The 72,089-nt window shown below is 47.1% G+C and overlaps 1 protein-coding gene across 1 annotated transcript; it reads left to right on the top strand.

The window, feature by feature from the left end:
* The first annotated feature begins 22,478 nt into the window (after nt 1–22,478).
* On the top strand, nt 22,479–64,981 carry METRN (meteorin, glial cell differentiation regulator). The gene is made up of 4 exons (XM_086951547.1): nt 22,479–22,712; nt 42,999–43,426; nt 57,747–57,806; nt 59,925–64,981. Exons 1-4 carry the CDS (start codon nt 22,624–22,626, stop codon nt 60,239–60,241), a joined length of 894 nt encoding a protein of 297 aa, XP_086807673.1. The 5' UTR covers nt 22,479–22,623; the 3' UTR covers nt 60,242–64,981.
* Nucleotides 64,982–72,089: the final 7,108 nt, after the last annotated feature.

Below are 72,089 nucleotides of genomic sequence, written 5' to 3'. Positions count from 1 at the left end.
CCACCCCTTATCACATATATCGGTCACGGTAACATCTGACCGGCCGTTTTGTCTCCTGGGTAAGGAGAACCCACATGATGAAAAAGAGGGCGGTACAGTGTGGCTTCTGATGGGAACTATTTCTCCATATGCTCTTGAGCCTCGACTTGGCCTGCATTCACTAACATGGATGACGTTCTCACTGGTGTCTTTTGTGTAGTTTTGGTGTTGTGATCCACTCTGTTTTGACTCTTTCTTGTGACCCCCAGGTATATTTTGTTGTGAAAATATTGTATTTTGGGGCATGTACCTGGTTGGTCGGTAAACTCGCCCTTAGACCCTACTTCCATTGTTTGTTGTGTGCGTGAACTGTACAGCTAAGGCTGTGGGTCTTCTTAATCACTGGTTGACCACGCGGTCTCCAGCACAATTGAGTTTACTGAGAGGCTTTTCTGTCCTTCACTATTTTTGTACTTCTCCGTTTTGTCTCCGACATGGCGACTAACTGGGGCTTAGCTTTTGAGAGTGCAGAGGTTCAGAGCATTCTAGACGAAAACCCTAGTCTCCTAGACACTATTCCAGCCTCGGTCCAAACAGCAAACAATGATGATGGATGGGCAAAAATTCTAGTCCTCAAAAAATCCCACTCCAGAACATCCGTCCATGGATTAATCATGGCACAATACCTAAGAGACAACTGTGCACCTTCAGGTCTTATTGTCAACAATGCACCACGTCTATTCCTTGATGATAAAGATTTTCTCAAGGACTGGTCGATGATAGCCTGGAGGTGTACAAGGGATTGGCTAGTCCTGATCATCAAAACCGCAAAAAGAGTAGCGGACAAGATATTAATTGAGATCCAGGTTCTAGAGGGCCAGATTAAAACCACACTAAAAAGCGGACTGTTTAAAAAGGGACAGGAAGACAGTGATAAGAACAATAAAGATTTTAAAGAATCCATTCTTTTCACTAAGTTAGAAAAGTTTAAGAAAGACTTAGCTAAATTCTCTATGGAACGAGTATACCCATACACGAGTGATACATACACAGCACCAACATTCAACCGAGGTGGCAAGAAGGGTGGCTCTACGTATGGCACATCTAGTTCGGATGGAGCATCTAGTGATTCAGATACCTCACAACATGGATCTGCTGATCAAACTTCCAGAGGCCGAGGTAATAGAAGAAACTGGAGAAATGGCAACCAACCACAGAATTTTAACAACTTCCAACCTTGTTGGCCGGCTAACCCCTGGATGTTTGGACCTCAATGTCCCCCTCAAATGGGTCCTTTTGGTCCCCCTCCAATGCAACAGGGTCCAGGATCCTTTCCTTTTTTAGGATTTGGCCCGAGACGAGGCAGGGGCAGGAGGAGACAAGGAACCACGACACCACAGGTCCACTGGAACACGGACACTCCTCAACAATCGAGAATGAATCTCCGCAGCTGAAAGAAAGTCCCACAGGACACTGCAGGGACCAGCAACCAACAAGCCTCGTGATGAACCTTAGTTCACACACACTCTCTCCTACTGAAGAGCGACTTTTGAATAAAGGCTTGGGTTTCGTGGCAACCCAGAAAGGGGATCCTTTCGTAGCCCAAATTGAACTGGCTAAGTTTTTCAGAAAAATAAGACTGCACTACTTCTTTTCTAAACCAGAACACACTAGTACTGTCCCAGAAGATAACAATACGGGATTGAAAAAGCCTTCCACTTTTAATCCACCCGCCGCTGTTCTACCTCCAAAGGTGTTGACTTTTGAAGCGGCAGTGGAAAATGATATCAAACGTATCTATGAAATAGAGACTAGACCATTCATGAATCTCACAAAGGACGAACAGCTTGCTCTACGTTCATTATCATCTAACAACAGGATCATTATCAAGCCTGCTGATAAAGGTGGAGCAACAGTCATCTTAGATACTGAGACATACCGAAATGAGTGTATTCGGCAACTGAGTGACCAGAAATCATATCTCCCATTGAGAGAAGATCCAACAGAAAGATTGCAAACTAAAATCAGCAATCTGGTAGAGGAAGCAACCAGCGAGGGTTGGATAACGTCCCAAGAGGGACTGTATCTGATCACCAAACATCCTACAGTCCCGTACTTCTACTGTCTTCCCAAAGTGCATAAACCCCAGAGGCCGCCACCCGGCAGGCCTATTATTTCTGGTATCGGCTCGGTCCTTGAACCTCTATCAACTTTTGTTGATCATTTCTTGAACCCAACGGTCAAGGCGATGCCCACTTTTCTGCAGGACACAAAAGATGTCCTCAGACTACTACCTACAATACAATACGACATCAGAACCGATATCCTGGTATCATTTGACGTAGAGTCTTTATATACGTCTATTCCACAAACCGAGACTCTGGAGGTAGTAGGTGCTCTACTGGAACAGAGTGATCACCAATCCATCACGCCAACGAGCTTCATCATGCATCTAGCTGAAATTGCGATGAAAGAGAACTACTTTCGCTTCGAGGATACCATCTACCTGCAAACATCCGGGACTAGTATGGGCAGTGTTTTCGCGCCGAGCCTGGCGAACCTTTACGTCCATAATTTTGAACAGCAGGAAGTCCTGACGTCCACCAACCCATATCTATCATCATTATATATATGGAAACGATATATAGATGACATTCTGGTGGTGTGGCGGGGCACAGAAGAAGATCTAGTGCTATTCCATGGTTGGTTGAATAGCAAGAATGCCTACTTGAAATTCACCATTGAATACAGTAGAACGTCTTTAGCCTTCTTGGATCTGAGGCTACATGCAACCAATAATGGCATTGGATCGGAACTCTATCAGAAGCCGATGGCTAGAAATGCATTATTGAGGTATGACAGTTGCCATCCGCGAGCCCTGAGGGACAATCTGCCCTTTGGCCAATTTCTCAGGGTACAAAGAAATTGCTCCAGCAAAGAAGCCTTCGAAATTCACTCTAAGAACTTGGAAACCCAACTGAGTGAAAAGAACTATCCGAAAAAGATCATTCGACAATCAAAAAAGAGGGCGTCCAACAATAACAGGGAGTCCCTATTGGAGATACAGCCACCAAAAGACAAGACCAATCGCATTGCCTTTGTCAACACATTTAATACTCGCTCGAATCAGGTGCAGAAAATCATAAAGAAGCATTGGTCTATCCTTAAGACTGGAAATGATGACATCGCTCTACCCATTTTTGCCTTCAAAAGAGGACAAAACTTAAAAGATCAATTGGTCCATACGCGCCCACGAAACAAAGAACCTAGGCAAGTGGGTACGTTGTGGGACCTACCTCCAGTCTCTGGACACCATCCCTGTGGGGCGTGTACTGTCTGTCCCCAAACCCGAAAATCTACTGAGGTCGACATTGGGACTAATCGCCCTTGGACACAAAAAAGATTTACTAACTGCAACAGCAGTAATCTCATATACTTGATAACTTGTCCATGCTCCTTGCGATACGTCGGCATGACGACCCGGAAAATCAGGAGGAGGATACAAGAGCACAAAAGTACAGTGCAGTGTAGAAAACAAGCCACCCGTCTCACCGCACACTTTCTGGAAAAGTGACATGGCCCTGAAGATTTTTGTTGGACCGTCCTGGAACAACCACAAATACCCCTGTCTTGTACTGACATCAGCCGCTTCCTGTTCAAAATTGAACAAAAGTGGGTGTACCGCCCGAACAGTGATAAAGAGGGACTAAATGAGCCCATCCCTTGGATGTCCCTGTAACCAATGCCATCTTACTCACTATGAGCCCTAATGTAGTCAATTATACGGGTTTTCGCTAGTTTTCTGTTCTACCTCATAGCACCCCCACTACCTTATGTTACTGGTAACTTCCTTGTATCCTTTGTATATACAACTTGCGCACAGACCAAACTGCCTGGTTGCTCGCATTATGCACTATTTTATGTTTGGGACTACATATCCCAGCATGCCCGGCATCACGTGATCACATCACGTGACTGTCAACTCGCCGTGCGGAACGAGGAATCACTTATCAGACCTCCTTGAGAAGCGCCGGTGCCCCCCCAGACAGTACAGTTGACTGCCAGGAGACACCGACGGACAGGTAAGCGAGCGCTTGCCTGTAATGAGCACGCTGGCTGCCTGACTGGTAATTGACAACGCGCTGCTCTAAACCGATCGCGCTACCACCATTGGGGTTTCGATTAGTGGATCAGCGCATTAACGCACTGGAACGCCTATTGCGCACTTTGGTTGCCTGATATTTATCGCGCTGACAATTTATAATTTAAACGCGATGCCCTAAAGCGATCAGGTTGATACTACGGGGATCTATCTATTCGACCAGCGAACTAACGCGCTGGCAAGTCCAACTCTCAAAACGCCTAGTTTTCACGACGATCCCATTTATTTTAACTTAGTCTGTCATTGTCGGACCGATGGAGTCCAGTACAGGTGGGGCGTCCCACATTTCTACTAACGTAGATTCTGAAGGACTTATTGAGTAATCTGCCTCCGTGTAAACTCATTTTAATTTTAATTTTGATTTTTTGCTCTAAAAATGTTACTTGTGAATTGTTTTTAGAGCGGTGCTCCTCATACCTGCGCTGTAGCCAGGTGGGGTGAAGCCTCTCAACCACCATATTTGGGTGAGTCTGCTAATTGACAATGTTTGTCCTTATACATGTGAATGTGTACCCATTACAGTATATAATTCATGGGAATATGACATCTTCATGTTCTTTTTCTATTTTGTTTGTCTTTCTGTGTGGATCTAATACCGTGCGATGCAACAGTATACGGTTGAGTATGTACCTGAAGCTCAGGTGATATTGTTCTTAATTTTTCAATCTAAGCAGCAGTGTTTTTATACACGGTCCTGAAGAATGCATTTTGAAACTATGTTCGATACAATGCAGAAACATGTTGACCACTATTAAGTACGGTGATTATTTAAAACCCGCACTTACACTTGCTTTTTAAACTTTAGGGATTGGGAGACACTAATAAATGTTGTTTGTCCACCTGATCACCTAATTTTATTGTACCTTCCCTCACTTAACACTCCTACCACCTTAACACTGCTTTTTCAGTAGCCACGTCAATCTTTGTACTCAACACACCACCCCTTATCACATATATCGGTCACGGTAACATCTGACCGGCCGTTTTGTCTCCTGGGTAAGGAGAACCCACATGATGAAAAAGAGGGCGGTACAGTGTGGCTTCTGATGGGAACTATTTCTCCATATGCTCTTGAGCCTCGACTTGGCCTGCATTCACTAACATGGATGACGTTCTCACTGGTGTCTTTTGTGTAGTTTTGGTGTTGTGATCCACTCTGTTTTGACTCTTTCTTGTGACCCCCAGGTATATTTTGTTGTGAAAATATTGTATTTTGGGGCATGTACCTGGTTGGTCGGTAAACTCGCCCTTAGACCCTACTTCCATTGTTTGTTGTGTGCGTGAACTGTACAGCTAAGGCTGTGGGTCTTCTTAATCACTGGTTGACCACGCGGTCTCCAGCACAATTGAGTTTACTGAGAGGCTTTTCTGTCCTTCACTATTTTTGTACTTCTCCGTTTTGTCTCCGACATGGCGACTAACTGGGGCTTAGCTTTTGAGAGTGCAGAGGTTCAGAGCATTCTAGACGAAAACCCTAGTCTCCTAGACACTATTCCAGCCTCGGTCCAAACAGCAAACAATGATGATGGATGGGCAAAAATTCTAGTCCTCAAAAAATCCCACTCCAGAACATCCGTCCATGGATTAATCATGGCACAATACCTAAGAGACAACTGTGCACCTTCAGGTCTTATTGTCAACAATGCACCACGTCTATTCCTTGATGATAAAGATTTTCTCAAGGACTGGTCGATGATAGCCTGGAGGTGTACAAGGGATTGGCTAGTCCTGATCATCAAAACCGCAAAAAGAGTAGCGGACAAGATATTAATTGAGATCCAGGTTCTAGAGGGCCAGATTAAAACCACACTAAAAAGCGGACTGTTTAAAAAGGGACAGGAAGACAGTGATAAGAACAATAAAGATTTTAAAGAATCCATTCTTTTCACTAAGTTAGAAAAGTTTAAGAAAGACTTAGCTAAATTCTCTATGGAACGAGTATACCCATACACGAGTGATACATACACAGCACCAACATTCAACCGAGGTGGCAAGAAGGGTGGCTCTACGTATGGCACATCTAGTTCGGATGGAGCATCTAGTGATTCAGATACCTCACAACATGGATCTGCTGATCAAACTTCCAGAGGCCGAGGTAATAGAAGAAACTGGAGAAATGGCAACCAACCACAGAATTTTAACAACTTCCAACCTTGTTGGCCGGCTAACCCCTGGATGTTTGGACCTCAATGTCCCCCTCAAATGGGTCCTTTTGGTCCCCCTCCAATGCAACAGGGTCCAGGATCCTTTCCTTTTTTAGGATTTGGCCCGAGACGAGGCAGGGGCAGGAGGAGACAAGGAACCACGACACCACAGGTCCACTGGAACACGGACACTCCTCAACAATCGAGAATGAATCTCCGCAGCTGAAAGAAAGTCCCACAGGACACTGCAGGGACCAGCAACCAACAAGCCTCGTGATGAACCTTAGTTCACACACACTCTCTCCTACTGAAGAGCGACTTTTGAATAAAGGCTTGGGTTTCGTGGCAACCCAGAAAGGGGATCCTTTCGTAGCCCAAATTGAACTGGCTAAGTTTTTCAGAAAAATAAGACTGCACTACTTCTTTTCTAAACCAGAACACACTAGTACTGTCCCAGAAGATAACAATACGGGATTGAAAAAGCCTTCCACTTTTAATCCACCCGCCGCTGTTCTACCTCCAAAGGTGTTGACTTTTGAAGCGGCAGTGGAAAATGATATCAAACGTATCTATGAAATAGAGACTAGACCATTCATGAATCTCACAAAGGACGAACAGCTTGCTCTACGTTCATTATCATCTAACAACAGGATCATTATCAAGCCTGCTGATAAAGGTGGAGCAACAGTCATCTTAGATACTGAGACATACCGAAATGAGTGTATTCGGCAACTGAGTGACCAGAAATCATATCTCCCATTGAGAGAAGATCCAACAGAAAGATTGCAAACTAAAATCAGCAATCTGGTAGAGGAAGCAACCAGCGAGGGTTGGATAACGTCCCAAGAGGGACTGTATCTGATCACCAAACATCCTACAGTCCCGTACTTCTACTGTCTTCCCAAAGTGCATAAACCCCAGAGGCCGCCACCCGGCAGGCCTATTATTTCTGGTATCGGCTCGGTCCTTGAACCTCTATCAACTTTTGTTGATCATTTCTTGAACCCAACGGTCAAGGCGATGCCCACTTTTCTGCAGGACACAAAAGATGTCCTCAGACTACTACCTACAATACAATACGACATCAGAACCGATATCCTGGTATCATTTGACGTAGAGTCTTTATATACGTCTATTCCACAAACCGAGACTCTGGAGGTAGTAGGTGCTCTACTGGAACAGAGTGATCACCAATCCATCACGCCAACGAGCTTCATCATGCATCTAGCTGAAATTGCGATGAAAGAGAACTACTTTCGCTTCGAGGATACCATCTACCTGCAAACATCCGGGACTAGTATGGGCAGTGTTTTCGCGCCGAGCCTGGCGAACCTTTACGTCCATAATTTTGAACAGCAGGAAGTCCTGACGTCCACCAACCCATATCTATCATCATTATATATATGGAAACGATATATAGATGACATTCTGGTGGTGTGGCGGGGCACAGAAGAAGATCTAGTGCTATTCCATGGTTGGTTGAATAGCAAGAATGCCTACTTGAAATTCACCATTGAATACAGTAGAACGTCTTTAGCCTTCTTGGATCTGAGGCTACATGCAACCAATAATGGCATTGAATCGGAACTCTATCGGAAGCCGATGGCTAGAAATGCATTATTGAGGTATGACAGTTGCCATCCGCGAGCCCTGAGGGACAATCTGCCCTTTGGCCAATTTCTCAGGGTACAAAGAAATTGCTCCAGCAAAGAAGCCTTCGAAATTCACTCTAAGAACTTGGAAACCCAACTGAGTGAAAAGAACTATCCGAAAAAGATCATTCGACAATCAAAAAAGAGGGCGTCCAACAATAACAGGGAGTCCCTATTGGAGATACAGCCACCAAAAGACAAGACCAATCGCATTGCCTTTGTCAACACATTTAATACTCGCTCGAATCAGGTGCAGAAAATCATAAAGAAGCATTGGTCTATCCTTAAGACTGGAAATGATGACATCGCTCTACCCATTTTTGCCTTCAAAAGAGGACAAAACTTAAAAGATCAATTGGTCCATACGCGCCCACGAAACAAAGAACCTAGGCAAGTGGGTACGTTGTGGGACCTACCTCCAGTCTCTGGACACCATCCCTGTGGGGCGTGTACTGTCTGTCCCCAAACCCGAAAATCTACTGAGGTCGACATTGGGACTAATCGCCCTTGGACACAAAAAAGATTTACTAACTGCAACAGCAGTAATCTCATATACTTGATAACTTGTCCATCCTCCTTGCGATACGTCGGCATGACGACCCGGAAAATCAGGACGAGGATACAAGAGCACAAAAGTACAGTGCGGTGTAGAAAACAAGCCACCCGTCTCACCGCACACTTTCTGGAAAAGGGACATGGCCCTGAAGATTTTTGTTGGACCGTCCTGGAACAACCACAAATACCCCTGTCTTGTACTGACATCAGCCGCTTCCTGTTCAAAATTGAACAAAAGTGGGTGTACCGCCTGAACAGTGATAAAGAGGGACTAAATGAGCCCATCCCTTGGATGTCCCTGTAACCAATGCCATCTTACTCACTATGAGCCCTAATGTAGTCAATTATACGGGTTTTCGCTAGTTTTCTGTTCTACCTCATAGCACCCCCACTACCTTATGTTACTGGTAACTTCCTTGTATCCTTTGTATATACAACTTGCGCACAGACCAAACTGCCTGGTTGCTCGCATTATGCACTATTTTATGTTTGGGACTACATATCCCAGCATGCCCGGCATCACGTGATCACATCACGTGACTGTCAACTCGCCGTGCGGAACGAGGAATCACTTATCAGACCTCCTTGAGAAGCGCCGGTGCCCCCCCAGACAGTACAGTTGACTGCCAGGAGACACCGACGGACAGGTAAGCGAGCGCTTGCCTGTAATGAGCACGCTGGCTGCCTGACTGGTAATTGACAACGCGCTGCTCTAAACCGATCGCGCTACCACCATTGGGGTTTCGATTACTGGATCAGCGCATTAACGCACTGGAACGCCTATTGCGCACTTTGGTTGCCTGATATTTATCGCGCTGACAATTTATAATTTAAACGCGATGCCCTAAAGCGATCAGGTTGATACTACGGGGATCTATCTATTCGACCAGCGAACTAACGCGCTGGCAAGTCCAACTCTCAAAACGCCTAGTTTTCACGACGATCCCATTTATTTTAACTTAGTCTGTCATTGTCGGACCGATGGAGTCCAGTACAGGTGGGGCGTCCCACATTTCTACTAACGTAGATTCTGAAGGACTTATTGAGTAATCTGCCTCCGTGTAAACTCATTTTAATTTTAATTTTGATTTTTTGCTCTAAAAATGTTACTTGTGAATTGTTTTTAGAGCGGTGCTCCTCATACCTGCGCTGTAGGCAGGTGGGGTGAAGCCTCTCAACCACCATATTTGGGTGAGTCTGCTAATTGACAATGTTTGTCCTTATACATGTGAATGTGTACCCATTACAGTATATAATTCATGGGAATATGACATCTTCATGTTCTTTTTCTATTTTGTTTGTCTTTCTGTGTGGATCTAATACCGTGCGATGCAACAGTATACGGTTGAGTATGTACCTGAAGCTCAGGTGATATTGTTCTTAATTTTTCAATCTAAGCAGCAGTGTTTTTATACACGGTCCTGAAGAATGCATTTTGAAACTATGTTCGATACAATGCAGAAACATGTTGACCACTATTAAGTACGGTGATTATTTAAAACCCGCACTTACACTTGCTTTTTAAACTTTAGGGATTGGGAGACACTAATAAATGTTGTTTGTCCACCTGATCACCGAATTTTATTGTACCTTCCCTCACTTAACACTCCTACCACCTTAACACTGCTTTTTCAGTAGCCACGTCAATCTTTGTACTCAACACACCACCCCTTATCACATATATCGGTCACGGTAACATCTGACCGGCTGTTTTGTCTCCTGGGTAAGGAGAACCCACATGATGAAAAAGAGGGCGGTACAGTGTGGCTTCTGATGGGAACTATTTCTCCATATGCTCTTGAGCCTCTACTTGGCCTGCATTCACTAACATGGATGACGTTCTCACTGGTGTCTTTTGTGTAGTTTTGGTGTTGTGATCCACTCTGTTTTGACTCTTTCTTGTGACCCCCAGGTATATTTTGTTGTGAAAATATTGTATTTTGGGGCATGTACCTGGTTGGTCGGTAAACTCGCCCTTAGACCCTACTTCCATTGTTTGTTGTGTGCGTGAACTGTACAGCTAAGGCTGTGGGTCTTCTTAATCACTGGTTGACCACGCGGTCTCCAGCACAATTGAGTTTACTGAGAGGCTTTTCTGTCCTTCACTATTTTTGTACTTCTCCGTTTTGTCTCCGACATGGCGACTAACTGGGGCTTAGCTTTTGAGAGTGCAGAGGTTCAGAGCATTCTAGACGAAAACCCTAGTCTCCTAGACACTATTCCAGCCTCGGTCCAAACAGCAAACAATGATGATGGATGGGCAAAAATTCTAGTCCTCAAAAAATCCCACTCCAGAACATCCGTCCATGGATTAATCATGGCGCAATACCTAAGAGACAACTGTGCACCTTCAGGTCTTATTGTCAACAATGCACCACGTCTATTCCTTGATGATAAAGATTTTCTCAAGGACTGGTCGATGATAGCCTGGAGGTGTACAAGGGATTGGCTAGTCCTGATCATCAAAACCGCAAAAAGAGTAGCGGACAAGATATTAATTGAGATCCAGGTTCTAGAGGGCCAGATTAAAACCACACTAAAAAGCGGACTGTTTAAAAAGGGACAGGAAGACAGTGATAAGAACAATAAAGATTTTAAAGAATCCATTCTTTTCACTAAGTTAGAAAAGTTTAAGAAAGACTTAGCTAAATTCTCTATGGAACGAGTATACCCATACACGAGTGATACATACACAGCACCAACATTCAACCGAGGTGGCAAGAAGGGTGGCTCTACGTATGGCACATCTAGTTCGGATGGAGCATCTAGTGATTCAGATACCTCACAACATGGATCTGCTGATCAAACTTCCAGAGGCCGAGGTAATAGAAGAAACTGGAAAAATGGCAACCAACCACAGAATTTTAACAACTTCCAACCTTGGTGGCCGGCTAACCCCTGGATGTTTGGACCTCAATGTCCCCCTCAAATGGGTCCTTTTGGTCCCCCTCCAATGCAACAGGGTCCAGGGTCCTTTCCTTTTTTAGGATTTGGCCCGAGACGAGGCAGGGGCAGGAGGAGACAAGGAACCACGACACCACAGGTCCACTGGAACATGGACACTCCTCAACAATCGAGAATGGATCTCCGCAGCTGAAAGAAAGTCCCACAGGACACTGCAGGGACCAGCAACCAACAAGCCTCGTGATGAACCTTAGTTCACACACACTCTCTCCTACTGAAGAGCGACTTTTGAATAAAGGCTTGGGTTTCGTGGCAACCCAGAAAGGGGATCCTTTCGTAGCCCAAATTGAACTGGCTAAGTTTTTCAGAAAAATAAGACTGCACTACTTCTTTTCTAAACCAGAACACACTAGTACTGTCCCAGAAGATAACAATACGGGATTGAAAAAGCCTTCCACTTTTAATCCACCCGCCGCTGTTTTACCTCCAAAGGTGTTGACTTTTGAAGCAGCAGTGGAAAATGATATCAAACGTATCTATGAAATAGAGACTAGGCCATTCATGAATCTCACAAAGGACGAACAGCTTGCTCTACGTTCATTATCATCTAACAACAGGATCATTATCAAGCCTGCTGATAAAGGTGGAGCAACAGTCATCTTAGATACTGAGACATACCGAAATGAGTGTATTCGGCAACTGAGTGACCAGAAATCATATCTCCCATTGAGAGAAGATCCAACAGAAAGATTGCAAACTAAAATCAGCAATCTGGTAGAGGAAGCAACCAGCGAGGGTTGGATAACGTCCCAAGAGGGACAGTATCTGATCACCAAACATCCTACAGTCCCGTACTTCTACTGTCTTCCCAAAGTGCATAAACCCCAGAGGCCGCCACCCGGCAGGCCTATTATTTCTGGTATCGGCTCGGTCCTTGAACCTCTATCAACTTTTGTTGATCATTTCTTGAACCCAATGGTCAAGGCGATGCCCACTTTTCTGCAGGACACAAAAGATGTCCTCAGACTACTACCTACAATACAATACGACATCAGAACCGATATCCTGGTATCATTTGACGTAGAGTCTTTATATACGTCTATTCCACAAACCGAGACTCTGGAGGTAGTAGGTGCTCTACTGGAACAGAGTGATCACCAATCCATCACGCCAACGAGCTTCATCATGCATCTAGCTGAAATTGCGATGAAAGAGAACTACTTTCGCTTCGAGGATACCATCTACCTGCAAACATCCGGGACTAGTATGGGCAGTGTTTTCGCGCCGAGCCTGGCGAACCTTTACGTCCATAATTTTGAACAGCAGGAAGTCCTGACGTCCACCAACCCATATATATCATCATTATATATATGGAAACGATATATAGATGACATTCTGGTGGTGTGGCGGGGCACAGAAGAAGATCTAGTGCTATTCCATGGTTGGTTGAATAGCAAGAATGCCTACTTGAAATTCACCATTGAATACAGTAGAACGTCTTTAGCCTTCTTGGATCTGAGGCTACATGCAACCAATAATGGCATTGAATCGGAACTCTATCGGAAGCCGATGGCTAGAAATGCATTATTGAGGTATGACAGTTGCCATCCGCGAGCCCTGAGGGACAATCTGCCCTTTGGCCAATTTCTCAGGGTACAAAGAAATTGCTCCAGCAAAGAAGCCTTCGATATTCACTCTAAGAACTTGGAAACCCAACTGAGTGAAAAGAACTATCCGAAAAAGATCATTCGACAATCAAAAAAGAGGGCGTCCAACAATAACAGGGAGTCCCTATTGGAGATACAGCCACCAAAAGACAAGACCAATCGCATTGCCTTTGTCAACACATTTAATACTCGCTCGAATCAGGTGCAGAAAATCATAAAGAAGCATTGGTCTATCCTTAAGACTGGAAATGATGACATCGCTCTACCCATTTTTGCCTTCAAAAGAGGACAAAACTTAAAAGATCAATTGGTCCATACGCGCCCACGAAACAAAGAACCTAGGCAAGTGGGTACGTTGTGGGACCTACCTCCAGTCTCTGGACACCATCCCTGTGGGGCGTGTACTGTCTGTCCCCAAACCCGAAAATCTACTGAGGTCGACATTGGGACTAATCGCCCTTGGACACAAAAAAGATTTACTAACTGCAACAGCAGTAATCTCATATACTTGATAACTTGTCCATGCTCCTTGCGATACGTCGGCATGACGACCCGGAAAATCAGGACGAGGATACAAGAGCACAAAAGTACAGTGCGGTGTAGAAAACAAGCCACCCGTCTCACCGCACACTTTCTGGAAAAGGGACATGGCCCTGAAGATTTTTGTTGGACCGTCCTGGAACAACCACAAATACCCCTGTCTTGTACTGACATCAGCCGCTTCCTGTTCAAAATTGAACAAAAGTGGGTGTACCGCCTGAACAGTGATAAAGAGGGACTAAATGAGCCCATCCCTTGGATGTCCCTGTAACCAATGCCATCTTACTCACTATGAGCCCTAATGTAGTCAATTATACGGGTTTTCGCTAGTTTTCTGTTCTACCTCATAGCACCCCCACTACCTTATGTTACTGGTAACTTCCTTGTATCCTTTGTATATACAACTTGCGCACAGACCAAACTGCCTGGTTGCTCGCATTATGCACTATTTTATGTTTGGGACTACATATCCCAGCATGCCCGGCATCATGTGATCACATCACGTGACTGTCAACTCGCCGTGCGGAACGAGGAAGCACTTATCAGACCTCCTTGAGAAGCGCCGGTGCCCCCCCAGACAGTACAGTTGACTGCCAGGAGACACCGACGGACAGGTAAGCAAGCGCTTGCCTGTAATGAGCACGCTGGCTGCCTGACTGGTAATTGACAACGCGCTGCTCTAAACCGATCGCGCTACCACCATTGGGGTTTCGATTACTGGATCAGCGCATTAACGCGCTGGAACGCCTATTGCGCACTTTGGTTGCCTGATATTTATCGCGCTGACAATTCATAATTTAAACGCGATGCCCTAAAGCGATCAGGTTGATACTACGGGGGTCTATCTATTCGACCAGCGAACTAACGCGCTGGCAAGTCCAACTCTCAAAACGCCTATTTTTCACGACGATCCCATTTATTTTAACTTAGTCTGTCATTGTCGGACCGATGGAGTCCAGTACAGGTGGGCGTCCCACATTTTTACTAACGTAGATTCTGAAGGACTTATTGAGTAATCTGCCTCCGTGTAAACTCATTTTAATTTTAATTTTGATTTTTTGCTCTAAAAATGTTACTTGTGAATTGTTTTTAGAGCGGTGCTCCTCATACCTGCGCTGTAGCCAGGTGGGGTGAAGCCTCTCAACCACCATATTTGGGTGAGTCTGCTAATTGACAATGTTTGTCCTTATACATGTGAATGTGTACCCATTACAGTATATAATTCATGGGAATATGACATCTTCATGTTCTTTTTCTATTTTGTTTGTCTTTCTGTGTGGATCTAATACCGTGCGATGCAACAGTATACGGTTGAGTATGTACCTGAAGCTCAGGTGATATTGTTCTTAATTTTTCAATCTAAGCAGCAGTGTTTTTATACACGGTCCTGAAGAATGCATTTTGAAACTATGTTCGATACAATGCAGAAACATGTTGACCACTATTAAGTACGGTGATTATTTAAAACCCGCACTTACACTTGCTTTTTAAACTTTAGGGATTGGGAGACACTAATAAATGTTGTTTGTCCACCTGATCACCTAATTTTATTGTACCTTCCCTCACTTAACACTCCTACCACCTTAACACTGCTTTTTCAGTAGCCACGTCAATCTTTGTACTCAACACACCACCCCTTATCACATATATCGGTCACGGTAACATCTGACCGGCCGTTTTGTCTCCTGGGTAAGGAGAACCCACATGATGAAAAAGAGGGCGGTACAGTGTGGCTTCTGATGGGAACTATTTCTCCATATGCTCTTGAGCCTCGACTTGGCCTGCATTCACTAACATGGATGACGTTCTCACTGGTGTCTTTTGTGTAGTTTTGGTGTTGTGATCCACTCTGTTTTGACTCTTTCTTGTGACCCCCAGGTATATTTTGTTGTGGAGATATTTAGAGACCCGTTATTAGAGCCTTGATATGTGTCGCTGGGTGTGTTTGTTTGTGTGAGTGTGTGTGTGCGAGTGCCTTCCTTGCGGTATACTTAAATCAGAGAGGGGCCCACCCCTCGTGTGCCTTCAACTCACCGCCGCAGCTCAGGAGTTTGTAGAGTCCCCGCCGGGCCGCCGGGCTGCCTGCGACGACCCGGAAGCGGTTGGGCAGCCGGCCAATCGCAGCACGGCACCAACCGGAAGTCCCGCCCCCATCGCGGCGCGAGAGGGAAGCCACTGTCTGAGGGGCCCCGAGGGCTCCTGATCGAGTCCCGGTCCCGAGATGGGGGACCGGGTGAAGAGCGGCCGGGCGCATGGGGAAGGCGGGGCTCTCATGTGGTGAGAGAGCCCCGCAAAGCACTACCGCCGCCCGAGAGGCAGAACCGCCGCCGAGCACCGCCAGAACAGGTGAGTTTGTTGAGGGAGAGGAGGGGTGAGTGGGGGTGGGGTGTACGTGTGTGTCTGTTGGAGTGTGTCTGTGCATGCGTGGGTCTGTCTGCGCGTGTGTCTTTAAGGGGGGGTGCGTGTGTGTATGCAGTGTGTGTATGTGCGCATGCGTGCGTGAGGCTTTCTTTGCATGGGAATATGAGGCACGGCGACATGCGCGCTCACGAGGTACAATCTCCGGCAGGAGAAGCTTGTGACAGTCTGCTGTCCACATTCCCCCAAAAGTGATTACATAAGTTGTCTCGCCCTAGACGCAAAAGCTTCGCTTTTGCTTCGTCTAGGCGAGACCTAAAAAGGGCATTTGTAAAAGAATTAGCAAATTACCACCATCTTAGTGTGAAATCGCAAAACATTATTGTTTCATACATAACATTTAAGAAATCGCTTTTTGCGATTCCTTAAATGCTTGCGCAAAATTAAGGAATCGCAAAGTTTGCGATTCCTTAATTTTGCGATGTGATTTTTGGAAACATCGCATTTGCCGATTTTTTTGTCGCAAACGCTGCTGTTTTGCGAATCGCAGTGTTTGCGACAAAAAAAAAACGGATGATACATCTGCCCCTAAGTGATTTACCCAGAATCACAGGATGGTGACGCGACCCGAGGCTCGAACCTTGGTTTACAGCACCAAAGTCGGTGATCTAGCTGTCAGACCACATCCTCTCCCCAATCTCATTGGGGAGGCTGATATACAGTGCATTTCCCAAATCCAGCCATGACAAAATTATTGCCGCCAACACCGTTTGCATGGTTGAGAATGCAAGAATTGGAATCAGTCTCTGGAGCTGTCTCAGGAGACCTGTTCAACTCCCACACACTGTCGCCACTTGCTTGGCAATAGACAGGTTACTGTGCAGCTTAATGCCAAGGCTTTTCACTGCCCCTATGGTGTGTGGGGGGAGGGGCCTATCTGTAGGGGCCAACACTGTCCTTTCAGGGATTTCCCTTTGTGGTGATTTCCAGCACCACTGTCTTTTCTGGGCTGATTTTCAGAGAGCTAGCTGTCATCCAGTTCACAGTGAACCACAGGATACTCTCTCGTTCAACTGCGACTGTGTAGAACTTTCTACATGGAATCCTTGCATCAGAAAAAAAGCTGTTTTAGTATCTACAAGTGCTCTTTTATAGGAATGAAACTCAATTTCATAATTACTCAAAGCCTCCAGCTCATAGTGCTTACGCCATATCCTTTCACACCGATGAAGCCTCTGCTTCCCTTCTCGGAGTGAGGGAGTGTACCAGGGCGCATGCATAACTCTGTCTCTTCCTCTTTCCTTAGGTCAGGCAATTAAGACAGGCAGCAGTCCCTACCTTGTCACACAAATTGTATGGGGTCAGAGAGACTGTTGTCCCCACCCACTCTGTGAGGCGGTATCAGTGATAGACACTCGGCCCTGGGGACTTAAGAGCTTAAAATTGAAGCCCCCATTTACGAGGCTATCACTAACATTCCCCCTCATCACAAGGGGGAGGGCCCGAGGACCTTTGCCGAGATGAGGGGGTCACACTCATAGGAGCTGTGACATCTTCGGCCCAGCTCAGGCAGGTGCTTGCACATTTAGCACATGTCTAGCACCTGGCTGCCTGACCTAAAAATATGGAGTGTCTGTCAGGCTGTATTTGCTCAGACAGACAGACACTTATGGACAGCCACCGCTGCTCTATGCCCCTCCACTCTACGTCAATCTACTACGCTCTGCACCACTCAACACTACAACACTCTACTGCACTCTATGCAACACCCTCCACACCACTCCACTTTGCTCTACGACACTCTGTCACTACACTCTACGACAGTCTATTCCACTCTGGCACTCTACACCACTCACCTTTACTCCACTTGACGCCCTTCTACTCTATGTCACTCTACTCTCTCCATGACATGCCACAAAACTTCACTCCATGACACTCCACTCCAGGCCACTCAACTCTACTCTACTCCAATTTATGATACTCCAATCCACACCACTCTCCTTTACCCCACTAACTTTGCTGAACAGCAGACACACTGGCTAAAACATATTGGCAAGCCAATAGCTCTCACATAGGCGAGACTAATTGGCTTTGCCAATGCTTGTTTTAAAAAAGAAATCATCATTCTCCTTTGAATTCATAAGAGTAATACTGAAAATTATTCATGGCTTTGTAAAAAAAAAACGTTTTACTTGAAGGTATACAAGTTAATCCAGTAGGAAGGATCATAGGATACCTGGCTCCATGTACAAGAGTAAAGGTTGATTTAGCTGACACATGTTTCGCTCTGACTTTAAAAGCCAGATAGCTTTTTCAAGACATGCAATTTCAGTCCTAACGAGGACTCCAGTAAAAATAGGTGCAAAAGCAGTTTACACCCCAAAAGAAAACTCCACTAAACTTTCATGGAGACACATTCATGGACCGCAACCTTGTTTAAATTGACTTTTTTGTTAACTGAATGTAATGGACCACACGTTGACAAGACTAGGCAGGGAGCTAAATAGATTAATAAAGGGAGTGATGCAATGGTGTTTATTTTGTACATGAGTGGGGAACAGCAAGGAATGCTCACTGATGTGCTTGTTTTCTAATTTACAGCCCTGATGATGTCCAGTTTGGACGAAACACGTTGGCTGGATTGCATGTTATGAAGTTTTCTGGTTGAAATAAACAATGAGTTGGAAATGTATTAAAGACTACCGGTGGACTTTCTTTGAATTGGACTTCTATATACCTATTATCAAGCATCTAGCTTGTAAATATTGTTGATAGAGGCGCTCCTTTTTGCATAGGTTGTATTTTGATTATAGGTGACCCAGTGGCGGTCAGACCACTAAAAGTAGAGCATGGTTGAAGTACAGTGATCAATTACCAGTCTTATATACCAGTGCGCAGGTTTCTAAGCCCTCGCCGCCTCTTGAGTTGCATGAATAAGTTGACGAGTCTGTTGAAAACACGTCTCTCTCTTTTTCCTTCTAAAATAAGGCAGCAGAGAAAAATGGCAAAGCAAAGAAAACACAGCATACCATAACTTAGTGACAGATTGTGACCTGTAGTTAAAGTGTTACTCGTCAACAGGATAATGCTTTCAGACAAATGACACACTAGCCTCCAGCTTTACCTGGCTTTCTTCTAGTCTATGCATCAGAGGCCTAAAGCAATACCTAAGTGGATTTTCTTTTTTTTTTTTCTTACAAACTGACTTCGTGCTGCCCTGGCGCCCGCCTGCACCCCTGCAGCACATCAACTTTCAACCTCCACACACTTGTAAAACTAGTTTTGAAAGGAAATCAGCGCACTCCAGACGTGCAGTCTCTTAAAAAGCCCTGTCTTTAAAACGTCTATGAAAATTGACAGAGCTGCGAAACACCTCATAAAAAAATAAGAAGTATAAAAAACAACAAAGTATTTCCTCGAAGCGTTTTCCTGCTGTACACGAGCATCGAGTTATCTGTTAAAAAAATGGATGAAAACAACAGTATTCATAATTTCTGTTTATTGTAGCACTTGCTGCCTCTAAGGGTCTCATTAAAAGGTCGCTGAGTGTGGGGTTAACAATAAAGGGGGCCCAAACGGGGCTTATGACAGCACAATTATTTATTATATTGGCAGGAAGCTTTCAAGGTTGGGTTATGGCAGCCCACCTGACTCGAAAAGCAGCCCCTACCCATCAGCCCCATCCCCCCCCCCCCCCCTGTAATTATATTTGTAATTTCTATAGCGATTCCTACCTCTTCGGATTGTCTAGTGCTTTCTTATTAAGCCCAGGAGTCTCCATGGGGATTGAGCTGCTCTTAGGCGCTAAAATCTCTGGGAAAACACAAGAGGTCGAGGGTAACTCCCTACACTTATTGCTCTGTTTGGGTGTTCAACTGGTACTGATGTGAAAACCAAACCCAGGCAGATAAGAGGGTAAACATGTCAAAACAATGAAGCAATACGATCACAAAATGTGCTGCAATGCGGCGCATAATTTCCTTTCCTTGCCGCATAGTTCCGTATACCCTGGAGAATAATTTGGTCCTCCCCGGACGCATAATTTCACTGACTCTCATAATAATGCTTTAGAAGGCCTGACCAATGTACTGGAAACAATGGGGTTATTTACAAGCCCCTTGCGCCACAAGTGCGTCACTTTTAACCCTTTGCATGCTGGTGACGGAACCACTACGTCACCAGCCATGGACGGGCTGTGCTAATGACGGAGTGGTTCCTTCACGGCCCGGCCGCTACGCCTGCGCAGCAGCGATTTCGGGGCTGCGCTGAGCGTTCTATTGAGTGGGCGGGCCGTGACAGAACCACTCCGTCACAAGCACAGCGCGCCCGAGGCTCGTGACGGAGTGGTTCCGTCACGAGCATGGCGGCGCCGCGCCCCCCTCCCCCCTAACGCTGCAGCAGAATTACCGCCGCAGCCAAGGGGTTAATACGGGAAAAAATTACGCATTTGTGGCGCACGGGGCTTGTAAATAAGCCCCAATATGTTCCACCTTGGTGCCAATCACGCAGGGCTGGTTTGCCTGGGGTTTTAAAACCTTTTCCGTATACAGCGCTCTAAAACCCGATTTGGTATGGTTCCCACCTTGAAATGAAATGAAAAATTACACTTATATAGCGCACAGACTACCTGTAGGCCTCGCAGCGCTTTTAACTGAAAAACAAGGCAGCAATGTTGTTGTTCGTTTCTTTGTCACCTTATAAGGTGACAATGAAACGAACAATAACATTGCATCTTATCACCATCTCTGCACAGTGGCGTAGCAAGGTCAGGTGGTACCAGGTGCAGAATATGTCTTGTCAACTCCTCCCCTCATTGAAATTATTAAAATAAGGGGAAAAAAAGATAGTTACATATATTTTTGCCATTTTGTCACCCCCTTCAGTGACATTTGGTCCTCAGTGGTGACCCCCCGGGGCGGCCAGCACCTTCCTATGCCATTGTCTCAGCATATCACAATAAGTCTGGTAATGGGCAAGCTGTCCTGGTTGGCATGACCTTGTCCTCTGCATATAAAAAGTCAAATGACCTTGCCCTGTGCAGCGTGCAGGGCCAGAGTAGAGAAATATGAAAAAAAAGTCCAAATCAATTTTCACAACCTCTTCTTTGAACTCTGCCAAGCAAACTATTTAAAAAAAAGAACCGTGAAGACGCCTGGCTGATTTTTGTACTATGTGCAAAATGTCATTGCAAACTTAGGTGACGCACAAAAATCAAGAAAAAGGGTGTTTTTTATTTTTATTTTCTTTCATGAGTTGCTCACAATCCTCTCTATGGCCCGGCTTGGGAGTAGACAGTAGGTGGGCAGCTGTCTATTAAAGGCATCCTTACCTGCCAAATATTGTCTTTAGTCCACAGTGCTTCGAAGCAATATAGCGCTCTAGCGGCTCTGCAAACAACTAGATAAATAAATCAGCTCTTCAGATGGGATCAGCTTCGCTGTCAAAGGAGGAGCGAGGAATGCACATGCCCCTCCCACTAAAGCTGCCGCCCCGCCTCCATGAAATATTGATGAGTAAGCAAGTTCCCTACCCCAGGCGCCATGAAACCACCTGCAGCGACACGCAGCGCTGACCGTGCATGACTGAACAACATCAAAAGAAATAACCGAAGGGAAGTAAGTGCATGGAAAAGAATAATAGGCAAAAGCATAAGTAGATTAACTTTATAGAGAATTATAGGTACATGCATAGCTGATTAGTAATACGTAATCGATGTAATCGTTACTGGATAAATACATGGCTCGAAAACGGACACATACATAAAAGACTAAACAAATAGATACAAACAGAACAGTTACAATTGTAATATAACACTTTCAACTATTCTGGGTAGGTATGAATTTGTTTAGTCACGCACAAACGCGCACCTACATATAAAGTAAAATAACTGTGAACATATATAAATGATCATATACTTGCCAATGCATAAAAAAATGTAAACAAATATATCGAAAAATACATCTAGGCAGAACACATAGAACACTATACATTAATACATAAAGTAATAGACCCATACATCAATTAGACGCATAAATGGATCTTTACATAAATATACAGGTACATAAGAACATCATGAAATATATATGCTTGTTTATTTCTCTGATCTAAATATGCGCATACATTTATTTGTCCGTGTATATATCTGTTTTACCATGTTAGCATTCATGGACATATTTACATTTATTCCTTTACTTTTATATGTCTAAACATCTGCATCTCTTTACATTTTAGAAGCATGGTAAATCAGTAGACAGGAAGTCAGAGAAGTCATCCCCTCTGCCTGAGCCCTGCTCACATCTGGACAAGGATTAGCTCCGAGCGGCTCCTAAACTTCTCTCTCCCCCACCTCTTTGATGGCATTCCCCCTGCAGCCCTCCCTTTGTGCGCTGGGGGAGGGGGTTTAAAGAAGTTTATCTCCCCCTCCAGGCTCGCCGGCCTCTGATTGGTCAGAAGTTGTCCGGCCTTGTCCGATTGGCCGGCCCCTGCTCCCCTTCCCCCGTGCCCGGCCGGGAGCCGCTGGTCAGTCTGCAGCGGTCGTTGATGGTGGATGTGTTTCCTTGAGTCTCGGCGCCTCCTTCCTGTGATCCTCGGGCACCATGCAAGCAGCCGGGGGAGGCTGATGCCCAGAGGCCGTGTTTCGTGCGCAGGGGCTCGGCGTGAAGATGCTCTGGCTGGCCTTCCTCCTGTACCTCGGGATCGTGCGCTCCGTGCGGGGCTCCTACTCCACGGACCTGTGCAGCTGGAGGGGCAGGTACGTGCTCTCTCTCGTGTGTGTGTCACCGTGTGATCTTGGAACTCGGAGTTTCTTTCAGCTCAAAGGTCTGGGGTAGCTCTGGTAGTTGAGACCCTTATTTTGAAACAAGCTGCTTTAAGCCTATCGTGAACGCTCGACCGGTTCATTTGCAAACAGTAAGGGGTCGGATGGACAGTGCCCGTCTTGGAAGGGAGCGCCCCCCTCTGGCCGATGCTGGTTGTGCTTTAAAACGTGGAGAGGGAGCGTATCGCAAGGGAACTTTAATACCACGGGGGCTTGCACGAACTCGCACCGGAGACATTTAAATTAAAGGTCGTGACCCGCCTTCTGACCGCCCCCCTCACCCCGGGTTCAGCTCTGATGGGGCAGCGCGCCTGCCCCGGAAGCAGATGGTGTGGATTGCAAGGGGGCTGCCATGTGGGAGAGGATGGGGAGGCTGCTCGGGGTGCTGGGGAGGCGTGCATGCTGGTTTTAGTGTGGAGGGCCGGCTTAGGGGGCTTGTTCTGTGAGCATTGGGCCGGCGTTAGGGTGGTGCGGCCGCACCGGGCACCTGCCTGTGCAAGGGGCGCAGTGTTTAGCAATACCTTCTTATTGGATAGATGAGGGACACGTTTGCCCGGTGGTAGTGAGAGAATCCGCGGAGGCGGTCATGGAGTGTGGGGGCGCATGGTTTTCACACCGGGCGCCACCAGCGCAAAAGCCGGTCCTGGGTGTCCAGGCACTGAGGGCCGGTCATGGGTGTCCAGGCACTGAGGGCGATGGAGGGGGCGGCTTAGGGGGCTGAGCTGGTGCCGAGGCGGATGCGTTGGGTGCTGCAGACGCATGCCCAGTTTGAAATGATGGTGGGCAGTCCATGCAAGGGACACATGGGTGTTTGCGATAAGTGTCCAGGCTAAAGATGTTTGCCGCGAGAGCGGGGTCTAGACTCGCGGAACTGGAGGGTGTCCAGCTCGAGGGGTGTGAGGCCCATGGTACTGGAGGGTGTCCAGCTCGAGGGGTGTGAGGCCCATGGTACTGGAGGGTGTCCAGCTCGAGGGGTGTGAGGCCCATGGTACTGGAGGGTGTCCAGCTCAGGTGATGGGAGGGGTGCGAACCCCATGGTACTGGAGGGGTGACCAGTCTGAGTGCTGGGAGGGCTATCAGGCTGAAGGGATGCCCAGCTCGGTGCTGGGAGGCGTGGTAGGCCCATGGTACTGGAGGGTGTCCAGCTCGGGTGCTGGGAGGGGACTCGGTAGTGAGGTGTCCAGCTCAGGGTGATGCTGGGGGGAGGAAGACGGGCATGTTATAGCAGTTGGGGTGCTAGGACACGCGGGTCCTGTAGGCTGACAAGAGGGGTTGTTGGGCTTGGGGTGCTGGAGTGGTCCTGGCACCGGGGTGGGCACGGTCCGGATGATGCGGGTGCACACTCACGGTGATGGGTGGGGTGGCACGTACAGCCTCAGGGTGCTGCGGTGGATGCCACCCCAGGCACTCACTGGCTGTTGGCAGGAGGTTTACATGCTCAGTGTCCCTTCAGTACCGCTCAGCTCGTTTCTATCCACGTTTTTTACTGCCTGTCTGGCTTTGCTTGTGACTCGGAGCCCTCCGCTCGCTCTCTCCTTCTCCACTCGCTACTTCTTAAATTCACGCCCTACCCTGTGACACCCCTGCGATGTGGATGCTGGAGTGGGTTCAGATTTTGCACTGGCCTTACATTGCTGCTTACCCATGACTTTGTTTTATACTTAATGTAACGTCATACATGTTTTACATCTTTTCACTCTTTCTATAGTGCTGGTGTAACTTGATATTCGTTTGTAAGGCGCTGCTAACGTTGTAAGCGCGCTAACACCTTCGGGTAGTGTCGGCACCATATACAACTGCGTAAATATATAACTTGTGGGAGGAGTACGTGCAGGGGGGGGGGGGTGCTGGCTGGCTCAGATGCATGTTTTGTAAGGCTGTCCAGGTAGAATATTCCTGGGGAGTGGCGGGGCTCGGACTGTATGGGGGGGGGGGGGGGGGTTGTGCTAGTTCGTGTTGTACACAGGTTAGGTAGGGTCAAGATTCAGGGTGCTTCTGGGGCTGCCAGGATGCTGGAATGATGTGCTCGGGCTAAACATGACAGTAGGTTGTACAGACTTAGGATGCTGCTGGGAAAGCGGGGCAAATAGTCTCAGGGTTTTGTAGTGGGGCAGACCGTCACAGGGGGGTGCTGGTGTCGGTATTGGGAAGTGTATGAGCTCAGGATACTGGGGGGCTGGCGACGGAGGAAGGGTTCTGGAGTGGTACCCAGGCAGGCACGAAGATGCTGCCGGTTTGTCCACGTGAAGCTGCCCTGGCAGAGGATGCTGGAGAGTTGGCGGCGGAGGGACGGGTAGGGTGCTGGAGTGGTACCCAGGCACAAAGATGCTGCCGGTCTGTCCACGTGAAGCTGCCCTGGCAGAGGATGCTGGAGGGTTGGCGGCGGAGGGACGGGTAGGGTGCTGGAGTGGTACCCAGGCACGAAGATGCTGCCGGTCTGTCCACGTGAAGCTGCCCTGGCAGAGGATGCTGGAGGGTTGGCGGCGGAGGGACGGGTAGGGTGCTGGAGTGGTACCCAGGCACGAAGATGCTGCCGGTCTGTCCACGTGAAGCTGCCCTGGCCGAGGATGCTGGAGGGTTGGCGGCGGAGGGACGGGTAGGGTGCTGGAGTGGTACCCAGGCACGAAGATGCTGCCGGTCTGTCCACGTGAAGCTGCCCTGGCAGAGGATGCTGGAGGGTTGGCGGCGGAGGGACGGGTAGGGTGCTGGAGTGGTACCCAGGCACGAAGATGCCGCCGTTGTGTCTCGAATCTGCTGCCCTGGCGCAGGAAGCTTGTGGTGTCGGAGCTAAGGATACTGGAGGAATCTCCAGGCTCCCGAAGCTTCTGCCCTGAACAAGTTCGGGATGCTGGAGCGATGCCCAGGTTTAGGATGACGGAGGCCTGCGTTCAGGATAAGGGCCGTGGAGGAATGTACTCAGGAAGCTGTAGGGTGCCTGGGTTTGGGTGGGCTCAGGAAGTACAGGATAAGGTGATGGGGGGGGGGGGTGTACTGGTTCCAGGTGCTGTAGGGGTGCCTGGGTTTCGGTGGGCTCAGGAAGTACAGGATAAGATGCTAGACGGTTGTACTGGTTGTAGGGGTGCCTGGGTTTGGGTGGTCTGCAGTCGGGGTATACTCAGGATGTACATGATCAGGTGATAAAGGTTCCAGATCCTGAAGGGATGTTTGGGATGCTGGAGTGCGGTATGCCGGCTGTGGGTCCTGTTGAGGTGACTTTTCATGTTCCGGCTGCTGGAAAGGCCTTACGTCGCCAGGTGGGGTGTACGGGCTCGGGATGCTGGGTGGGGGTGTGCAGTTTCACGTGCTGGGTGGAGGGAGTATAGGCTCAGGAGGGGTGAGCAGGTGCTAGGTGGAGGGTGTGCAGGTGCAGGACGCCGGGTGGAGGGTGTGCAGGATGCTGGGTGGAGGGGTGTGCAGGACGCCGAGAGGAGGGGTGTGCAGGATACTGGGTGGAGGGTGTGCAGGATACTGGGTGGAGGGTGTGCAGGTCCAGGCTGCTGGGTGGAGGGTGTGCAGGACGCCGGGTGGAGGGTGTGCAGGATGCTGGGTGGAGGGTGTGCAGGTCCTGGATGCTGGGTGCAGGGTATGCAGGTCCAGGCTGCTGGGTGGAGGGTGTGCAGGTCCTGGATGCTGGGTGCAGGGTATGCAGGTCCAGGCTGCTGGGTGGAGGGTGTGCAGGTCCACGATGCTGGGTGGGGAGGTGTGCAGGACGCCGGGTGGAAGGGTGTGCAGGATGCTGGGTGGAGTGTGTGCAGGTCCAGGCTGCTGGGTGGAGGGTGTGCAGGTCCAGGATGCTGGGTGGAGGGGTGTGCAGGACGCCGGGTGGAAGGGTGTGCAGGATGCTGGGTGGAGTGTGTGCAGGTCCAGGCTGCTGGGTGGAGTGTGTGCAGGTCCAGGATGCTGGGTGGAGTGTGTGCAGGTCCAGGATGCTGGGTGGAGTGTGTGCAGGTCCAGGCTGCTGGGTGGAGGGTGTGCAGGTCCAGGATGCTGGGTGGAGGGGTGTGCAGGACGCCGGGTATACCCAGGCTACGGGCGGTGTATTTTGAGGGGGGGGGGGGGTCAGGGCTAAGGATGCTGGATGGGGTCCGGGTCGGAATGCTGCAGGGAAGGCCCCTCAGCTCCGGCTGCCCCCGCTCTCCCGGCTCCCTTTGTCTGCTGGAATGCGTCTATTTTTGGAATCCGCTCTCGGGGAGGGTCCCCGCAGCCTCCTTGTGTAAATACAGTTTTCACTCCCACTGTGCTGTTGTCCGAACCTGTTAATCCCACCCCGAAGTCTTGGCGCGCGTGTTTGAAAGGCCAGTGCATTTTATAAAAGAAATCCGCTGAACTAGGTGCACGTCTGCCACTTCTTGGCCAAATTCTTCCGAATCCAGCCATTGTCCTTCTTCTTTGGCTATAGCAGTGCCAAGACCCCTAAAACGTTCTGTTTCACAGAGCGGGTCTCCGAGGAGCAACATCTGTTGCCCACCCGGGGTCCCAGTGGGACAAACAAAACCGCTGTGGGGGGAGGGGGCGCCGAAATCTGAGATTTGGGGGCGGATCGGCGGCCATCCGGGGCACTCACCCCACCTCCTGCCTGGGCGCCAGAGCGTCTCAGCCGAGCGCGGCCCCGCTGGAAGGGAAGGGGGGGGTTTAGATGGGACGGGAAAGTGATCGAAATCACATCTCTCGTGGAGCGGAAGCTGAGTCAACAAAAATCCAACCAAGGGGTCATGATTGGGCTAAAAATACTCGCGGGCCCGAGTTGTACTATAGATTCATTTAACTCGTGCATAGGATTGTTATTATACATCAATCCGTGTTCTTCCCAACCTGCATAAAGGCAGTGTATCGACCCGTTTTATATTCTAATATTTCACAACATACATCCTGATTCGAAGATAACTCAGTGGGTTAGTGCGACTACAGAAAACGTATCATTCCAGAGTACTTCCATGCGCTGTCCCGCTGCGGCCATTGTGCGCAGGGCAGTTTTAAAGGCCTCGTGTTCCTCCCCATAGCAATGCTGTGTCTTTGCACTGGGGTCATCGGGTGCAATTCATGTCGATAAACCAGTTTTGGCGCCAATAATCCATTCTATAGGGCAGTTGCCTACAAGCTCAGTGAATGAATGAATACATTCTATTATTTCAATTAATTAAAATTGTTACAAAAGGCTGGACGTGGTGTCCACAAGCCCAGTGTCTCTGTACGGGGAAGTGCAGTGTGACCACTTTTGTTCTCGTGTGTTGGGGCGCCGATGTATATGTTTGCGATTGTAACTTCTTATCCGCACTGTCACAAATGGATCTCTGTGACAAAAGCGGTAAACCACTGAGGTTTAGCATACAACAACGTTCTGTGATCTGTATAGTATGTACTCTTTGCAGCAGGCATGTCAACCCACTGCGCTATCTTGGATGAGTCAAAACTGCCACTCGGCAAAACTCCGATCTCTCTGAAGCAGGTACGTTAATCGCCAGTTATCTTGCCTGAAAACTGTTGGGGATACAAGGAACCCTCTGCAATGCTGCTAAAACTGCTGCGACAAACCCGACCCCCTGTAACAACAGCCGCCCCCGCCCTTCCAGTCTCGCAAGGAAACGCTGATGCCCAGTACGGCCGTGGCACCTCTATCCATAGTACAGTAGTGCCGGGCAGAGGCATAAGAAAGACCCTTTGGGCGTAGGGGGCGCCCAACGCACAGGGGCCTCGGGGTCTTCACATTTAATCAGTGGTGGGGGCACAAGCGGTCTGATACCCACGGGTCTAGCTAACGCTATATAAAACTTTATAAACATATATATTTTTAAATGTTTGCACCGGGCCTAGTGGTCTGAGAGGTCTAATTTGTCATCGCTCTCCCCCCACCAAGAACCACAGTCCAGTGCGCTTTTTGACCATTTAGTAACGCGGCCTTTCCTCTAGAGTGCATGTACACACACCTTGCCATTTTTCACGTTGACAAACAAGCCAGAACATCAGGAAAAGAAACTGCAATGAATGCACCATTACAGAACCTCGACCCCCACACATCTAAAACCCCCTGCCATCTCACAATATGCATAGCAAAAGTGGGCACGCAGCACGAGTTTACCCACTTCCCCTCCTTGTTTTCAAGATAGCCCCAGCGAAGTGAATTCTGCATGGAGTTGTGATTTCCTTTACCCTGGAGCTGTGTGCAAGCCCCGCCCTTTGTGTAAAAGAGCACAATCTGCATTTTACTTCAGGATTTTGCAAGGATTGTCCTCGAGTCGCTGCTGGCAACATCCTATTGAAATTCACTCCCAGCCCCTTTCCTGTTTAGTTTTGTTTTATCGATAGTTGCATGCTGATGTTACATTTTTTCAGTGTATGGCTGTAAAATTAAGTTAATTAAGCCTTCTCTTTAGAAGGAAGACTAATTAGGTGGTATCATAAACCACCATCACCTAAATAAATCATTCTAGTATTTTATGTTTGGGCATAGCCTTTTTACCCCATCCCTTCTTGCATATCCTCCGTGCCCCGATTCTAAAACATGGCACTGGAGTCTCTCCTTCCGACTGAAGACGCCCATCCTTCCGGCTGCGGACAGCGCTCCTTCCGGCTGCCCACAGCGCTCCTTCCGGCTGCCCACAACGCTCCTTCCGGCTGCCCACAACCGCGCGCTGGACGTTGTGTATCAAAACGGTGTGTATCAAAGCTGTCTGGAGATCCACGGACTGGCGATGGACAAATTGCCCTAGCCCAAGGCAGTTCTCTATGGTTGTAACAACAGCCCTCCGAGGTGAGGTTCGCTAAATCTGAGAAAAATGTGACACTGCCACATAAATAGTAAATGATCCAAAATTCAATCTTAACTCGACAACTCTGTCAAAAGTGAGAAGTGAGGTCCAGGCATACAAGCTCACCAATAAATCATTTTTACAAAAGCAAGCTGTCCCTTTGCTTTAGGTCAGGATTAAAGTTCCGATGGATGGCGAGTTTTGAGGGGCAGCTTCTCCAGTGCTTATGGTCACACACTTGGGTCATGGGGTCAAGTCAAGAGTAAACAGTGTGAAAAAAGGGGCATCTTGGCTGTGATGATATTCCCATGGGATCTGTTGTGATATGGTGTGTAGGTCCCTGAATTCTTTTGACACATTTCCGTCTCTCTCAAGAGTTGACCGATCTAGGAAACATTCTGAATTTACCGTAAAGCTTTGGGAGGTAGCCCCCTCACCTCTAAAACCCTGTGGTGTGTAGACTACCGTACAGATTTGGGAGGGCGCACCTCACCTCTAAGACCCTGTGGTGTGTAGATTACCGTGCAGATTTAGGAGGGCACCCCTCACCTCTAAGACCCTGCGGTGTGTAGAATACCGTACAGATTTGGGAGGGCGCTCCTTACATCTAAGACCCTGTGGTGTGTAGATTACCGTGCAGATTTGGGAGGGCGCTCCTCACCTCTAAGACCCTGTGGTGTGTAGATTACCTTGAAGCTGTGGGAGGGAACCCCAAACCTCTGTTCAGAGCCTATGGTGTGTAGATTACATTAAAGCTGTGGGAGGGAACCCCAAACCTCTGTTCAGAGCCTATGGTGTGTAGATTACCGTAGAGCTTTGGGAGGGAGCCCCCCACCTCTGTTCAGCGCATGTGGTGTGCGAGGGAGTTCTGGGAGTGTTTATAACTCATAGTAACATTTTAGAGGAATTGATCACGTGTGTCTGACCCCATCAAGACGCGAGTGCTCTTTATAGGGCCACAATGCACTACTTTGAGTTTGAGTAATAGCGTTTAGGGCAAATCTCTCACCCTGTCTAGATGATGCTAGATTTTGGGCGGGAGGCATCATGTAGTGGTTTTGGATCATGGTACAGTTTGGAGAACATTTCTGCCAATGCTCATAGGAGAGCTTATCTGACCCAGAGCAAGAGTGAGAGAAAGCCAGAAAAAAGAGACTGGATGAAGAGAAGGATATAAAAAAACTAACAACGAAAGACATCAGCGATGGAGAAAAAAACCTGCACGAGTGATATGAAGCGACAGGAAGTGTAGGGTAGTGGAAGAAAGAGGCATGAAGTGGAAGCAAAGCCGAGTAGCTTGGTATTAAGCAACTGCTCACTGCACCATCAGGATTCAAGCAAGCCGGGCCGACGACGGCTGAAATGCCAGAAACCGGTCCCCGGAAGCTTGTCTCCTTTCTGGTGAAGAATTGGCTTGGTAGTTTAGTCTGCCCTGTTCACATGATGCACTGGGCCAGGGACAGACTGATTTGCATATAGCCAGGTTCTGAGCTGGGATGGTGCAGTGAGCTAAATAACGGTGATGGATCAAGCCCTGATCTTTGGACTGGGTAAGAGTGGTCTGCTTAATTCAGACACTTTGTTCATCACCACCCCCCTTTTCTGAATCACTGCCTATCAGCAGCACCAGTGGTGGACCCTTAAGAAAAACTTTGGGTCCTTGCACCTATTTTAGATTAAGTACAGGATGTGCCATCAGCACACTCTATAGTCCTATACAAAAGTTTGGTACCCATCACCAGGACACACCCAGCTTAATTTTTTAAGGAAATTTTATAGGCTCCACCCCTTTTTGCCTAGGTTTTTCCTATATATTTTCTATAGTTAGGCTCATATTTCACTTGACCGAAACCAGTGAAATTCAGCAGTTCTAGTTGCCTGGGCTAACTATAACTTACGAACCCCGCAATGCGCTGCCTATGACCCACATATTACATCACTCATTACATGGTCGGTAACATCTCGATGACCGCAAGTAGGTAATATAAAGAGATAGATATACACACGCACACACATCTGAGAACTGCAATTGACAACCAACTGCCTATGGCTAGCTCTCGAATCCACAGATTCAAGAATATCTTTCTACGACCGAGCCACTGTCGCTGGGAAGAGCGAGCACTTGCACCTAGTCACCTCACATGTGAAACAACATATATGCAGAGTAAGGCATAAAGTTGAGCATCTGATCACTTTGGGTTCAGAAAACCATGTACATCAGCTGCTCCAGTATTGACCATTTCCTTTAGCAAAACAGCCGTCCCTGGCCCAATCACACATCAGAACCTTTCTTGGCGCAAAGCCCTGCTCCTGGAGTCCCATCCATGTGGATCGTCCATGCAAACATGAGAACTGACTGCGAAGAATTCCAGGATCTTAATTGACCTCGCCGAAGAACTGCGCTTGGTTCAGTGACGTAGCCAGTGTCCTGGACATTAGTGCAAAAAAAAAAAAAAGGCTACACTGTCTGCTGTTTGAATACTAAAATACAGCATAAATCAGGATTCAGTGGGCCTCTCAGGGCCCTGGTGCCACTGCCCCTGCTGCACCAAAGCAAGCCACGTCCCAGGCTTGTTTTGACATTTCTCGCGGCTGGTAGATTTTGGAAGCCCACACCTGTGCGCCCAGGACTGATTGAGCACACCAGAAAACTATCGTTTGCCACTGAGCGCGGGAGGTCGTGACCTCCAAGAGCTGTCGATGGAGAGGAGAGATCTGAGCGGTTAGACAAAAACCTAATGCCTTAATGGAAACATGACGCCTACTGTTGAGGCTCCACCGAAGTCAATGGCGATATTTTAAATGAATACATGTGATTTTATTTTTTGTTGGGGTAGTATGTGTCGAGACGGGAAGCGTAAGTCACCTCTCGGTCCTCTGCAGATTTATACGAGTGAGTTCGGAAGGGTGCAGGCAGGTAGCAAGTGAGCACAGTTGTTTGGCCCAGGACATTTCTGGGACTCTTTTATTCCTCCTCCAGCAGTTGTGCCCGTATAGAAGAAGGCGCACCAGAAAGTGTTTCGAGCGTTCCTCAGTTGCAGTACCCACGTACAGCCACTGGGGGCAGAGCTCGCTGCGCCAGCTGTTGCGTGCCTTTCTGTCAGCCTTGGGCTTTCTCAGAGGCAAATATTACACCCGGGGTGACTGCCCACAAGTCGGGGTCAAGTGGGCTGCCCCAGAGGTCACCTTTCAGCTAGTGTGGCCCTCAGTCCCGGGAGTATCGTCTCTCACAGGCGTGTGGGGAAAGTGTGACGTGTGACAGGCACGTTTTACAACACAAGTGCACTGTACACGGCGGGAAACTGTTTCTGCATCAGTGGTGAATAAAATATTCTCAATGTATAACGCCAAAAGGGAATATTAAGATATAAATGCACCCCATGAGTTTTCCTTCCTGGGGACTACAAAGAATATTGCATATTCATTGCATTGTGGAATATGTATAACGCTTACCTACAAAGAGTAGTAAGTGCACATATACACTCAATACAGGCTGTAGCTTGCTATATATTTAGGGAAGCACTGCAGGGCGCCACATAATGTGTGACTGGAAGTGAGGTGGCTTGTTTTTGTGATTGCGGGGTGGCCCCCGAGGTGCGGTTATGGTGATACCACATGCAGTGCCGGGCCGTGTGATGGGTGAGGGTGTGTGAGAGATTGGCGCACATTTTATGATTGTTTATGGATTAAGAGATTTAGCAGGCTACACAGAGCCAGCCTAGCCATAGCCACAGGATGAGGGCCATGTGCACCAAAAAGGGGGAAGAGGTCATCTGAGAAGGCGCAGCCAACCATATGGCAGTATGGGCCCAACAGCCATGGTGCTGATGAATAAAAGGATGCAAAGGGATTAGAATGGGAATTGGTGACATAAGCAAAAGCAATGGATTTTTATTTTAATGGAATATACTGCCTACTTCTATCTAAAAACACCCACTTAACGAGGAAGGAAGTGGGAGAGCAATCAAGGCTAACAATCTAAGTAGAAAGGACACAATTTTTTTAGGTCTCGCGACCTATCAATGCGCGCAAGCGCTTTGAGCGGAGCGAGAATTCATGTCGGCAAAATCCTCTTCAAACCAAGGGCTTTCAGCCGCGGTTTTCATGAAGATCACGTGAGCAAACAAGCACACGCATCGGCAGCATTTCTCCCGCACAAGGCTCGCAAAAGGCTCTCCTCCCTCCCCACATCAAAGGCATCAATCGCCCTCCCGCAGGCTTCCCCAGCGCTGCCCCGCCCCCTGCTTCATGGCCAGGCCATCTGTTCCCTGCCAGACCTCTCACACCTCCGTCATTTAGTAACAGTGCCGCTTCCAGACACCTCCCACCTCTGACACAACATGCCCTTAGGCCAATCAGCAAACAAGCACGCGCATCGGCTGCTTCCAGACACCTCCCACCTCTGACACAACATGCCCTTAGGCCAATCAGCAAACAAGCACGCGCATCGGCAGCATGCATTTCTCCTGCACAAGGCTCGCAAAAGGCTCTCCTCCCTCCCCACATCAAAGGCATCAATCACCCTCCCACAGGCTTCCCCAGCGCTGCCCCGCCCCCTACTTCACGGCCAGGCCATCTGTTCCCTGCCAGACCTCTCAGACCTCCGTCATTTAGTAACGGTGCCGCTTCCAGACACCTCCCACCTCTGACACAACATGCCCTTAGGCCAATCAATTTCGCTGCTCGTCTCGAGCGGCCGCCACCACCCCTCCCAGTGGGGCTGCCCGGGTTCAGGAAGCAGCGGGCAGACGCTTTTAATCAGTAGCGAGCCGACGCAGCACGACATTCCTCCACACACGGCACATTAATGATTTTAGAATTTGAGGCCGATATACTTTTGCCTGCTTTTGTCCTTAAGAACTATTCTTTTCACACGACAAATACATCATCATGGGACTAATATACTTCGATTCACGGAGGGAAAATAGGCCAAAAATTATGTTCAGCGCTTATTTTTACTTTTTCCCTTATATACATTTTAATCACTCAGTGCCTAAAGCACGCAGCTGTCACTGGCAGCCTCCCCTTCTGTTTACATTTCCCTTAATCTCTATAAGGCTGCCCGACCTATAATTAAACCTTCCAGCTGCCACACATGGCAACCACGGGGCAAAGGCAAAGTCACCAAAGAAAGTCTCTCAAACCGAGACGCATATCTCAACCTATCTAGACGCCGCTTCCAAAACTGTTTCTTATCATTCCACGATGACCCAGGTACATAAACCTATCCGTTTTCGACAAAAGTTACATTTTTGCAGAACCTGTGTCTTTCCGCATTTTGCTGCCCGGGTTCAAGAAGCAGCGGGCAGACGCTTTTGATCAGTAGCGAGCTGACGCAGCAGAACATTCCTCCACACACGGCACAATGCTGGAAACTGTTCTCAATGTGACTCAATATTGTCCTCGGGTGACACATAACGTGACATCTTTAGGGCCAGAGGAATGCGGGATGTGTTCTCTGACCGTGTGAACAGTTACACGTGGTGCGCTGGATTCGTAGCAGAGCTTTCCAATCCACTAACAACGGAGACAAACCAGGACAGAGACACAAAACAAATGGAGGGCTGAAGTCACGCGGGGGCACCGCGTCGACACGCCTCAACATGCTACGAACTAAAAACAAGCACTGGCGTTGCCAATAGGTCTCGTAGTAGGAAAGTTGGAGCTGTTGGTTTTGTAAATGACAATGCCTTTTATTTTTGTTTTATTTTTTAAAAATTAAAGGGCTTTGCCTTTTACAAAACCAGCAGCTCCAACTTTCCTACTGCGAGGCCTATTGGCAATGCCAGTGCTTGTTTAAAATGCCATGATTACACCAAAGTTAGCCAATATTTCCAGCTGGGGTTCATGGCTCAAGCGCCCGAACACTCACAAAGGTAGACGAGTAGCAGTCGGGCAAGCTCTACCTGGGTCCAGTGCCGGAATGGCCACTGGGTTTTTCCTAAGTAAACCATGGAAAACCAAATGGTTTTAAAGTATGCTTTCAAAACCATTTTTGCTTTCTTTACTTAAAAACTCATGCAGGTCCCCATCAACAAATCTAGCCCCCACAACAGTAAAATCGGCCCCCAGCTTGGCAGCCCACCAAAACACCAGGTAGCCAGTCCGGCCACGCTTGCGTCCTGGCTTCACCCCTAGCCAGGCTGGGCAAGACTTCATGCTTCTTTACCATTAGTGTAAGTCATCCATAGGGGCATTGCTTGGCCAGTAAAAAGGGCGGGGGGGCGGTTTGAGGTTCAGGTTTTCCAACAACCTCTCTGGTATATAATGTTAAATTACATTGTGCGACAAGAATAATGCATAAGGGGCAAAAAGGGCAGTGCAAAGTGAGAGGCATGTTGATGGATAGGAATACTAAACTAGAGAAAACATTATATTTTGTAAAATAACTAACATTTTATAGGGCTTTCAAAACAGGGAGAGTGTGTGTGCGTTTTTGTCTGTAAGTAAAAAATCCTGATATTGGAAAGACACCTTAGCATAAAAGACCAAAAGACCCTGCATTAAACTAATTAACAGAGAATAGATTTATAAAGGGGGGGGGGTGTAACACCCTAAACATCCCTACTGAAGTCACTTACCTCTAGATGTCACCAGGGGAGGGTATGCTGTCTCTTTTTGTGCATGTCGGTAAACTCCAAGGTGGCCAGGCTAACTCATGACTGAAGCATTATAAACCTTTTAAGCAAGCCCTAAAAGGGCCACTTGCAATGGCACGATCAACCTAAAATAATCAGATTTCAAGTCCATCTGGTCTATTTCAAGCACGTTTTTAGGTCTCGCGACCTATCAATGCGCGCAAGCGCATTGAGCGGAGCGTGAATTCATGTTGGCAATATCCTCCTCAAACCACGGGCTTTCAGCTGCGGTTTTCTTTAAGTTCACGTGAATCACGTGATTAAACAAGCACGTGCATTCCCTTCTCCTCCCCTACGGCCGCACAGCACATCAAAGGGCTTCGCCCAGCGTGCGCTCTGCGGCTTCTCCTCCCCTAACACGCTTCTCCTCCCCTAATGCACCATTGCCGGCCGGTAGGCCGGCCGTACTTTCAGTTTCCCGCCAGTTTCAAATTACACAGTAAGCAGAAAGCCGCACAGCACATCAAAGGGCTTCGCCCAGCGTGCGCTCTGCGGCTTCTCGGCTTCTCCTCCCCTAATTATTTATGGCTCAGTTTCCCGGCGCATGCATTTGATCAAATTTTTTTCCGCCGCTCTCCCCACTCGGCACCCTCCCCTGCTCGACGTGTCGCATTTCTCCTCCCCCCTCACCTTCTCTGCCTTCCCTCGTCTTGTTAGTCAAGGCAGTTTCCGCGTCACGTGAAATGATTTAAGCGCGGAGCTGCTAGGCACACAAACAGTTGATACCGAAAATGCTGTGCTTTTAACACCCTCTTACAGACACCCCATTAGTAATTATTGCAACTGCTGCCCAACTAAACCATACAGGTCCGTGCAGTCTCTCGCCACTTACATATACGCGTCGTTTATATTCATTTCCTGCCTGTCTCCTAGACGAGCGCAGCTCCCATATTTCCCGGCCCCCACCCACATTGTAAGTGTACAAAGCACCCGTTATAGTCGGACCATTGATATCCAGACACGGTATCTAGAGAGTCTCACGGGAACATCACTCTGGCGTATGTCCGCCCCAACACCCACACCGTGGGCACAGCACCCACTGGTGCACACAAAGGTACACGCACGGATCACCATGCAGGCTCCTGTACACCGCTATGCTACACAGACATCCGCAGGCCACTTCGTACTGTACCCATATAGCCCTCTCTCGGCCATCACTACACACACGGGTCCACGCACAAGCATGCTTGCATTACACACAACAGCTGTTCTAACGGTTCCCAATTATTCGAAGAAATATTATCCCTGACTTTAACTTCAAACGGAGGAATGTTGGCTGGCCGCGAGCTGCGTGATTAGATCAGACGGGAGCCCGGTTTGAAATGTGCGTGTGCTGGACAAAGCCATCATAGCCAGGGTTGGGGCTTTCAACCGCTAACAAATTGTTTCTGGCCCAACTCAATCCAGCAGCCATATTTGTGCCCTTGGGACAAGCCACAGTAAAAACCCAATTCCTCAGTAATCTGGAGAGACCACAATATAATTCCCTTCAGGATCATCTCTTCAATCAATAACACATCAATACACCAACAACCACTAACCAAAAAAAACAACTAGCGTTCAAAAACCAAAACTCGTCTCGAAAGAACCTCATTAACTATGCAACGTCAAAATATACAAGCTTCTACAACTTCATCTACACTGCACTAGACAACCAGATACCGATCAACAACACATACAGGTCTGGACACAAAAGGAAAATAACACAGATTATTTATTACACAAGAAGAATGAAAACATAACATATTACAACACAAGTGGATAGGAATCAAGAGACGAAAAGGACAATCTACTACACTGGTATAATAGAGCATACAGAAGAGTCTTCAGAACCACAACAAGGCAACAATATATATATATATATATATATATATATATATATATATATATATATATATATGAAAAAAGCAGTCCCTCTTGTGAAAGAAAGGCAGGAACCTCAGCGGGGTAAGGCAAAACAATTTATTCCCAATTTGATGGCGTATGCATTTCGGCCGGTGTGGCCTCTTCAGCGCCTGCGGTGGTGAAAACGGGAGTCCTACCGCTCTGCAGTTTAAAGTGCACCCCTCCGCACCGGATAGGTGAGAATGACAGCTCCGCCCCTCAGCCTAAGTATCACAGGTGTTAGTGTTAAGGGTCCGAGGCAATCAAAGGACTCCAATGCCCAGGATGCAACAGTGGCTCCTAGGTAAGTAATGCTGGGGGACTGTTCGTGGAATAGCTGTGGGAGTGGATCTCTGCAAAGCGTTACCCGCAAAAGGAAACAGACAGTCTTGCCTCGGGTCCCCAGGACCTCCAAAACCTTTAGTCCAAGCACAAGTGTAGCGTGAGCGGGAGGTGCATACAACCCGCCCTGGCTGAGAACAATGTCTCGCTGTATCGCTGCAGCAACTCGGACCGCCGGCGGGTCTGGAGAAAACAGGAACATGTGGAAACACGCAATGCCGAAGCAGACTCCAGAATCTCCAGGCCACTTATGTTGGGGGGGCTCCTGAAACGCGCCTCTGGAAAAACGCGTGACATATGAAAAAAGCAGTCCCTCTTGTGAAAGAAAGGCAGGAACCTCAGCGGGGTAAGGCAAAACAATTTATTCCCAATTTGATGGCGTATGCATTTCGGCCGGTGTGGCCTCTTCAGCGCCTGCGGTGGTGAAAACGGGAGTCCTACCGCTCTGCAGTTTAAAGTGCACCCCTCCGCACCGGATAGGTGAGAATGACAGCTCCGCCCCTCAGCCTAAGTATCACAGGTGTTAGTGTTAAGGGTCCGAGGCAATCAAAGGACTCCAATGCCCAGGATGCAACAGTGGCTCCTAGGTAAGTAATGCTGGGGGACGGTTCGTGGAATAGCTGTGGGAGTGGATCTCTGCAAAGCGTTACCCGCAAAAGGAAACAGACAGTCTTGCCTCGGGTCCCCAGGACCTCCAAAACCTTTAGTCCAAGCACAAGTGTAGCGTGAGCGGGAGGTGCATACAACCCGCCCTGGCTGAGAACAATGTCTCGCTGTATCGCTGCAGCAACTCGGACCGCCGGCGGGTCTGGAGAAAACAGGAACATGTGGAAACACGCAATGCCGAAGCAGACTCCAGAATCTCCAGGCCACTTATGTTGGGGGGGCTCCTGAAACGCGCCTCTGGAAAAACGCGTGACATATGAAAAAAGCAGTCCCTCTTGTGAAAGAAAGGCAGGAACCTCAGCGGGGTAAGGCAAAACAATTTATTCCCAATTTGATGGCGTATGCATTTCGGCCGGTGTGGCCTCTTCAGCGCCTGCGGTGGTGAAAACGGGAGTCCTACCGCTCTGCAGTTTAAAGTGCACCCCTCCGCACCGGATAGGTGAGAATGACAGCTCCGCCCCTCAGCCTAAGTATCACAGGTGTTAGTGTTAAGGGTCCGAGGCAATCAAAGGACTCCAATGCCCAGGATGCAACAGTGGCTCCTAGGTAAGTAATGCTGGGGGACGGTTCGTGGAATAGCTGTGGGAGTGGATCTCTGCAAAGCGTTACCCGCAAAAGGAAACAGACAGTCTTGCCTCGGGTCCCCAGGACCTCCAAAACCTTTAGTCCAAGCACAAGTGTAGCGTGAGCGGGAGGTGCATACAACCCGCCCTGGCTGAGAACAATGTCTCGCTGTATCGCTGCAGCAACTCGGACCGCCGGCGGGTCTGGAGAAAACAGGAACATGTGGAAACACGCAATGCCGAAGCAGACTCCAGAATCTCCAGGCCACTTATGTTGGGGGGGCTCCTGAAACGCGCCTCTGGAAAAACGCGTGACATATGAAAAAAGCAGTCCCTCTTGTGAAAGAAAGGCAGGAACCTCAGCGGGGTAAGGCAAAACAATTTATTCCCAATTTGATGGCGTATGCATTTCGGCCGGTGTGGCCTCTTCAGCGCCTGCGGTGGTGAAAACGGGAGTCCTACCGCTCTGCAGTTTAAAGTGCACCCCTCCGCACCGGATAGGTGAGAATGACAGCTCCGCCCCTCAGCCTAAGTATCACAGGTGTTAGTGTTAAGGGTCCGAGGCAATCAAAGGACTCCAATGCCCAGGATGCAACAGTGGCTCCTAGGTAAGTAATGCTGGGGGACGGTTCGTGGAATAGCTGTGGGAGTGGATCTCTGCAAAGCGTTACCCGCAAAAGGAAACAGACAGTCTTGCCTCGGGTCCCCAGGACCTCCAAAACCTTTAGTCCAAGCACAAGTGTAGCGTGAGCGGGAGGTGCATACAACCCGCCCTGGCTGAGAACAATGTCTCGCTGTATCGCTGCAGCAACTCGGACCGCCGGCGGGTCTGGAGAAAACAGGAACATGTGGAAACACGCAATGCCGAAGCAGACTCCAGAATCTCCAGGCCACTTATGTTGGGGGGGCTCCTGAAACGCGCCTCTGGAAAAACGCGTGACATATGAAAAAAGCAGTCCCTCTTGTGAAAGAAAGGCAGGAACCTCAGCGGGGTATATATATATATATTTCCACAGCATTCTCCTTTCCTCGAAGTAGAGAGGCGGCACACGGGGATACATAACAAGCACTGGCGTTGCCAATAGGTCTCGCAGTAGGAAAGTTGGAGCTATTACAATTGCAAATAACACTGCCTTTTATTTTTGTTTTCATTTTAAAAACATAAAGGGCTTTGTCATTTACGAAACAAATAGCTCCAACTTTCCTACTGCGAGACCTATTGGCAACGCCAGTGCTTGTTGGAACTTGACTTGTATTTGTTCCAGTAAGTCTGGGGCAACTGGTAAGATGCAGCAGTGGAAAACCCACCTCATAATGGGACATGGCAAATTAAATTATGCAGCCCATTAAATGACTGTATTATGCTCCTTTTTGTCATTCATTGGAATTGCCTGGGAAAGTTTTGACCTCAGTAGAACCATTTTAATATTTGAGTGCTGCACTCTGCACAGTGTGTCGTGTTGCACTTTATTATGTAAATTTTGATTCGTTTGAGCCAGAAACAACTTGTTTTCCTTTGGTTGAGATCTACAAATTATACAGTGGGTGGTGGTTTGTGTGGCAAATGTGGTAAATCCATAATTATGTGGAAAAACTGTGCTTGAAAGGCTGTGGAGGAAAAGCGTAGATTGTGCAGTTGTTTTGTAGATTTCTGGGCAGCCTTCGACTCTGGGAGAACTTGCAGCTTGGAACATACCGCCATACCTTCTTGGGGCTCTTCAATCCTTGCACTCTGACAATTGGGCTCAGGTGGAGTTAGCAAGTCAGGACGGTTGTCCCAAGGAATCTCCATCGACAATGGCCTGCGCCAGGGGTGCTTTTTAGCACCCTTGCTCTTTAGTCTATTTTTGTCCGACCTCCCAACGGTTATTTCCCAATCAAAGTCTTTCTCGCCTAAAATTGGGGACCAGCATATCGCTTGGCTGATTTATGCAGATGATTTGGTATTATTGGACTATACTCCAATTGGTCTGCAGAGGAAACCTAATGCCCTGGCATCTTATAGTAAGCAGAACCAGCTCTGCATTAATCTGGAAAAGACTAAAATTATAATTTTCAGGGGAAAGTGCATAGTTTTTCCAGGTATTTAGATTCACAGGTGGTGGAACAAGTAGGTCAATATAAATACCTGGGTTTCACTTTTAGGATAAATCTGAATTGGGGGTGCGCATTGGGATGCTATTAAACAGAAAGCCCTATTGCAGGCAAGCTGTCTATTGGGATTCAATGGTAGATTCGAGGGGGCTATCCTATATCCCATTACTAAAGGCCTATGAAGGGAAGATTCCACTGTTAGGCCTGTGTGGGGGAGAGGTATTTTCTCTTGATCCAACCTATGAATGGGACAGACTGGAAGGGGAGGTGCTTAAAAGACTTCTATCACTCCCCCAAGGTACCATGGTCCAGGCTATAAGGAGAGAGTGCAGTCGGGTCTCTTGGAATACGGCGGCCGCTACTCGGGCTCTAAGATACTTTAACACTCTTTTGGAGGATGATGAGGTATTTAAAGTCTCCAAATTGTATTGGGAAGAGATCCAAAGTAGTGAAAGGATGGGGGCAAAGGCTGTTAGAACCAGAATAACTGCAATTAAGAACCTCCATTTAAATAGTGGCACAGTCACATCCTGGCTCACTTTTCCAGGCAAACGAGTACTGAGAGAATCTGCTGCTATGGCGTCAGAACAAATTGATTTATCATATTTAAATAAGAAATCATCTATTAGCTTCTCGTTTGCTTCATTTGGCCTGGATAGTGTCTTCCCTTTTCTATCACGGTTACCAGATCCAGGTTTGAGAAAAGAGATTTTAAGGGTTCGGGTGGGATGTAATCCAATCTATTCATCCCATCCACATAGGACTGGAGTGCAGAATAATAGTGGTCTTTCTCTCTGCCCTTTGAAAGTTAAATGTACTGTTAGGCATATTCTTATGGATTGCGTTTTAAATCACGCAAATCGGATCACGTTTTTAAGACCTTTGTTTTTTAATATATGACGCTCTTCATAGGAACAAAGCTGTGGATTTATTGTCTGAGATGCGATATTTAGATGTGGCAGTTGGGATTGCTCGTTTTTTACGATCTGTGAAACAGAATTTTACAAATGGAATGTAATGGGGGTGGGGTGGGGCAGCGAGGTGGGAGGTTCATTTAAAGGTTTTAATTGCTAAGTGTGCTTTTCGAATGTTTTATGGACTATTGTCTAAATAAACTTGTTTTTGAACCCCCCATAATTATGTGGAAAAACTGTGGCAGTGATCTTGGACAGCTGAGCGGCTGACTATTATTACTATTATTATGGCTGATTATTATTACTATTATTATGACGATTCTCTTGTCAATTGAAGGTATATTCTCATCTCGTGCCTCTGTTTTTCCCCCAGCGGACTCTCGCAGGAGCCCAGCAGCGTGGAGCAGATCTCCCTCCACTGCGGAGAGGGGTCCCTGGAATGGCTGTACCCATCAGGCGCTCTGCATATCGCCTTCTCCCCGCGAACATCCCTCGGCACATTGGCATCGGGCTCCGGCCCCAGCCGTATCACGGTCTGCATCAAGCCCTCCAGCACCTTCCGTGGGGCGCAGGCCTACCTGGAGAGGGACGGCATCCTGACGCTGCTGCTCTCCGAGGCGGACTTGGCGCAGCGCCCCCGGGTGCACTGCTTCAGCTGGCTGCCCCACGAGAAGGCGGCGCTCTTCTTGCAGTCCACCCCACATCAGGACATCAGCAGGCGCATTTCCGCTTTCCGGTACGAGCTGCGCGGGGACTGGAACTCCAGGCTTCCGTTGCCGTTGAACAAATTCAGCGTGGAAGGTAAGAGGCATCACCCTGGGCGAGGTGGCAAGGATGGGCAGAGAGACAAGATAAAGGCAGGGGCTGCTACAGCCAACACAGCAAAATGCTAGGGTTGCACTGAAAAGAAGTCTATGAAGACTTTACGTTGGTTTGCGTCACTTTTTGTGGCTTTGGTCTGCCTAAGTTTTGATTCCGATTCAGAAAAGGGAGTGGTGATGGCCCTGTTCCCATGTTGCACTGGGCCAGGGACAGACTAATTTGCATGTAGCCAGGTTCTGAGCTGGGATGGTGCAGTGAGCTAAAAAAACGGTGATGGATCAAGCCCGGATCTGTTAACTGGGTAGGAGTGTTCTGCTTAATTCAGATACTCTGTCCATCACCACCCCCTTTTCTGAACAAGTATTGATTCCACCAAGTTTTTTTTCTTCCACCACTCCATTTCTTTCTCTTTGTATCACTTCTAAAAGTTCGATTTTATCCCTTCTGAACAGTGTTCCCATTTTTCTCTTCATTCCTGCTCAGTTTCTGCTTTTCTCTCGGTGAAAGCCTAATGATGAAAAAAGTCCCTGTCCCCAAAAATGAAAGGCAGAGCCCAGCGCCTACAACTGCTGGCACAAATTAAGCACTGGGGATTGCTCTGCGTGCTGTAGGAGCTATGGTGACCACCTCTCTGCAGGTTATTATGGACACTGCCAACAATCTTGAACGTCTAATCTACAAATCCTTGCTTTCAAGTGTTATTTGAATTGGTTCAATTGCCAGTTTCCCAGCTTCTGTCAGGAGGAGCCTACCTAGTCTATGGTTTTGCTGTGCATTCTGGGAACTGTAGTCCAAATCCTCCAAATGCAAAATCAAGACATGCACCAGAATCCAAAGAAAAACCGTTAACTGGATAAACTACACCTACATGGATCTGGTTAACTTGAGAGCTTTCATAAAAGTGTTTAATCGCCCATTCAGGTCACAAACAGGCCTCATGGGTTGCAAAGTTTGCATTCCCTGGAGACTAGTGCTCCCTTTGATCTTCGTATGATTTGCCATAAAAAAAAATATTTATATATGACCAGCACTATGTAACGTTTGAACATGCTACACAAATTCGTGTCAACAAAGTGATATACTTCTGTACCTTTATAAAAGAGAACTAGGTGGAGGCAACACGAAGCACAATGGATTGCTTAGGTAAACTTATTGTGTAGCTGCTAGCCAATGGTGTCTTGGCGCTGGTATATGGGTTTCAGGGGAGAGAATTCCAGAAGGGTGGGCTTAGATTAGAGAACGTCCTACCACTTTTTGATATGACGTTGACCCCGAGTGCTGTAGGCAGGAATGTAGTGTTCTTCCTCACCTAGTAATCCTCTGGGATAAGGAGCCACATCCCGGATGCATTTTTAGTGGAGAGCGAAGTTCTTTTCGGTTAGAAAAGGAAGGCGTTACTGTAGAACACACTGTAACAGTTTCCCCGTACAATCTTGAATTTGCCTGGTTTCCCATGCCGTCAAAACGGATTTTTCTCACAACCTCCTCCTAAATGTTCCGCATTCAGGGTCTTATGCGATTTTCACACTCCAGCTGATCCCTCGGCTGCGGAGCCATTTGTACAGCTCAATCTATCATGAGTTTTCTCACATGTCTACTGTGAGCTTCCGGGGCGTGACCCGGACGCACTCCTCATGGTCGCTCGCGCCAGCCAACTTACCGCGCGAGGACCTCACCTAGACCGGTCTTTTCCCTGCATTCTGGCGAGGAGCGACAACCACGGGCAACATTGAACTGGTTGAGCCATGTACATCTGATCTCTGCGGCCACTCTTCATGGTGATGTGGTGTTGTAAAGAAGCTAAAACAGTGCTTTCTGTAGTGGGAATAATTTGGGATAAGGTACACCAAAATATGTCGGAAGGGTGGCAGACAAGTGCTTGGATGGCTGAGTAGTCAAGAGTAGTCAACAATTTTTTGAAGTGTGCCAAGTCATTGACCTTTAGTGTCGATATGATGATCACTAATTACACACGGGATACCTCCAGTAAATGAGATTGGTAAATTGGGGTAACTTAAAATGATGGGGCCCCGCCGCCGCCCCTGCAGAATGTGATGAGGGATCCAGCGACTTCCAAGGTGCACAGATACTCATTTGCCTTGGGTCCGGGGGGGGGGGGGCTAAAGAATTGGGGCCCCCTTATTATTATTATTATTATTATTATTATTTGAAAGTTTTATATAGCGCGGACAAGATCTTCGCCGATATCAGAGCGCTTTACAAAGAATAGTACATGAAGGAGCATAATCAGCCAAATAAATTAATAGGTCAAACAGTACAAATAGGTGGCTGCAAAGCCAATCATGTGAGTAATAGGACAACTAATACAAATACAAATAAGCAGAGGGGTCAAACATGTAGTACAGATCAGTGCAGAGTATTAGCAGTGTTCGAGATAGTAGTTCAAGTGTATTTAGCCATGAGGATAGCTTTTACTTCATTTTTAAAGAGTGTAGTGGAGGAGATAAGCCTGGTTTCGGGCGGGAGTGAGTTCCAGATCCTAGGCGCCATTCCTGAGAAGGAGCGCTTATATGTTTTTTCCTTTCGGAATCTTCGAGGTTTCAGCAGAAGATTGTTTGTGCCTCTAGTGTTTCTGGCTCCGCCAGAGATTGACAGTTTCTGAGCGAGGTAGCCGGGTGAGTTTAGGTGTACCGCCTTGTGTGTCATGCAGGCGATTTTCAGATGTATTCTGGCTTCAAAAGGCAGCCAGTTCAGGGATTTCAAGTCAGGGGTGATATGGGAGTGCTTTTTTGACCCGGTGTTGAGTCTCGCTGCAGCGTTTAGAGAAGCTCTTAGGGGTGCGGTTGTAGTTAGGGGGAGTCCGCAGAGGGCGATGCTGCCATATTCAATTCGAGGTATGACAAGTGCTTGTACTGCATTTTGGAAGTCTTTGGCTGGGAGGCAGGGTTTAAGTTTCCTCAGAGTATTGATCTGTAAGTTCGCTCCCTTTGTTGCCTTGCTGATATGTTGCTGCATGTTGAGATTGGTGTCGAGTGTTATGCCTAAAGATTTTGCTGAGTCCACGATGGTGGGTTGGACATTGAGTGTGGGTAGGTGTTTAAGCCAAATTTGGGTGGTGGAGATCTTCGCTGGAGGTGAGATCAGAAGGAACTCTGTTTTCAGGGCATTGAGTTTGAGATGATTGTCGGCAAGCCAGGATTGGGTGCATCTGATCGTTGAGTTCAGGAGCAAGATGTCTTTGGGGGACTGTAATTTGAGATAAAGTTGGGTGTCATCGGCGTACATGTGAAAGTGTACATTGGATGCTTGTAGCAAAGTGGTGAGAGGTTCCATGACTAGGTTGAACAGAGTTGGGGAAAGAGAGGATCCTTGGGGGACGCCTAGCGTTACGTGTATTGGCGAGGACATCAGGTTGTTGCTCTTGAATTTCTGCGACCTGTTGTGAAGAAAGGAAGTGAACCACTTGAGAACAGTTCCAGATAAACCCATTCTTGTGTTTAGTAGTTCTAGTAGATTCTCATGTTTAACGGTGTCGAATGCTGAAGAGAGATCAAGGAGGATGAGGAGGCAGGTGTCGTTTTGGTCTAGCATTTGGAGTGCGTCGTCGATTATGTGAGTCATAGCAGTTTCTGTACTGTGTCCTGCTCGGAAGCCTGACTGGTGAGGGTTAAGGAGATCAAATTGTTCAATGTGTTTAGTCAATTGTAGTTGTGCGCATTTTTCCAGCAGTTTGGCGAGAGTGGGAATATTGGTAATGGGACGGTAATTGTTGAGATCAGAGGGGTCGGCTGTAGGTTTCTTTAGTAGAGGTGTGACCTGACCAACTTTGAGGGAGTCAGGTATGCTTCCTTGTTGGAGAGAGCTGTTGATAATTTTAGTCCAGAGAGGGAGAAGCAAAGGGGTAAAGTCTTTCACTGCGGTAGCAGGAAGGGGGTCCGTGAGGTGATTGGATGGTTTCAGGGTGCTGAGCAGTTTGCCAATTTCTTCTTCCGAGTATGTGCCAAAGGTTGACCATGTAGCATTGCTTTTTGGTTCAATGGGTGCTAGGCACTGGGGTTTGGAGTAGAGGCTTGCGTCAATGAGGAGATCGTTCTTTATGTTGTCAGTTTTTTGGATAAAGAAGGTAGTGAAGTCTTCGCAGGAGGGTGCCTCCCGCACAGTGTTGAGTGGTTGGGGTTGATCCTTGGATTGTGCTCTGATTAGCTCAAACAGTTTTCTCGGGCGGTTTTTTGCTTGGTCGAGCTGGAGGCTGAAGAAGTCTGCTTTTGAGCGTTTTATTTTCCTGAAGTAGGCGTTTCTCTTTTTCTTCAGATCTTTTAGGTGCATTGCAGAGGGAGCTGATCTCCAGGTACGCTCTGCCATTCGCATGTCTCGTCTATCCTCATTGAGACTCCCGTCGTACCATGGATTGGAGATTTTAGTAGAGACTCTTTTTAGCTGCAAAGGTGCAGCCTCATTAATTATTGAGTTCATAGCAATGAGATAGTGGTCAGTCAAGGTTTGAACGTCCGTAGCGCCAGACGGTGGGAGTAGGAGATTGCAACTGTTAGGGGGCAAAGAGCCTGGGTTGAGTTTTTTCATGTCCCTTTTCCAGACTTTGGGTTTGGAGAATTGTGCCAGGTTAACTTTAACTTTTTCATTGATGAAGAATGTGACAATATGATCTGACCAGTCACTGGGTTGGATGGACTCGAGTTGGATAGAGTCCTCTTAGGAGATGATCAGGTCGAGGATAGAACCTTTCTCGTGGGTCGGGCTGTCGCATATTTGGGTGAGGTTAAGGGCATCGAGGAAATTTTTAAGACTATTTACCACCGCGTCATTGCGATCGTTCCAGTGGAGGTTGAAGTCGCCAAGGTATATTTGGGTGAGCTGCCGTCCGGAATTGGTTGAGATCATATCCATGATTTGTTGGGAAAAGGTGAGGTTGTCCCTGGGTGGATGGTAAATGCTGTGAAGAGAGCATATCGGTTTGCCCTCACTAATAATGTCGAGGCAGATGTATTCCCAGGATGTTGGGGATGGTAGGGAGGTGGAATTGACTTTCAGAACAGAAAGGTTGTTCCTGTAGATGCATGCGATTCCACCACCTATTTTGCCTGATCTGTCGAGCCTGATAATGTGGTAGTTGGGTGCAGGAGCCTCTATTACGGTCCTGCCATAGACACCAGGGGTACATTTTGCCAGGTCTCTGTCTGCTTGGAATATTACATTAACAGTGTTGCTTTTCTGTTTTTTTCTGCTTGGGAAGCAGAGTGGTTTTCCGAGCGATTGTGTTTCTCATTCCATGCCATTGCATACATTCTGCCAGGCATGTGATGGCATGGCTGAAAGGTTGAGGGGGCCCCCTCCACCCAAGAAAGGTTGAGGGTGTATATATATCTTCAATTACGTACATGTGGATTTAGGAATAGTAAATCCATATTGCCTTTTGCACTTACCTTTCAATATTTTGTTATTCGATTTCTGTCCTTTTGTATTTTTATTTGCTGATATTCAGCACTCCAGGCAAAATAGAAATGTGTTTACCATTCAGTTATAAAGGCCATTTAGTTTGAATGTGACGTGGACGAATGGCTGTGTCTAAGGACTTTTCTGTTGTCATTGAACTAGATAGTCGGGCCTCCAGTGCTCGACACACGTAGACGTTTTCCCTAACAGCGTCATATTCCCTTACATTTTCCCGACTAGGGTGGCTGTAGGCTAAGCAAGAGGGATTATGTTTCCCTGTAAATGGTTTAGTGGCTACTGTTGTCCTGTCTGGGAGATGGAAGCAGCAGCTGTTGTTTTGGGAGAGCTGCCCTGGCTCTTGGGGTGTTTATAGGTGGAAGTTACCTAAAACAGGCAGCTGCAGGATCATAGGAAACGGACCACTTCAGAGAACAATGCCTGTGTCTAGAGTTGCATTGCTGCACTTCATTTACACTGTGTCAGTTGTATGACACAATCATGCATGCCTAAACCATGCAAGCCATAACTATGTGGTCTTTACAACGACTGTCTTTAGCACGGATGCCTTTATCATGCATGCCAATGCAATGATTTTCTTTGTAAATACATGATTGGTAAAGGTATATGTGTGGTAAAGATCCCACCCCTGTCCTAAGCCCTAACATTCAACTCTCCTGCTCTGTAATCTACCTGCCCCAGCCCTATTAACTACCCCAGGTCCCTACACTGATACGTAAAATCTGACCCCCTAGCGCAAAACAACGACCCTTGCTCCAGCACCCCTGCCATGAGCCCTAAAACTAGCCCCCATTCCTACAACCTACCCCTCTGAGCCCTGAAAACTGCTCTTCAAGCCCTGAGCCCTAAAACCAGCCCCCTTCCCCCACCTATCTCCGTCGCCCCCAACTTACCATGCCGTGTCCCAGTCCTTCCTGTAGTGATCTTTTCGGTTCCTCTCACCGCCCAGCTGCTCAAACAGCTAGAACGCCGACTGCCTAAATTAAGGTATGTGTGTGGTTAAGACAATCAATGTTCAGCTTGTGGGGAAACAGCAGGCGTGCTTAAGGCCGGTTGTAGAGGCCATTTCCCCACTGTCTCTACCCGAGAAGTCCAAATATTACCCTATCCTCCCAAAAGAATGTACAGATTTTGGGGGCATCTATTTCTCCATGGGGTGGGGTGGTTTCCAGATTTAGGGTTTTTGGGGATTGCCCAAAACGTAAGTAAATTATTTCTGAAGTGATTCCGGCATGTTTTCACCAGAAGAAGTCGGGTACTTTCAGCTTGATGGGGCCAGAATGAACAGGCTTAGGCTCTATTGCATATTTGATAGACAAAGGCCATAAGTTTCAACGGCTAAACCTGGTATAGGAGAGGGGGCAAAGTACCCCCTTCCCCCGAGAGATCAGGTCATATTGAGTATTATAACTAGGACTCCCGGTTTTATGGTATTTATTTTTTTGACCTTTCCGTCTGTATTTATCCATATTTATTATGGGTTTTGTGAAAAAATAAAACTGAAACCGGTATATGTCCGCATTTATTTAACTAATAAATATTCAGTCAAGCTTGAATGCCTGCAAGGTTTCAGTGATATGAACATCTGCAGAAGATAAATCAATGCACTTATATGAAAATTTGCACATTTCAGTATCTGCCTTGTGAATATCTACTGCTGATTAAGCCTCTTTAGTAAAATTCCTTATTTTTTTAACCCCCTTACCTATGAATCCAGACAGCTATTGGCCTGTCAGTCATGGCAAAGTGTATTTAGACATGAAAGGGGTGGTATGCACTCCATTTTTTTCAAGAGTTAATCCAAATCTATCAGCCTCATTTTATCTTGCGTGCAGAACTGGGTAGTGCCTTGCCCTAAAGGCACTCTACATAGTACACCATGGTGGGGAGCGCAGAATCCGCACTCCACTCCCAGACACACTGCGTTAATGGATATTAAATCCAACCTACTAATCACCATTTCACATTATTCAAAATTTGTCCATTTAAATCCGCGTTGAAAAAAAACGTGGATTTAAATGGACAATTTTGAATAATGTGAAATGGTGATTAGGAGGTTGGATTTAATATCCATTAACGCAGTGCGTCTGGGAGTGGAGTGCGGATTCTGCGCTCCCCATCAAAGTGTATTTGGAGTCACTCAAATAGCACTCCATTTCCGTTTTTATCCACATTTAAAAATAAATACAGACAAGAAAATAAATGTTTTTCTGTCTGTATTTATCTGTAAAAACCGAGAACAGGGAGCCTAAATTTAACATGTCAACTTCGTTACTCCTTTTCTGGTAGCAGAGACACACCTACACATTCTTCTTTCACCCAGACTTCACCTGGCCCACCGTTTGACTTCCGCACTGCACTTGTCCATGGGCTGCCAATGCTGTCAGTCTGTGCATACAATGGAGATTACTGCACTAACACCTGTTACTTATGCATGCTGGGCTTGCATTCAGGTTTGTGAAGCTGTACTGGTTTTCCCTGTCTGACGCGGTTTAGCACAATTTTTCAAGGGACATATATGTTTATGGTATTTCTGTGGCTCAAACCTAGTTAAAAGGCAGCAGAGCACTACTCATAGTCAAAGGCAGAAATACAGTCAACAAGTGATTGGTGGGGTAGCAGTGTCCTGGGAGCAGAAGTGCACGGTCACTGCATTGTGATCAGGGCCGCTGGAATTAGATGTCAGCGGAAGTCCAAATTGTGCAGCAGAGTTGACTAAATTATGCAGCGAGAAAGGGCACATTATGCGGCATAATGCAGCACATTTTCTGATCCATATGATTATGGCACAGATTAACACATCTGGTCAAAGGTTTCACCTCAGTACCAATTTAACTCCGCGATAAAGCAATGGGCAACCGAAAAGGGGACCAGTCACCCTTTGCATAGGGCCTTCCACTGTGCAGCACTATGTGTCACTGCGTTTTGAGTAACTTTTGATTCATTTGAACTAGAGTTGTTAAAAACTAGATTATGCAGCAGAGGATGGTTATGTAACATGCGTCAAATCCATAATTATGCTGAAAGCGTCACAGCGCAATGTGCATAATTTCAGTGGGCCTGGTTGTGATATAGTGCTCTATAAAGAGGTCCATCTTCGGAGTTTTCTAGACTGGAGCAGCGCTGGGGTGGTCCTGATGGAAACTGGGATGTTGTCCCAATCGGGGTGCATAGCAGGTTTTCTTTTTACAGGTCTTTCCTTCCTTTCTGGTGATGTCCTGGCTGCAAGTGTGCTGAGAGCCACAGGAAATGGTATGTTTGTCAGGCTGGTGGTTGTGATGAGATTATAAGTGACTTCTTGAGTAACCCTTGTTCCAGATTGGATTTACAACGTCGCGTGTGGAAGGTGTCCCCTTTACACCGGAAGGGAAAGATGTGGGGCTGCTTTAAGACGGGGTTCACGGTGGCACAAAATGTGAGCAGCTGCGCCACATAATTATTTCTGCTAAACTCCGAATGGCAGTTAAATGTTGCTAATAAGGTTTAGAAGTGCAGACTGTGTGATTTGTCCTTGCGGGCAAACAGCCCCCAAGCCCATGAAATGGCTGCCACCGTTCTTTCATGCTCCCTCCCCCATCCAAACCCCTATCCCCAAGCAGCAGAGTAAACAAAAGTTTGGAGTGTCCTGCTGGCCTAATCTCCGTTCACCCCCAGGCCAGATAAGGCCGCCTTGTTGCCATGGGGACCGAGGGCTCTCCGTCACAGGCTTTGGACCTTTCACTGGTTCCAGCGGCGGATAAGGCGCCCTCCTGGTTACCATGGCGCTTTAACTAGGGCTTTGGGCCCGTCTCTGCGGCAGTATTCGTATTGTTGGGTTTCTAGATGTTTCAGGACAGAGCCGTTTTTATTGGGGAAGGGAAAACGCATGGTCACGCTTGGGCCAGCAGCACCATGAACAAAGTTGAAGAGACGGTTACAGCAAATCGAGTCTGCCGCTTCCAGGGCGTTCCTTTGTGCAGAGCATGGGTACTCTCAAATATTTTCCCAGGGGCCCCAAAGTATGGCACTGTGCTTCACTAGAAACGTGTGAGAACTGGTCGTATTAACTTTCTCTTTTTCTTATGTAAGATGCCTTTTTAGTGAAGCAAGGGGTCGTGCGCATATGATCCCAAATTTTGTCTTACCGACCTGTTATCTTCTTAGGAGCTGTGAGGGCGTTTGCTGTTTCCACTGTCCCATCCCCCAAAGATCACAACGCCAGAGCCTACTGTCCTCTGTTTTAGCCTAGGATGTGTCGGTATGCCGGGACTGTCCCACTGGATTCAAGCTAGCCTGGCTGATGAGGGGTGATACCCTGAAATGGGTCCCAGAATGCTTTTTTCTCGCCTAGGGAGGTCCTGGCTTGGCAGTTCGGGCTGGACTTTTCCCAAGAGGAATAGCCTTAATGCATTTTTGCGTATGGTTGGGTATAAACTGGGGTGGCATGGTGAGCAAAATAACGATGGATTTAGCCCAGATCTCTTGACTTGGGGTGAATTTTTGATTTGCATTCCATCCATGATTTGTGTGTCTTTAACTTACAAATGAATGCCAGGGAGTCAGGAAAGGGCGTGGCCTTGGAGGGGTGAGGCCTCATGCCTAAAGCTACCTAGGAGGAACTCTGCCCTTCACCATGCCCCTCCCCCCTGAAAAATAAAAACAAAGGGTCTTTGAGGCTGTCACAGATGTCCTGGGTGTTTTCACACCTCTTAATGTTCATCAGTTTCTTACAGCCTCCCGAGAACGAGCTGAAAATCCTCTGTTTACAGTGGAATTTAGCTCGATTTTCCTGCCACTGTGTGATTTCAGCTCCTCACCGTGTGGCCGTGTGATGGGAGCCGAAATCGAGACACACGGTGGCACTATATGAGTTGGCTGGTATGCTACTCGGTCTTGCCCTCTGCAACCCTTCCAGAAGTTCTTAGACACACTGTTCCCAATCATATCTTGACTCACTCGTCTTTTTTTCTGAGTAAAGCTAGATACTGAGTGAGATTTGCAAGTTTAGCACAGGCGGCAGAAAAAGAAGCAATATCTACAGTTAGGGACGTAATTTAGTCAGTAAGATTGGGAGTGTGTGAGCTTCAGGTTTTCCAACAATCGGGCTGGCATACAGTGTTAAAATACATTATACCACAAGCAAGGCGCATGAGAAGGGTTACAAGGGGCAATGGAAAGGGAGACAAAAGTGGAATGGTATTCATTAAAGACACTGAGGCTAGCATTGTGCATGTAGCTTTTATTGCCAGCTCCTCGCAGCACTTCAAAATAAACATCACCAACACTAAAATTCAGAATTCGAATGTCCTCTAAGCCTGTATAACTCATCACAGCAACCATATTCCTCTTTTATCTACTGCTCCTTGACAGAGAAGTACTGTATGAATGTGGATGTAAACCTGAGGTTCTGTAGCCTGTGTCTTTCAGGTTACGTTTTAACCACATCGCTGCGGCGGTTATTTTTCCGCTGTGTGGCTTTTTTCGAAAAGCCGAGTTAGATGACGAGCTCAGCTAGTCATCCGCACACGACCACCGTGGCTGACGAGCTGAGCTCGTCATCAGCAGCGAAGGGGTTAAATAGATGAGTATCCTGGTGTCCTGAGATTAATGGACTATGGTTGTTGGCAATTAGAATGTTCATGTTGGTTTTTTAGTTCGAGCCTAGCGGCAGCCCGTATACACTGCTCGATCTGCGAGACATGCTGTAGTAGGGTATGCTACGCAACCCTTGTCCACTCTCATCCATATTTGTCATTGGCTTTGTGTCATTGTCCTTCCTAAATTCTGGCTTCTGATTAGTAAGTAAGGTTTTTAGGCCCTCCTTGGTAGCGCCTTGTCTCCATTTGTTACCGCCCATAAGAATGGGACCTTTTACTGGTCATGCTACACGGCCTTCTTTATCATGTCTAACTGCACTATTTTGTTTATTTTTTTTATTTCCAGCGCTGTCCGCTTTCACTTTAACGGCTGCGCTTGTTTATTTAATTCATTTGCAAAGCAGGCCGCTTTCACTTTTGTGGCCGCACTTATTTATTCAATTAATTTGCAGCGCGGTCCGCTCACTTTAGTGTCGGCGCTTGGTTATTTTATTAATTTGCTGTTATCTCCTGTGTGGAGTGGCACAGGTGGGGGCTAGAGCCAGGCACTTCACTCGAGGCTTGGTTCTGTTGTGGTGAAAGATAGGCACTTTTACCTAAACAATCATTTGCAATGCAATAGGTCTTGCATTTACCCGAGTTTGAGCTATTGACATTGCAAATGACAATGCCTTTTATTTTTGTTTTTGTTTTTAAAACACAAATTGAAGGCATTGTCATTTAGCGTGCCAATTGCTTAAACTCGCGCTATTGCATTGCAAATGCTTGTTACATTTTCACTGGAGCTTGTAAGTTAGCATAAACCCAGTTTATGGGTTTGGAGCTTTTCGATAAGTACTTTGTTTTGGGTAGTTTGTGATTTCTAAAAATAAAAGAAATTAACAGTTACCGCGGAGCACTAGAGGTTGCATCAAGCTTGTGCGTGGCAGCGGTAACTGCTTTCAGGCACCGTACTGTGCTTGTACATGCCTTCCATTGGTTGCACGGGACATTTGTAGGTTTCTTGCGGGCATCTATGGAACAGGGCTTTATTGGCCTGAGGCGTCCTTAGTGGTCATCGTGATGTTGTCAGGCACCCGTAGAGTCCGCGAGAGTTTCGTACAAAAGGATTTCTAAGTGAGAGAATACACAATATTTTGTAAAATAACCGAAATTTTTGAAGAATTGCAAAACACAGAGGGAATAAGTGAGTGCATTTTTTTGTCTGTTTGTATGCAAAAATCCCTGGTGAAATCTGATAAACCACCTGTACCCAACTATTTACCAGAAAATACATTTATTAGGGGGTGTGAAATCCCAGCTACGCCTCTACCTGTAGTCCAAAGAACCTAAGCAGTTGGAGCCTGTCTGTGTGAACAATTGCGTTCTTTCAAGGTGTGCTAGATGGGCCCTTCTTTGTCAACCAAAGCTTACTCTGAAAAGTGGTTGAATGTCAACATATCTAAATTTAAAGGAACAACCCTACCAACATCAAAGCATGGCTCGATTAACCCAAACCTTAGTGCGAAATAAAATAGAGAAACTAGGGAGAGAAAGCACTGGCATCTGATGTCCTCTCGTTTAAACTAGGAAAATCTCTTGTTTATTAAAATGACTGGATGGAGACCATGTATTTTACAAGCATCACACTTCTCAGGAGCACATGTGGCGGGTGCAACAAATTGTTTTAATTCAGAAGAACTTGGCTAATTGTAGTACTTCCAAGGGAACTCCCATAGCAAGGACAGTTTACCTTGGACACATTGATTGACAACTACAGCTTAGAAGTAGGCATGCTTAAGGGAATTACTTTTCAGTATGAACCCATTTTACATTCTTATGTTGTGCATTTCACCACCTAATGGTTTTGTCTGGAAATGTCCTCATGATAAATAGTTTCATCATTTGGTGTCTGCTATAGTTGCAGGTAGTGGGTAGGCGTAGCCATGAAATTCTGCTCCCCTAGTCCAGTTTGCAGAGTTTTTCCAGCTTCATGTAGCATCTGAAGTTCTGGAAAACTCCACGGAGTGGAGTTATTTCCTCGCTCACGATTGCCACGTTAAGTGAATGAGCAAGGAAAATCTTACTCCAGACCCCCTCCCAGTTGAGATTTCTCATAATGGGCGGTCGCGGCTAGTCCCTACCGATCGCGTTGAGAAACCTTCTGTTTGCTTTGAGGAAGCTACCCCTTGAGTAGAACATCTACTCGAGTGGCAGAAAGAAGCAGCGCCCTCTTGCGTTGAGCATGATGCTGTTCGCACTGATTTACAATTCGGGACAAACACCCAGTGCTTAAAAATCAGCTAGAACTGCGCGGCATAACACACTCCGCTGCTAGCGGAACTTCGAGTAGGGCAGAGGGTTTTTTTCAGTCACTTCCAGAGTTCCGGAATGAGGAACTCCGCCCGTGCCCAGCAATGAGACTATCACAGTGTCGACTATAAGCCCACTATGCCCCAGTTATTGTTCTGATGAATAGTACCTCAGCGATATGTTCTGTTGAAATAACTGATGATCTACATTGCGTTTTTGTGTATTTGCATTTATGTAGTGTTTGATATATATTGATGGCTATTTAGATGTTCTCTTGATCAAACAGCATGTAGGCAAAATCTAATATGTCGATCATTGGTAAGTGAACTTCACTTACCTAGGTACAATGGGACGAGATCAGGAAGGGAGAACAATCTGGGGTCCTGGCAAAGATTTTTCAAATACAAAATATTATTTCATCTAAATATCATGGAATGTCCATTTGTTTCTATTGATTTCTTAGTTGCACCATACCATGCCACTCAAACGAAATGGGTCTTAATAAACATATAGGACAACCTCGCTACTGTGAGAAGTCATTGCTTACTTCATCACAGACTCCATGTTACAATCGCTCGCTTACAAAGGAAAACAACATGGCTGAAGTTTGCAACATTTATTTATATTTGTATTAGTAGCTGTACAGCCCTTTATAAACCCTTGGAAGGATCAAGCACTTATGAGACTTTAACTCCCTGAAAGGACTTGCCCTCTGTTGTTCTGGTTACATTATTTTGTTAATAAATTGTACTCATTGGAAGAACAACATGGCAGATCTGACTTTAGAAATATGGTATTTATTGTCTGGTTGGGTGGGGGCATCATAACCGCTAGAGAGTAAGCCACATGCGTGTGATAATTGCACTAGTGTGTATGAGGGTGAACCTTTTTTAGCCATCTACCCAGTGCTGCATCTGAAGTACCGCTTGCTCGTTGGGTTGCAGAATTGTCTCTTAAGGTTGTGTTGTGCAGCAGGTTTGAACTGTTCTCTTGTCCCACAGGGGTCTGCCGGCCGTGCAACGACACTGAGATCCTGATGGCGGTCTGCACAAGTGACTTCGGTGAGTAAACAGGCCGTGCCGGCCATTTATAATCCCTTCCGGTTGATCCCTTTCCTTCTAAGTTTAAAAGTAAATTTTATTTGGTAAATCTGCAAAACGAGATTCAATAAGGCATGGAATAGTCAATAAGCATATAATGATAATGTTAAAATATAAGAGCAAACCTGAAATGGAAGGAGAGAAAGGGAGGGGGAAGTTGTTCCCTTTCTTACCCCGGATGTTATAACTAACACAACTCTAGAACCAGGATGGACTTCATGCTTTTGACTCTGTTGGAGAATTCTTGTCTAGTGAGAACAGCAGGGCTGTGCAATAGGGCCCCCTGCAGTTTATATATACCCAGTTTGTTTGAGTTTCTGGAGAGGCACAGTGGCATTGGTGGGGTTGTATATTTCAATATTAATGACAAATATTTCGACCTATCAAAATACGGTGACCAAAATATCCACTTCCGTCCTATCCTTTGGCAAGCATAGGGTAGTTGATTGACTGCTCCTAATTCACATCTATACACTTTGAGGTGGATGTATATGAAATGGCTAACCCTAATTGATGTGGTCCTGAGGTGTTGTAGGGACAGACCAATTCTCGAAGCGGCAACAGTTGCATCGGTGTTTTCGGCCTTCACTTGATCATGTCTGTATCTTCGTTCGCCTACTTTTAACTTTATCTGAGGGGATTTAGGAGTTTCATTTTTTGAGGCCGTTGCTGATTACGGTTCACTCTGGCCAGTTTTTCCTTAAGAAAGGCTAGTTTCCTCCGTGGCCTGAGGGGTCAGAGCTCCTGCCACTGGGAGTTTGTGGTTGCCATGGAGATGAGGCGTCTGTGGATGAACTGGCCTGTGGGCTAAATAAATCCTGTCTTTCTTGACTAACTGGGTAACCTTAGACAGCTGAAGCTCGGGTTAAACGCATTCTTCAAGGGCTCTGCAGTGCTGAAAGCCACCTGGACTCTCCGAAGATACCCCACCCACCAATCCGTCACACGCTCCAATCGGCCGCCATGCCGGGGCTGGTATGGAAAGCATGTTTGCTCTCGGACTGGAGTGGGTCACATGACGAACTGGAATGAAATCTGGGCAGGTTGCCCAGGGCCACGCAGGGGTCAGTGCTGCCTTTTAAGACGTCACCGACTCTAAAGCTTATCTTTCCCGCAAGAACCAGTTTCTGGTCGCATGTACCATGACAGCGGGTTTAAGGGGTTTCCATGACGTAGCTGCCAGCCTTTTGATTGGTCAGCTTCTCGCATGCCATGTAAGGAGACTATGGTGACATAAGTGGGTTCTAGGCCTCGAATGAGCCAACCCAATTTTTTTACATAGGATAAATGTTGTCTAATTCTTAAAAACCCGTTCCTAGAACGAAAATATCTTTCTCCCCGGCCAGTCTGCTTGTTACACCTGCTTAGCATCTGTCCTGCCTGGGCTAAATCCATAACACTGATCACTTCCGGCTTTTCAAACGGTGTCGAGGACACATGTTCTGACTCGAGAAACCCACTTACTTCCCTTACATTCTTTTGTGTAACTGATGTTCGCCTCCCCCAACTCTCTTCACTCCACACAGCGGCAGGCTTTGTTGTGGTGTCTCTAGCAGCATGTGTGGTAGTGTTGCTGCCAGGCATGATGGACACTCCACGTTTCTTATTTGTACGCCAGTTACGAAGAAGTACACAACATTGGTTAGCAAGGGAGGTGGGATGGGTGCGAGAGCGAGCAGGGGAGAAACCGGCATAAGGTGGAGGCAGAGAGCAGGTATTTTTCTCCATTGGCGAATCAGGGCTCGATAACCATGATGGCCTCATAGGCTGAGACCCAGGGATTCCTGATCCTAAGAAGTGTTATGTTTTCGCATGTTGTGATGGGATGGATTCGGAGTGGCCACTCCGCTTGCCTGTGGTCTGTGGTTTGGTGAGCTGGGACAATTCTCAAGTTGCGTTTCATGATGTGGGGTGGAAGGATATTCTTTGTCTTCTGAGCAGAGGTTCTAGTCCGGAAATGTGGTGAGGGCCCCCCTGGTTTTTGAATGTTTTTTGGCTTGTGTGCAGTGATTTGATAGAGCCGATGTAGGTAGCGGTGATTTGTGACACTAACTTATCCTCTTCCTTTGCCTTCCATAGTTATCCGTGGAAACATCCGGACAGTGTCCAACGACGCAGACTTGCAGGAATCCGTGATCAGCGTCAGTGCTACCAAGATCCATCGACAGAAGTTCACCTTGTTCCAGCCTGTTGGAAACTCTTTACGCTCAACAGGTAGCATCCGGACACTCTTGCGCTGTGGCGTGAAGCCGGGGCCCGGCAACTTCCTCTTCATGGGCTGGGTGCACTTTGGAGAGGCCTGGCTCGGCTGTGCCCCCCGCCACAAGGACTTCCGGCGGGTGTACGAGGCCGCCCAGCAGGCCCATCAGAACCCTTGTGAGGTGGTACTGGACTGATGCAAGCATGGACTTCATTTTGTGGATTTCTTGTCCCCGCTCTGCCAGGCCCCATCTCTCTGGAGGATGTTCTCCCTAGAGAATGCGTTGTGACCACATTATCCAGATTTGACAACCCCAAGTTGGACTTTATTCATAGGCTGAGCATGGAACTGCGCCCGCCGCTCCTGCTGCTGTAACTGGAAAGTCTTCACCGAAAGATGGTTTGCATTCCCAGGACCAATGGTTTCTGGAGAAAGGATTGGACACTGGCTCTACCAGTTTCATGACCATGCGTTATCAGAGATAATTGGGCTGGCCTGGATTTCCAAGGAGGACCACCGTTTATCATTCATGTGTACAGAGACTGCACAGAGAGACACTAGATCAGTGCCTCGTAGGGTGATTGGTTGTAAGGTCTCACTCTTGAGTGCTAGACTGCAGTGTTGAGTACATTTAAGGCAAGCATTGTATGTTACATACGCTAATTGCCTTTGTTGGTGTCCAGGATTCTTTCGTTGCGTATTTTAGGCTATGAGCGATGACCAATGGGGAGAAAGGGCCAGTGTTGTGAATGGAAGAGGTGTTAGAGGTACTCCATCAATGCAATAATAATTATATGAATTCTGTTGTTTTACAGAACTGGAACATTTTTCTGAAATGGAAGTCAAATATGGGGGCTTTTTGGGCTTACGTGCGATCATAGTGAGTCATAATTACTTCAACCTAGCCAATGCCCAAATGCAAAATATAAGGAACACAAACACTTCTGCACCCATCCACTAGATGGCCCAATAATGCACATCTTTTGAATCTAGAAAAGATACAAAGCAAAAAAAAAACATTTACAGATGACTAGCTAGTTTCACAAAGGTTCACATATACTTATTACATTGATTCCAACTAGAGAATACTGTTCCGGAAAGCGGCTGTGGGGTTTGCAACGTTTCTTCAGCTCTAACCCTTCTCTGCACGCTGGGGTGTTCCCTGCCACTTGCTGTTTGGCCCAATTCTTCGCTGATTCTGTGTGTCTATTCCCACCACCATTCGAGAATGTCTGCAGTCCGCTCTATTTCCATGGTCCCCATCCTATAAACATGGTAGATATCATGGTCTCCCTCTAATGTTGAGAGATAGCGGTGATGCAGATTCCAAATGGCACGTGAAATCGAAGACCAGAACCTCACTGGATTGACCACCACCTTGAATGACTTCAGAGAAAGAAGATCATGTGTAATGAAGGTGTAGCACAATTTAAAAACATGCTCAACAAGCAGCTATTTCCCATTACTAGCTTTTCCCTGCTCCCACTCTGATGCAGTGTCCTGAACTTTCTAAATTAGGTCATTGTGAACTCGCCTTGCAAAGCCCATGAAAACTAAGGTATTCTGTTTGTGTATTTTTATATGAAACTCTAGGAAATTGTGCAATTTAGCTATTGGGAGATTCTCATGCTAGCAGTTGGACATCTTTGGGACCTGACTGGAGGGGGTGGTGGGGGGGGGGGGGGACTTGGGCATCACACAGTAGATGAGTGGTTCAAAGCTGAGAGTGAAATATATATTATGGGATCGGGAATGGATGGATGAAAGATAGGTGAATGTGCAGAGGATGTTATGGGAGGGCCAGAAGAGGTGTTAAAGAACTGGCAAAGAGCGCAAATGCTAGAAAGGATGTCCAGCATGACAGATTCTAAGTAATGGAATCTGTATGCCTGAAAGTGAGATAAAAGGGTCAAGCAAGTGTAGTTCTGTATATTGTAATCAAGAGAGGGTTGAACGGTGTAGCACAATAGTATGTGGCAAAATTGAGGTGGTTCTGGGAATCGTAGTTCTGCACATCTAATACAGTGCTAGTACTTATGTGTACTGTGGTGAGATGAAAGGGTTCTGAAAAATGTAGTCTTTAGTAACCCGTGAGGAAATAGCTACTTATTGGGAAGTGCAGCTGCTCTGTACCCTATAGGATGACAGCACAGACTGTGTGATAGTGAATTCCTAAGAGGTCAACGACCACAATGACTGGGTAATTCAGTACTTCAGCGACTTCCATGCCACAGTATACTGGAGAGTGTAATTCTTTCTACATCGAGGTGATGCAAAAAAGTCTCTAGGTCAATCTGCTATGAGAATGTGTTTTTAAATCAAGAAAGCTTGGCTGCTCCTCAGATGCCACACATTCGCTGCCTGTGATAACCTATATATAGCCTTAAGTTTCCCTCCTTAGTGTAGCAGTGAATTCATACGTGTGGTCAAATAACAGGAAATTCAGTTTCTTCACAGTTGCTTCTTAGTCACATAATTTTTTTTCTGCTGTTCACTTGCCCACCTTTCTCCCCAGTGGCCTAACTTCCCCTCCCAACCTGCCTCCGAAAAGGTAGATGGGTCATTTGGGCATTCATTTTCCAGAAAGATCCATGATAAGTTGCAGAGCCCTGCTTTCTTTTCGAATGACCTAAATATGTTTGCTGGAATCTTGTTATATTGAATACTATGAGATACTGAAATGATTTACCGCTGCTTTTGCACATGTCACTATTGTTGTTTTCCAACCGTACCATTTTCCTCTTTTATAAGGCATGTCTCCTGATAGAAGAAGTACGTACAGGTTAGGCTTCCAGTTATTGTCTCCTCAGAGTAATGTGACAACCTCTATAGATTACAACAGTGGTTGTATCCTGCAACCAATTGCTCTTGTGGCTTTTTGCAAGCACAAACATGATTTTCTGATTGCCTTGTAGGACACAAGATTTGTCTGGTCTCCCATATGTCCAAAGTCTCAGCCCTGACCTCCAGTGTTGCCAAGCTTAGTTCCGCAAGTTCTATATAGGACATGGCTTGTGCTGGTCTCCTGTACGCTCAAGACATGTCGGTTTGTGGCTCTACACTCTACATTGGATTTCATGCATGCCACAAGACATTTGTATTCTTTATGTATGTGTTAAAGATTCAGATCCTGTCTCGTGTATGATCATCACAACTCTGCCTTTTATGATTGTTCAATCCTCGCTCTGGTCTACTGGCCAAGGTTAGCAAAGCAGTTTTCTTTCCTCTTAATAGGCCAGACCCACAGATTTCTCATGTGTTAGCAAAGTCTTATGGAGTTGTTCTGTGTGGCAAAAGACTCAATCCAAGCCTCCAATATGTTATGAGGCTGCGCTGGGCTTCCTGTGTTGTCTAAATTTTCGGTCTGGGTCTTTGGTCAAGCTAAAACTCTTCTGTAGTACCAAACTCAACTTCGACAGCAAAAACGAGACCAGGATTTTTTCCAACAGGTTCTGGGGGAACAAGGGCTTCCATTAGTTCTTTGCTTTGAGTAAGCTTTATACAAACTATATTCTGTCCCCCACAACCATGTGCCTCCCCCCAAGATAAAAGAGAATGAATAAGATCTCTCGGACAGGTCACTTAGTATTGCTGAGTCCGTTTACTTGTAAGCCTACCTACTCAGCCTAGCTATGGCTTCAGTGCTTTCTGTCCTTTATAAGTTTTCCACTATGTGCACTAAAGTTCTACCCATACCAAACTTTTTTTTAAAAGATACTGAAATTGCAATATTTTATTAAATTCATGTTTTTTATGAACTTGTATATATTATATATTTTATGTAACATATTTCTAAACTTGAGGGAAAACACGCGTCGGAACAGAGTTGAAGAAAAGCCTGTTCCATAAAATAGATTGCTATATTTTCTCCTTTGACAATACCCAGTCAGCTTTAGTCTCCTGAAATGTGGATCAGGAAGTAAGAAAAGAAAATGTGTGACTTCATTGCATAAGGTATTATATTTTGCAGGTGTACCATTACCTCATTCCTCTGAAATACACTTAAGGGTTTTGATTGCTGCTCTTGCTAAGGTGTGAATGTTGGAGGATCAAAAATGGAGTCACTCAAGGAGATTTTGCTGATAAAGACACAGCCCCCTTTGTTCTGTGCTAATTTTTCCAATTTTGTTTTGCTCCATTTTTGCTTGTTCTTAGGCCTTACTGGCATTGCTGCTGTCTGCTAGACGTTCTCTCGTTATGTTTTTTACATTATACACGAGAGTGGGCTGTGGCCATGTCTAGAGGGAGTATTTCACTGTCCCCATACTCGTGACTTTTTCATAAATCATTCCGCTCCACAGGAAATGCGTCCTTTGGAATTCATGAGGGTCTGTTTTACATCTGAATAGGACACTCCAATATAAACCCTTTATCAAGTTCAATTCTTTATCTCAAATAAGCATAATATCTGGAAATCTTTTATTTTTGTGCTAATTTATGACAATGCGAACAGGTCTTCAACTCATGCAAACTGCATTTGTTCTTGCCGTTGTCCTACTTAAGTACATTAAAGTCTGAGTTGTTGGCTTTGCCAATGATTGTTTTACATTCCGGCTTCCTGGTCCACAATTGCAAGACTAAGGCTAGGATGGAGGGGTGCTAGAGCTTTTGCGGTCCTGTCCTTCCAGGACTCATTGGCTCTGCCACTACTTTCCATAATGACTGCTATGGTCAGTCAGGGTTTCTTTATAAATATGACCTTTATTGTAATGCTGGAACACTGCCAGGCCTCAGAGGCTCTATGTTTTTGTTGTGTTTGTGCTGTCTTGTAGATTTTGTACATATCCATGTCGACAATGTCATTAAGAGAAGCTATGTTAGTGTTTATTTTTCTGTATGATAGTTGGAATATTGAGTATTGACAGCATTTCTACTTGTTTTTATTTTTTTCATGTTGCAAAATGTTTTCTAATTAAAAATTGTATTTTTAGCTGTCCTCTGCCTGTGGTTTTCATTTGATCTTAGAAGGAGCGAAGTGGTCATTTAAGCACTACTCCCTACAGTTCTGACACTGTACCTCAATTTTGTTAACAGTAGTCCCTCTTTTACATAACACAAGCGTCTCTTCAGAAAGTGCTTGGAAAAAGGCACTGGAGCTTGGTTGGAGCTGCATGGTATGCACAAATATCAACAGCAAAGTTCACTAACCATCTGAGCTTTTGTGTCCTTTAGTCCAGTGGTGGGACCATCCACTGTTAGTCTCGCCTAAGCAGCGCATGCTGTGTCTAGGATATGGGCTTAAAAAAACTTCCATCTTTTTCTTTGGTTCCTTTTGCTGGCTGCTAGAGAGATTTTCCTCCTGTGCTGAGTCTCATTTATTCCCATTGTTCATGACGAGCTCTCGTCATGAGCACAGGAGCACTGTACTGCATGACGAGCTGAGCTCGTCATGAGCATGGAAGGGGTTAAGAAATGTTGGCTTTTCACTGGTGAATACACTCAGTAGTACCTCCTTTTTAAACATTTTGTATCCTCCCATGAGGACTGCCCATGTCACATGTGTTCTTACTGTTCAGGTTATTTTATACTTTGAGAGAACTCTTTTTAGGTCTCGGCTGACGATAACAGTGTACATGCGCTGCTCTCCGCATTCAAAAGGTTCTTGAAATCAATACAGTTGAGGAAGGGGACTTGAATCCTCACCCCCTCTTCCCATTGAATAGGGTCATATTTCAGGCTAAACGCTAGCTTTCTATTGTAGAGGAGGCTTCTTGGTCCATCCTAGTTACCCCCCTGTCCACTTTTGGGCCCTCCCACCGGAACTGAATCGTTTACTGGCGGAGTTACACACCCCCCTTTATAACTCAGTAAGCACTATTTTAATTTCATTTTCAGCACGGTACTGATGACAGTGCACCACAGTCTGTTTGTGTTTGTTTTTATTTTTATTTAACTTTGAAACTGAGCGCAGTGCCCCTTAACGGACACCGCGCTTGGATTATTTATATATTTCTTAACTTTGACACCGAGCGCAGCGCCCGCTTCAAGGACACCACGCTCAGTGTTGAAGTTAAGAAATATATAAAGATACCAAGCGCGGTGTCCGTGAAGTTGCGCCGCACTCATCTTTAAACTTAAGCATTTGAAATGCAATCGGACCTATTGCATAGCAAATGCTTGTTTTTAGTCCTTCCTCTCTTTCAAGTGATTGGGGTGTGATTTGTTTTCAGTGCGGACCACTACAGCGGCGCTGGTGCTCCTGACAGGAGTGTACACATCACTTCGGATTTTTAGCATTAGCACGCAGCTAGCTATCTGACTGGACATAAACAGGATCAATATATTGTAGCTGTTGGGAGATCGTGAACATTTCTTGGCCTAATTTCTCACGTTTTTATGGGCAACGGGGCATTTTGTATCTTCCTGTTAGGATTTGAGCAACACCTCCCTCCATGTACTGCTTTGATCCAGTGGGCGGTGCCTGATAACTCCGCGTGCACCAGACATAGGTAAAAGTGTCTGCGAACACCAATGCGACGGCCTTTGTCGAGGTAGAGGGTGGAGCATGAGTAGGAAAGAATCCTTGAGTTCAGAGTAGGCAGCATCGAGATAGATTGTCTCCACAGGAGGAGCTGCAGGGGAATAGTGAGTAAGATGGCTGCTAAAGTCCAGGGCCCTGAGTGATAGCCTGAGGGGGGGCCTGTAGGTGAGTCACATTGGGTACGAGAGGGGGGCGGGAAAGAAAATCAGAGAGAATTGCATATCTCTGGGGTGTTAGAATCTGAGTACTGGAAACAGTACATAATAAACTAGACGTGTTGTGTTTGGGTTTATGCTTTTTAGGGTGGCGTGGGCGGGGGGGGGGAGATCAGTCTGCCTGGTTCCGTTGTATGTTTGTGTCTATTTGTTAAAGGTGGTCATATCTATATTTCATAGGGTGATGTCAGAAGTAGTATATGTGTTCATTGTTTTGCTGATGGAGGGGATCATCTCCTAATATCATTGCATACTACTGGGTGAGATTGAGCCTAAAGGTCTTGATTAGCTGTATACGAATATGCAGGTGGGAGATGGGGTGTCGATGTGTGAATATCTGATGTTCTATCGTGGTCGCATTGTTTCACCTCTGGTTGATAATGACGTATCATTTTTGTATTCATAGATTATCATTTTGGGGGTGCCTGAACTATCCTTAGGGTAAAGGCGAGGTAGATAGGTGGTTGTTTGTTAATTTTGCTTTGTTGTGGGGTACTGAGAACAGTTGGTGTATCGCTTATGGTGAGTGTGGATAAAGATATGTGCGCCCTTGGTTTATTACTTTTTATTATATGTATTGGAAACTACTCTAAATAGGTTATAAGTGTTAGAGCTAGTTGAGCTAGTTGGATGAGAGGCAACATATGAGTACATGTTACGTATACACATTCAATTAGACAACATTAGTTTTGTGCCGTTATTGGTCTTTTATATCCAGATGTTATTGGTATGCAAAGGATGAGACCAGCCAATGCTTTTCGCCCAAACATGGACTTCTTCAGGGCAAAGTTCTACCGCCAGCGTATCACCAGATACGCTGGCGGTAGGACGCGCACAGGACACGGCTCCCTCACGTCGTTGCTGACACTGCGACTTAAGGTCCTCTTGCTTTCCTTGGGACTCATTCTCCACCACGAGAATTTCTCATACTGTGATTAGAAACTGCTGAATCTTCTTTCTGGAAACCTTTGATACAGTACTTACCATTACTATATCCCTGAAGAAGCCCATGTGGGCAATATAAATCTCCAATTTTGTGACTAGTCCTAGTAGGGCAGTCCTCTAGGACACAGCTGCTTGTTCTATAAGAAAACAGGTTATAAGTGTATATATTGGGGCAAAATGTAGGGTATCACATCTGCGTTCACTCGCACCAGGTTAATTGGGAGCCATCCAGTTATGTTAAATATTGTTTAATTTTTAAGAAAAATGCTTCCATTGTGTAACGTCTATAGCAAGAACATTAATAAAATCTCGGAAATTAAAACTAATCGCTATAAAGCAGACCTCTAACGTTTACATTTTACTTCTGTTTAAAGCATATCATTTTCTGGATTTAGCTAGTCTTCGCATACTCATTTTTGCACTTTCAGCTAGCTTTTCCTATGGCGCCGCAAACAGTGTTGTAAGTGGCTGACGTAGTAGTATTATGTGTTTTTGAAATGGTATTAAAGTTAATGTTATCTACTGCATTGTGATCGGATTTGATGGCCTTTAGTGTTTTGTCTGTGGTTTTGTCATTCAGGCATATTTCTGTCAGAAAGGACACTGTTCAAGACCATGGCTAATGAATGAGATTGTGTCGTTGGCTCCCACAACGCCTAGTAACGTGGTTAAGTGCTGTGACGTCACACGTTGCGACCGTTCGATAGTTCTCTGATAAGTAACAATAGAGCAGGAAACACTTTTCTTGGTGCTGTATGCAACTTGAAGGTCTTTCTCTATTCAAATCAAGCAGGGCTGACTCGACTTTCAGCCTACTAAGACTTAGGTTCAGTAAATGCGCGATATTTTGAGTTTACTTAACTCCTAAGACATGATGAAATGAATCGGCAGTTTGCAAAGAGAAGCAACACTAAAAGGTGCAAATTATGGTGGCAATTAGGCGCACAACGCCCAGAGGACTCAAAGTGCTTCAGCAGCACCTCAAACACCGCTAGGTTTCGGTAAAAATAAAAGCCAGGTCAGCTAAAGAAGGAGGCCTTGGCTTTGCCCCACATTCTTATTACGGGTGAGTCCAGAGGCAGGTCAACGGACAAGCAGTAAATCGCCTGATACTTCTTCCTGCACGTAAAATGTGGTATTTAAGGAGAGGCACACTTCCTACTGAGTCCCCCTGTGTGTTTATGTTTACATAGAAATTTGACTACTAGGCGATGTAGATTAAGTACAAATCTTACACTATACAACGCTGGTAGGCCATTGCGCCATAGAGTAAGGCTAACCTCCACACAAATCAGACATTTCTTAATGCAAGCACCACAAGTGACCTCTGTGGGTGACTCTGAATGTAGTGCAGTGGTGGTCCGACTGGGGGTACTCGCTCCTCTTCGTCGCCGGCTCCGGCACGGACGTCATCGATGACTCTGGTCTCGACGCTGCGAGACCCCCATAAATCCATGCATGGATCCCAGCCGATGTCTGGTGGCCTCGTTCGACCTCCATCGACATCTACGGCATTGCCACCGGCGTCGGCGGTTCCATGGCCGACGCCGCCCCCGGCTTCCACCCCCGACGTGAGACTGTGCTGGACCGGTGACGATTGACACCGATACCATTACCGATGAGGAATTTCTATCCCTTTTTCCATCCGCCTCCCTCTTTTCCGCCTGCTGGGCAGTTTGGGGAGGACTGCAAGGACTGGGAGGGGTCTGAGTACCTCTCGCAGCCCAGTGTGAGTTAGACCCGGACTGGGAAGAGGATTTGGAGGATGCAGTTGACCTGGATTTTACTCTAGAACCTGGGACACTGTCTCCTTCTACTGTGTCTATGGAGGAAGGTGGTACATATTCTGTGGTGTTGCGTAGAGCAGCCGAGGCTCTCCATCTCGAGCTCCCTACGGTGGCCGTCAGGACTAATATCCTGACAGAAGTGCTTCAGCTGGAGTCTTCCTCTATGGAGCCGCTGCTGCCCTTTAATGACGCACTTGGGCACCTGGTCCAGGCCCAACACAGGGGCTCCTGTGGATAAGAACGTGGCCCAACGCCATCGCCCGGCTTTTGGGCGACCCCATCTTCCTCTCCCAACACCCTACCCCTGAGAGCTTGGTTGTCCAGGCCTCTGCGTCCCCAAGCGCATTCCCTTCCGCACCACCGGACTGGGAATCCAAGAAACTGGAACAGTTTGGGAAGAAAATGTTTACTTTCGCCAGTTCAGGGCTTTGCGGTCTGTGAGCATTGCATGCCTCTTGGGCCGTTATTCCCATTCTGTGTGGGACACGGTTGCGCAGGTGCTGCCTCAGTGTCCGGAGGAGGCCTGGACGGTGCTCTCCCAAGCTATTACTGAGGGGAAAGACGCAGCCAAGTTCACAAATTGTTGTGGCCTCGACACTGCCTACTTGCTGGGCAGAGTGATTTCCACGATAGTGGCACTACGCCGCCACGTTTGCTGAGGACAACTGGCTTTTCCGGGGATGTCCAGAACACTCTGATGGACATGCCCGTTGATGGCACTCCTTTTTGGCTACAAGTCATTTCGTGCGTTGGAGCGTTTTAAGGACTCATGGGATATGGCCAAGTCCTTAGGCCTTTCAGCCACGCACACTCCTGCTTTTCGCTCCTTTCATGGCCAAGGAAGGGGCGCCCCAACACGTTCATTTCAGAGCCACAGGCCTGCGCAGCAACAGTCTCAGTGCAGCTGTGGACGTGGGACCCACAGAGGTGGGTCATGGGGCCAGCGGGCGGGTCAGTCCAACACCTTCCCTGCCGCCACTGCCTCCAAACCTTCTTAGTCCGGTGTTTCAGGCCCACCAAATGCCTATGGGGGCAGGATACGCCATCACCTCCTCCACTGGCATACCAACACCTCGGACAGGTGGGTTTTGGAGATAGTCTGAAGGGGCTACTTCCTCCCCTTCAAAACTAGCCCACCAGCCATGCCACCACAGTGCCACCGCTTGTCAGAGGATCACTTGACACTTCTCCAGCAGGCTGTTACGGCTCTCTTGGCCAAGGGGGCCATCAAGCGCGTTCCGATGCCAGAAGTAGGTCGTGGTTGTTACTCCCACTACTTCTTGGTTCCAAAGAAGGACAAAGGCCCACGTCCCATCTTAGACCTTCGGAACGTCAATCGCTTCCTCTGGAAGGAGAAGTTCAAGATGCTCACGCTTGCTCAGGTCTTGTCTGCCCTAGACCCGCATGACTGGATGGTGGCGTTGGACTTGCAGGACGCTTATTTTCATATCCACGTCCTGCTGGCCCACCAGCGTTACCTACGGTTCATGGTATGCCACGGGTACTTTCAGTTCACTGTGCTCCCCTTTGGCCTTACTAGCTCCCCTCGGGTGTTCATGAAAGTGATGGCTGTGGTTGCATCTCATCTGCGTAGATCAAGTGTTTCAGTCTTCCCCTATCTTGACAACTGGCTGTAGAAGGCGGGCTCGACGCAGGCAGTCTTCTCCCACCTCCAGAGCACGGCCGACCTCCTGCATTTGCTGCGGTTCTCCATCAACGTGCCGAAGTCGCACCTGATTCCCTCTCAGAGGCTTCTCTTCATCAGAGCGGTTCTGTACACAGTGCAGTTTTGGGTTTATCCTCCTGAACAGCGAGACCGGGACATTCGGGCTATGATTTTGATCTTTCGGCCCTTGTCCTGGGTTTCGGTCAGGATGACATTGAGGCTGCTGGGCCTCATGGCCTCCTGCATCCTGCTGACCAATCATGCCAGATGGCATATGTGGGCTCTTCAGTGGGACCTGAAGTTCCAGTGGACACAGCATCAAGGACACCTTTCCGAGTCCTTCCAGATCTCGAAGGGCACTGCGCAACAGTTGCAGTGGTGGCTCACAAATCAGCATTGGGTCAGTGGCAGATCACTCTCGCTTCCCCAACCGGAGCACACAGTGGTGACAGATGCGTCCCTCCTAGGATGGTGCGGCCACATGGGAGAGGCAAAGATCAGAGGCCTCTGGTCTCCGGCGGAGTCCAGGCTCCATAACAACCTTCTGGAGCTCCGGGCGATCCTACTTGCAATAAAAGCATTCCTTCCTTCTGTCAAGGGGAGAGTAGTGCAGTTCTTCATGGACAACACCACCGCCATGTGGTATTGCAACAAGGAGGGCAGGTTGGGGTCGTGCACCCTATGTCAGAAGGCTCTGCGTCTCTGATCATGACTGGAAAGTCAAGGCATTTCCTTGACGGTTCATTTCATTTCATTAATCTTTATTTCGCCAATTGCCATAAAGGATGAACATAAAATTGCATACAGACCAAGATCAGACATCCATGTTACAACAATATCGGAATAGCATACAAATAAAACAGGAAAATGCCCCAATACATAGCAGCCTATAGTGTAAAGACAATCAATAGATCAATACTAATTAATTATTTGGACGATCAATTTAGGTA

This window comes from Lissotriton vulgaris, unplaced genomic scaffold (assembly GCF_964263255.1).
Source record: "Lissotriton vulgaris unplaced genomic scaffold, aLisVul1.2 SCAFFOLD_634, whole genome shotgun sequence".
Classification (NCBI taxonomy): domain Eukaryota; kingdom Metazoa; phylum Chordata; class Amphibia; order Caudata; family Salamandridae; genus Lissotriton; species Lissotriton vulgaris.
The sequence above is the reverse complement of the archived record's forward strand: the minus strand, read 5'-3'. Positions and strand labels throughout refer to the sequence as shown.

Excerpts from the sequence above, each read along its gene's own strand:
- METRN (XM_086951547.1), top strand. The coding sequence starts at position 22,624 with ATGCTCTGGCTGGCCTTCCTCCTGTACCTCGGGATCGTGCGCTCCGTG. Across the intron at positions 43,427-57,746 it reads GAACAAATTCAGCGTGGAAG|GGGTCTGCCGGCCGTGCAAC; the intron begins GTAAGAGGCATC and ends CTTGTCCCACAG. Across the intron at positions 57,807-59,924 it reads GGTCTGCACAAGTGACTTCG|TTATCCGTGGAAACATCCGG; the intron begins GTGAGTAAACAG and ends TGCCTTCCATAG.